At 39.2% G+C, this 58,471-nt stretch overlaps 2 protein-coding genes, 1 long non-coding RNA gene and 2 pseudogenes across 3 annotated transcripts; 3 read left to right on the top strand and 2 right to left on the bottom strand.

The window, feature by feature from the left end:
• The first annotated feature begins 7,456 nt into the window (after positions 1-7,456).
• On the top strand, positions 7,457-11,875 carry LOC116935798. Its single transcript, XM_032943038.2, has 2 exons — positions 7,457-9,529; positions 9,605-11,875. Exons 1-2 carry the CDS (start codon positions 7,457-7,459, stop codon positions 11,873-11,875), a joined length of 4,344 nt encoding a protein of 1,447 aa, XP_032798929.2.
• A 78-nt stretch (positions 11,876-11,953) lies between these two features.
• On the top strand, positions 11,954-12,964 carry LOC116935795. The gene has a single exon (XM_032943037.2). The coding sequence runs from the start codon at positions 11,954-11,956 to the stop codon at positions 12,962-12,964; it is 1,011 nt and encodes a 336-aa protein (XP_032798928.2).
• A 6,939-nt stretch (positions 12,965-19,903) lies between these two features.
• Positions 19,904-20,329, top strand: LOC123472351. The gene is made up of 3 exons (XR_006646771.1): positions 19,904-19,971; positions 20,030-20,103; positions 20,163-20,329. It is a non-coding gene; the product is annotated as an uncharacterized LOC123472351 (long non-coding RNA).
• A 13,011-nt stretch (positions 20,330-33,340) lies between these two features.
• Positions 33,341-35,984, bottom strand: LOC123472310 (annotated as a pseudogene).
• Positions 35,985-46,132: 10,148 nt separating this feature from the next.
• Positions 46,133-47,311, bottom strand: LOC123466341 (annotated as a pseudogene).
• Between the last annotated feature and the right edge of the window lie 11,160 nt (positions 47,312-58,471).

Here is a 58,471-nt window from a genome sequence, read left to right as displayed (position 1 = left end):
TACTACAGAAAATTTATTCGGGCTTTTGCTGATAAAGCCCATCCACTAACTGCGCTCACTAGAAAGTCAGCGGAATGGAAATGGGGGAAGGAACAAAGGGACGCCTTTGAATGTATTAAGAACTGTCTCATCACTAGACCTGTTCTAGATTATCCGGATTTTTCTCAAAAATTTATCATCTACACGGATGCTTCAGGATATGGAATAGGAGCAGTCTTTGCTCAAATACAACCTCCACCTCAATCAGTGGATTTAGCGGAGTCCAACGGACAGGAACTTAGTAAATCAGACGGCGTAGAAGTCGTCATAGCCTATACCTCTAAACATCTGAAAGACCGCAAGGCCAAGTGGTCAACCACAGAGAAAGAGGCATACGCAATAATACACGCCATCGACGTGTTTAGGACGTACCTATACGGGCGTAAGTTTACCGTATTTACAGATCATAGACCTTTAGAATGGCTAATGAGTAAGACAGAAACAGCAGGAAGATTAGCTCGATGGGCTCTCAAGATCCAAGAATTTGATATCATTATTGGGTACCGACCAGGAAATTCACACCAAAATGCTGACACACTTAGTCGCACCCCAATAGTGCCGCTAGCGAAAGTAGAAACAAGGTCAACAGGTACAAAAAAGAAACCAGAAGTAAAAAACGAAACCAAAGAGACTAGAACAAAACAAGTAATTTTCGAAACGGAAAGTAATCAGTCCAAGGACACGGAAAAATGGATAGAACTCCAACACAAAGATGAGTATTGCCGAACAATATTAAAAGAAATGGCAAAATAAACGAAAAAGGATTATTAGCAAATATCAGAGGAAGAATTGTAACGCCAGTAAAACTGGCGCCACAAATTTTAAAGGAAAATCACGATCACATATTGGCAGGACATTTAGGAGTAGGAAAAACGTTGGCTAGACTTCAAAAACAGTACACATGGCCATGCATGCGTACCGCCGTAATAGAATACGTTAAAAGTTGTTTGATGTGTAATAAAAGAAAAGCGGTAGGTGGAAGTAAAGCACCATTGCACCCTTTGCCTTTAGTTGAAGGAGTATGGGAAAGGATCGCAATGGACATAGTGGGCCCAATTCAAGAAAGTGCTAAGGGATACAGATATATATTAGTTATTTCAGATTATGCCAGTAGGTTTGTTTTTACAGTTCCAATGAGAAATCAAACTGCCTAAACAATTGCGAAGGTTTTAGTTAATAAATTATTTACTAAATATGGATCTCCAGAAGTAGTTCTAGCCTATCATCCACAAACTGATGGACTAGTTGAGAGGTTCAATCGAACTCTCTGTGACATGCTAGCTTGTTATGTCTCAGACCAACCTGCTAACTGGGACAAATACCTTCCGTTCGTTACTTTTGCTTACAACACAGCAAAACAAGCTTCAACTCAAGAAACACAATTCTTTCTATTCTTCGGACGAGAACCAATAATGCCCAATGATATCAAGATTAACAGAAGATACGAGACCTATGAAGATACTAGTATGGTTTATTCACAGCAATGGGAAAAAGCTCAAAAACTGGCAAGAGAACATCTCTTCAAATCCCAAACAAGACAGAAAAAATACTAAGACGTAACAACGAAAATCATACAATACAATATAGGTGACTACGTATTACTGAAGGCGCCACCAGCAGCAGGAAAATTCATAAATCGATGGAACGGACCATTTCAAATTTCAAGAAGCTTCTCGGATATCAACTACGAGATCCAGCACCCTGAAAACAAAAAACTGAAATCTGTGGTACTTACTAACCGTCTCAAACTTTACATACCAAGAAAACAAGAAACAACTAAGGAAGAAGAAATACTACAAAACCTACCAGAAAATGTTGAAGCCCAACGACGACCAACAATTCACCAACGCCAACCAGGCCGACCAAGGAAGCAGCAGCTGATACATCCAGTGAAGATGAACATCAAACCACGCAGGAACGAAGGAGAACCAAAAGAACAAACATACCACACAATACCCAACCTTTACCGTGACCAAATCCGAAACGATCCTATAACGAATCACCAATACCACTTACGAAGACGATATTAAGGACCACATTACTCAACATTTTCATTTTTCACAGATTCAGACCTCTTCCTTCTCTGCCTCCTTCATTCACTTAACCCTACTTACCCTATCTACGCATCCGTCTGCGATTGTAACAATATGAAAATACGAAGAATCCAAGACTTCGAATTGCCTTACTACTGTGACAATGAAAAACCAGAAACACAACACTTACCAAGGATACCAACTACTTACACCTTAGTCCCCAAGCAAAAACCAGCAGCCACTTGGAAAGGATGGACATGTCGACAGTGGACTAAGACAAAGAAAATAACCGGATCGTTCTGGATCGGATCCTTCGATACAGTCTACTCCCAAGAAACCATACTAATCACCCCTTTGTACTGCTGGCGGATCGTCAACGATAAAAAATGTGGTGACAATAACATGCAAACCGGACCGACGGGACTAAGTTTCACAGCCACTCCTACAGGAGAAGGTAAATGGTACGCCATTAAGGAATACCAAACACTCAGCTGTATAGCGGAACAGATCACGCTACGTCAGGAGAAATCAGATAGTCCAATCGAAAGCCCTTTCGGATTACTAAACACCACCCAACAGGAAGGACAATTCATCCAAAATCAAAATACGATCGTGTGGGGAGAAAGAACTACCAACAGTTCATACACTCAGACACTACTAAAGGGAAAAGGATACCTGGAAATTCCTTGAGAACCGGATTCGGATAACTCCAGCCGCCTTTACGACACCAGTCGGCAGATCGAAATATCTTTTCTTAACAAACCAGATAAGGAAATCGTACCAATAGGACATAAAGTGGTTGGAATCCCTCTAACGTACTTTACGTTTCCTGCAGAAACCCCAAAAATTTTATATGAAATGTTCAAGAACACAATCGCAACATGCCTTAAAAATACAAACCTTGCTACACCAGTATGTGAAGACTACCAAAAACTGTACAAATCCAGACCACAACGTTCTCTTCTTCAAGAAGTTCACTTTCTTTTCTACACCCAAGTCGAAGACGAACAACTTGGGATTCACCTCTACAGTATTTCATACGCCTGGGGAACTCTAAGATTGGCGCATAGAAGACCAAAAATAATCAAGGAAAATGGAAAAATCGTACAAAAGGATGCAACAATATACATTACTTACGAGTTTGGAAGCAGAAATCTTTTGATAACGTACAGTCAACTTTCAAAGGACGACCCTCTCCCACCAGGATCGAAATTTGAGTACATTGGCGATCAAACAATACGCGTACAAAACCCTCATATCTGCATCACGGAAACAACAAACGACTACGTATTTGCTGCAGCCTGTTCAGAGAAATCAACGAGATGGATATTAGAAAAAGAGAACAGCTACCTAATTTCCCAAGAATCAGAAATGTGTCTTCCCGTAGGGGTCAACGAAACCTTAAAATTGGAAAAGTGTGCTTTGGAAGGAGATACCAGAAAAAACCAGCAGTGGTACTTCCAAACAATAAATACCAACCCGGATGTTATAGAAACTTTTCCCGACGTAACATTGCAGGATATTCAAGAAGTCCGATTAGAACAACGAAGAGCAGTTACAACCACAATCAACTCACCCATATTTGGAGGTTTCTTGAAAGCAAATCACGGCAGTGGAAACATCATCTGGGACATGATCGCCTGGGGGTTGTTGAAAAATGGACAATATCCAAACGGGAAATGTGTCACACATCATGGGCTTGAAAAACAACTAACCATGGAAGATTGTGACACAGATTGGACAAAATGTCAAGATGAACTAAAAACATTTATCACAAGTAACCATCCCCTGGTGCAATCACAAGTATCCGTAGGAAACTGCAGTAGAGTAACTAACAAAGGCCAAGCTTTCGAGTATACGTCTGATTTCACCATTAGACCGTTCAACACTAATGCTTGCATCAAGGCAAACACAACGATGCTTATTCTACAGGAATGCGCCAACACCAGTTCAATTTGGGGCACTTTCGAACACACAGGACAGCTCGTGGCAACAGACAGAACTGGCCTACATTCACCGGCGTCAGACAGAAAATATCTCACACTAAAAGTAGGACGTCTGAGTTTAGGACATTGCCACGGTTCAAGTAGAAAACAACAGTTTAACTTCGAATATCGAAACCCGCACCAAATACGGACGCTTTCAGCAGCAGCCATTATAGCGCTTCACACTCAACAATAATTGGACGGAACACAACTCCCACTTATTCCACTTCTTCTCAAAAGAGAAAGTAAAGCAAACAACGAAAACTTAACCACGCCCACCACACAAAAATCTATCTCACCTACTTCAAGCACCACAACGACAGTAAAACCGACTACAAAATTAAGCACAACCACAATTAAAACAACAATAGCCACAACGGCCATAAAAACGACCGTTAAAAGCACACCACCGACAACTAGGCCTACAACATCTACTAAGCCTACGACTACCACAACTTAGCCTACGACTACCACAACTAAGCCTACGACTACCACAACTAAGCCTACGACTACCACAACTAGGCCTACAACTACAGCAACAAAGCCTACAACTACAACAAATAAGCCTACTACTACAACTACTACGCCTACAACTACAACAATAAAGCCTACAACTACAACAAATAAGCCTACAACTACAACCACCCTGCCTACAACTACAACTACCACAGCTACAACTACAACTACCACGCCTACAACTACAGCTACAAGGCAACGAATAACGGTACAGGAAACATATCTTGTATTTTGTGTCTCCAACCATATACACATAGCCCAGCAAACAAGGAAAACGGTGAAGGAAAGAAAATAGGTTAAGCTGGTGACAGGTAAAAACAAGTTTTCATCTAGCCTTTGTCAAGCCACATGCTGAAAAGAAGGAGAAGACGAAAATCAGATGACAAAGAGGAAAATTGGAGGACCAATTTCTTCTTGCCGGAGGGGGGAGGGAATTTAATAGACCGCAGCAACTCCTCCCAGCAACAGCAGCCCCACCCAGCAAGAAGGTCGTCACGAATGCAACCTTCCCTGAGGATAATAGTTTATGATAAAAGTAAAATTTATTGTAAACCCCTCCATTCTTAACCTTCAATCTTTTGGTATATATATGCATGGTGGTATCGTCTTAATTAGAGTTAGTTTACTGGCAAATACACAGTCTAGAAACTATTACACTTGTATTCAATGTGAATACACTGTGATATTATGAGTTTACACTTCTACATGTAAACAGAATCAAATATACTTGTATTCAATGTGAATACACTGTGATACCAGGAGTTTTTACTTCTATATGTGAACAGAATCAAATATACTTGTATTCAATGTGAATACACTGTGATACCATGAGTTATTAATTCTATATGTAAACAGAATCAAATATACTTGTATTTAATGTGAATACACTGTGATATGATGAATTTACACTTCTACATGTAAACAGAATAAAATATACTTTTATTCAATGTGAATACACTTTGATACCATGAAGTTTTACATCTATATGAGAACAGAATCAAATATACTTGTATTCAATGTGAACACACTGGGATACAATGAGTTTACACTTCTACATGTAAAAAGGATCAAATATACTTGTATTCAATATGAATGAATTTTGATATTATGTATTTATACTTCTACATGTAAACAGAATGAAATATACTTGTATTCAATGTGAATATACTGTGCAATTATGAGTTTTTACTTCTACATGTCAACAGAAACAAATATACTTGTATTCAATGTGAATACACTGTGATATTATGAGTTTACACTTCTACATGCAAACAGGATCAATTATTCTTGTATTCAATGAGAATACACTGTGATATTATAAATTTACACTTTTACATGTAAAAAATATCAAATATACTTGTATTCAATGTAAATACATTGTGATACCATGAGTTTTTATTCTATATGTATATAGGATCAAATGTACGTGTATTCAATTGGAATACACTGTGATTTTATGAGTTTATACTTCTACATGTAAACAGAATCAAATATATTTGTATTCAATGTGAATACATTGTGATATTATGAGTTTACAGGTCTACATGTAAACAGAATCAAATATACTTGTATTCAATGTGAATACAATTTGATATTATGAATTTACAGTTGTACATGTAAACATAATAAAACATACTTGCATTCGATGTGAAAACACAGTGATACCATGATTTTTGACTCCTATATGTAAACAGGATCAAATATACTTGTATTCAACGTGAATACAATGTGATATTATGAGTTTACACTTCTACTTGTAAACAGAATCAAATATACTTGTATTCAATGTGAATACACTGTTATAATTTGAGTTTATACTTCTTCATGAAGACAGAATCAAATATACTTGTATTCAATGAAAATACACTGTGATACCATAAGTTTTTACTTCTATATGTAAACAGGATCAAATATACTTGTATTCAATGTGAATACACTGTTATAATATGAGTTTATACTTCTATATGGAAACAGGATCAAATATACTTTTATTAATGTGAATACACTGTTATATTATAAGTTTATACTTCCACATGTAAACAGGATCAAATATACTTGTATTCAATGTGAATACACTGTTATATTATGAGTTTATACTTCTACATGTAAACAGAATCAAATATACTTGTATTCAATGTGAATACACTTTGATACCATGAGTTTTTACTTCCATATGTAAAGAGGATCAAATATACTTTTATTCAATGTGAATACACTGTTATATTACGAGTTTATAATTGTTCCAGAGAAAAGGAATGTTTAATTTTAAATGTATATTTAATTTATGTTTCCCCATGTTAGTTTTAGTCTTAAGTATCGATTAATTTCGTAGGCCGCCAGGTGGGCCACTTGTCGGTGCAGTAGGGAACAGCTGATGTTGCAATTTAAGTATCTGGTCAGACAGAAAGTAGCCATTAGTAATTTTTAGGGCTCGTATAGCCATTGAAGACTCGTTTTATTCTGTATTGGTGCGATTTCTCACCTTGTGATTTCCTGTTCTTCATTTGAGCCTTTGAGGTAATGTTATGTATACATTTATGTGAGTGATGGGCTAACATTATTCTCGTGTACATAGATTAGGCCCTAGAATTGATTTGTGTCTATGATTGCCTTATTGACCGGCTCCAAATTGTGGATGCTAGGTGAGAGGTAGTTCTTATTTCAATTGAAGTCTGTGTATGTTATTTCTGTCTTAACTTAGGCAATTTGTGCTTTGGCTGTATTCAGTTTCATTGCTTGCATGTGCTTGCAAAACTGACCAATAAATCTGAGCTTTTGAGAAGCAATCGTTCGGCCTACTCCCCCCTCGACTATTTCATTCTCTCGCTGAAACATTGGTGATCGTAGAAGGACAACGTTGGCCTGCGGTTTTGGAGAATTGAAATGGCAAGAGGCAAAAAGACAAAGGCAGCCACGGCTTCTCAAAACGACAACATGGTTGCGTCCAGACTTCGTTCTCAACCGGTACCAACGGAAGGTAAAGATGAATCGACACCCCCAGCTGATACCACTCAACAAGACAAGAACGTTTCGCGAGATCCTCAACTTGAGACGATGGAACGTGATTCCACACGTAAGCAGATCCAAATGACCTGTAGCTGTATTAGCAAGCACATCAAGGAAAGAGGATCAAGAAGAGCCTGTCTAGGCTTACTCAACAAACTCGACGACATGTTAGCCACTGCTGAAAGACTCAATCTATTGGTGGTACACCCGTCCGACGCTGACGAATTCTCGAAGCAGGCTGAAATCCAAATCAACCTGTTCACGCTTATCGAGTCGAAGAAAGAAGACGTGGAAGCTTATGTCAACTTAAGAGCTGATGACGAATCTTCAGCTTTGTTCTGCATGCAGTCAGTCAAGAGCGTACCACCGGCGACCCGTCACTTTGCACCGGAAAGGAATGAGGAGACTCAGTCGGAGAAATTGCTAGCTAAGGTGCAGAAAAGAGCGGCGGAGGCACAACAGGAGGCTGCCCAGATGCAGGAGCGACTTGAAGAAGTAAAGAAGAAAGCCGAGCGGGCGACTAAGGAAGCAAGCAAACTATCCGATGCTGTCATACGACGCGGTTCAGCGCCAACCATCAATAGCAGTCCATTCCACGGTTGGGGACAGGGGGACGGAGCGATCGACAATTGGCGTCGCCGTTCTACTCACGAACCGACCAAAGAGGATGGAGAGGAAGAAGCACCAGATGAATGGATCGACCGGTACTGCAACGGCCAAGAAGAAGCCAATTGGTCATATTCTAGCAAAACGGCAGCACGCGGAGAGCTTCCTATCTATTCCGGAAGGGCAATTGACTGGTTTTGGGGGTCGGACCTGCTACGTTCGATGGTTCATGACCAACGAATGGCACCTGGAGAAAAGCTAGCTATCTTAAAGAGCAGACTACGAGGAGATCAACTCGAAATCGAGCAGGGCCTTGGCGGAGGGAAATCTGCCTATAAGGCCGCTCTATCCCGGCTCAAGCAGTCGGCTGGACGTCGCGAAGTGATGCGAATAGCACTGCTCAGTGAACTCGATCACATGGAGCTGGGCAGAGAAAATTCATCATTCCGTCGCTTTGCTGAAAGAGCTCGAACCATCTTCTTCGATTTAACCCGAATTGGGGAGAAATTTAATGCCGACCTCATCCAACGATTGAGCCGTAAACTGCATCCGGCGGATCGACTTGAGTGGAATTCCGGACGACGGACTGGATTAGAACGGCGCCCCCTAAAGGAATTTGGAGAGTGGATGTGCGAAAGAGCTGCAGCGTATCAAAATGCCTACAGTCTAGCAGCAGAGCAATTTTTGCCGTCTGGAGAGAACAAGTTGCCTCGCCGCCAACCATTTCCAACAACAGGTTGCGCCAATCACATTAGCCTGGAGCCTGGCACTACAGACAAACCGAAGAGTCGCTGCTATTGCTGTGAGGGGGAGCACCGGTTGATGGCCTGCCCAACATTCAAAGAAATGCCTACGATAGAAAAGGTACGGTTCTGCGTCAAGCGCCGCTTATGCATGAAATGTTTCGGGACGAGACACTCTGCAGCCGATTGCAAATTTGGAAAGGGCTGTGGAGTCAACGGATGTCATTATATTCATCACCCATTGCTTCGTGATCCTGGAGAGAAACACGCCAATGGCAACAGCCATCATACATCACTTTCAGCCCAGGTAGATCGTGTCAAGGTGGCGCTAGGCGTTATCTGGATGGAAGCTTACACAGCGGAAGGCCAACTCATTCCAGTATCAGTGCTGATAGACGAGGGCAGCGATACGACGCTGTTTCGAGAGGACTTTCTCCAACGGCTTAAGATCACCGGAAAAGGTACTACCCTAGATCTCGTAGGAGTTACCGGTGCAGAACGCTACAAGTCGCAGAAAGCCCCGGTTCGATTTCTTTTACCGGATGGGGAGGAGGCCATCATCAAAGGAAAGACGATCCCGCAGATATCTAGGCTGACTCCGGTAATCGATTGGAGAAAATTGAAAAACCGATAGCCACACTTAGCCGACGTCCCAGTGCAAAAGATTGGCGGAAAGATTGACGTCTTAGTGGGCCTCGACCACTCAAATCTACTTGCAGTATTAGAATCACGCGTCAGAGGTGAATATGAACCTTTCGCATCTCGCACTAGACTCGGCTGGATCGTCCGCGGCCTTCTTGGGAGTGACATCGGACCGATGACAACGGCCTACATCCATCATCTCACAGCGACATCCGAGTCCTCGCTCGATACAGAGTTCAAGAAATTTTGCACAACTGAAAATTTCGGTACTGAATTTAAAGGAGATGGCCTCTCAGAATCAGACAGAATCGCCGAAAAGATCGTTGATGAAGGCCTGAAGAAACTCGACATTGGGTATGAAACCCCACTCACGTGGCTCAAAGGAGAGCCAACATTTGAAAATAACAGAAAGCTAGCTGAGCATCGTTTGCAAGACCTGCGGGAACGATTCAAGAGAGATCCAGATTTGGAGACTGATTACAAAGCCGCGATCAAGAAATACGTCGACGAAGGCTATGCATCGCGTGTAGAAGAGGAAGACTTATACTCGAACAACCAGTATTACTTGCCACATCACGGTGTCTACAAAAAAGTGAATGGTAAAAAGAAAAAGAAGCTTCGAGTCGTCTTCGACGCCGCTGCAAAATGGAAGAAGAAATGCCTCAACGACGGAATGCGACAGGGTCGAAAACTGCAAAACGACCTAGCCAAGGTCCTCATTCGATTCCAGCTGGGGGAGATTGCCTTTGCAGCAGACGTGACTGCAATGTACAGCAGGATTCGACTTCGACCACAAGACGCTCGCTTTCATCGATTTCTCTGGCAAGATCAAGATTCTGACGTCATTATTACGTACCAAATGGATCGCTTGCCATTTAAATCAAATTGTGCCCCATTTCTCGCCCTAAAAGCCGTTCTCACAGCCGCTTCAGACGCCACTAGAGGGAGAGAAGAATGCATGGAGGCAGTGGAGAAGAATATGTATATGGATGATCTATTAAAAGCAGTCGACAACGAAGGACATCGTGATTTAGCGTCGGATTACATCGAGAAGCTACTGGGAGCCTTCTACGAGCCAACGACAGACGAGATGACGTACCGGGTGATTGGAGTTGAAGATCTTAAATGGTCGCGCGCTGGATTGCTGAGCAAGGTGGCGAGTATCTACGACCCCCTAGGCCGAGCAGCACCAGCACTGGTAAAAGCAAAAATTAAATTGCGTGAACTAGGTACCAGAGGACTAAACTGGAACGAAGCCATCAGCGGTGATGACAAGGAGTGGTGGCAAATCTGGTTCAAGACGCTGGAGAAACTCAATGACTTTTCGATGCCACGGAATCTGCAACCGGACAAAGAAAAAATCATCCAGAGCGATCTTCTAACCTTTGGAGATGCATCTGAAGAGGCCTATGCAGCAGCCGTATATCTACGCAGTGTCTACGAGGATGGCACATCAAAATGCAGATTGGTGATGGCCAAAACCAAACTGGCCCCTCGGCAGACACAGTCAATTCCAAAGTTGGAGCTGAACGCAGCAGTTCTCGGTGCTCGACTGGCCACATTCGTCGCAGACGCGCTACAAATCTCTGGACTCAATAGAATTTTCTTCACTGATTCCAGCACTACCAGGAACTGGATACGAGCCGTCGCTTCACACTACATGCCGTTCGTCAGCCATAGAAACAGAGAGATTCAGTATCTCACCGACGCTAACGAGTGGCGTTTTATCCCCGGGAAATTGAACATAGCAGATGCTGCGACGCGGTCCCTATTGACTGACGGAGAGCCGATTCCACCAAGATGGCTGGAAGGACCATCTTTCATCGCTTTACCAATTGAGCAATGGCCGAAGAATTTGCCTTGGGTGGCAGTAGCAGCAGAGAAAAGAACTGCCCACATCCACCACGCAATTTCTGAGCTCTCCCTTCATGATTGGAGAAAAGTAGTCATCGACTCGAAGAACATCTCAACATTCTTGAAGGTAGAAGGAGATGCCAAGGAGACTATATTAAAGTGCCAAAAGGAAGGATTCCGTGAAGAAATCAGTCTACTATCAAAGGGCAAGCAAATCCCAAAAAGGTCAAGCCTCATTCAATTAACTCCTTTCTTAGACAAAGACGGAATTCTCCGATTGGGTGGACGGATCCACTGCGCAAAGCTATCATATGAGGTTTTGCACCCTCCAATTTTGCCTGGGAAACACCCACTTGCAGAAAAGCTGGTGACAGCAGTGCATCAGGATTCACATCAAGCAGGCACTGACTTTCTCCATGCCAAAATTAGGCAGCACCTTTGGATCCTGTAAGGACGAGTGCTGGCAAAGAAGATCCGTTTCAACTGTGCCACCTGTGTGAAAACGCGTGCCAAACTCGCCACACAAAAGATGGGTGATTTGCCATCTGCTCGTCTCGACTCCTACACTGCGCCATTCACACACATAGCTCTGGATTTTTTCGGTCCGCTCGAAACGTCAGCTTACAGGAACCGAGTAATCAAACGGTATGGCCTGTTAATCACCTGTCTCGTCACTCGCAATGTTTATTTAGAAATGGTGTTGTCAATGTCAACACCGGATTTTCTCTACGGTCTACGACGTTTCATCGGAGAATTCACGAAGCCAACCGAAATCTTCTGTGATAACGGGACAAACTTCGTGGGAGCTGAGAAGGAGCTGGCCACAGCGTTTTGTGAGTTGCAAAAGGACGAAAAGTTGAAGGAGTTTGCGCGAGAGCGCTCAATCATTTGGAAATTAAAGCAACCTAGTACTCCACATTTCGGCGGATCACACGAATCGATGGTAAAATCAACAAAGAGGGCGCTTTACCGGGCACTGGATACGGAAAAAGCTGGACTGCGCTACCCGACGGACGAGATGCTTAGAACGCTACTGAAGGAAGTGGCGGGCATGTTGAACGGGAGACCTCTAACGCTGGCCAGCAATGACCCAGAAGACTTCAGACCGATTACACCCAAGGATTTCTTGAACCTGCCACCAACGTCGGACCTTCCGGCCGGAGACATTCGCCGCGCTCTGCCCCGCGACCATATTCGTTACGTAAAGAAGATGACCAATTTATTCTGGGACCTATGGACCAAGATCTTCCTCCCCACGCTGGTTCCAAGAAGGAAGTGGGTCGCGGATGAAAGAAATTTTGATGTTGGAGATTCAATCATGCTATCGGACAACAATTTGCTGCCAAATCAGTGGAAGACGGGCAAAATCATCGAAGTGTATCCTGGTTCCGACAGTTTTGCTCGAGTCGTCAAAGTGAAAATGGACTGCGGAGAATATCTGAGACCAATCCATCGGCTAGTGCTACTGGAACCTTACTCGACCGTCCTTCCGTCGGCCTCGGGGGAGAATGTTCCAGAGAAAAGGAATGTTTCATTTTAAATTTATATTTAATTTATGTTTCCCCATGTTAGTTTAAGTCTGAAGTATCGATAAATTTCGTAGGCCGCCAGGTGGGCCACTTGTCGGTGCAGTAGAGAACAGCTGATGTTGCAATTTAAGTATCTGGTCAGACAGAAAGTAGCCATTAGTAATTTTTAGGGCTCGTATAGCCATTGATGACTCGTTTTATTCTGTATTGGTGCGAATTCTCACCTTGTGATTTCCTGTTCTTCATTTGAGCCTTTGAGGTAATTTTATGTATACATTTATGTGAGTGATGGGCTAACATTATTCTCGTGTACATAGATTAGACCCTAGAATTGATTTGTGTCTATGATTGCCTTATTGACCGGCTCAAAATTGTTGATGCTAGGTGAGAGCTAGTTCTTATTTCAATTGAAGTCTGTGTACGTTAATTCTGTCTTAACTTAGGCAATTTGTGCTTTTGCTGTATTCAGTTCCATTACTTGCATTTGCTTGCAAAACTGACCAATAAATCCGAGCTTTTGAGAAGCAATCGATCGGCATACTCCCCCCTCGACTATTTCATTCTCTCGCTGAAACAATAATTCTAAATGTAACCAGAATCAAATATACTTGTATTCAATGTGAATACACTGTTATATTATGATTTTATACTTCTACATGTAAACAGAATCAAATATACTTGTATTCAATGTGAATACACTGTGATACCATGAGTTTTTACTTCTATATGTAAACAGGATCAATTATGCTTGTATTCAATGTGAATACACTGTTATATTATGAGTTTATACTTCTACATGTAAACAGGATCAAATATACTTTTTATTCAATGTGACTACACTGTTATATTATGAGTTTATACTTCTACATAAAACTAAAATCAAATATACTTGTATTCAATGTGAATACACTGTTATATTATGAGTTTATACTTCTACATGTAAACAGAATCAAATATACTTGTATTCAATGTGAATACACTGTGATAACATGAGTTTTTACTTCTATATGTAAACAGGATCATATATACTTGTATTCAATGTGAATACACTGTTATATTATAAGTTTATGCTTTTACATGTAAACAGGATCAAATATACTTGTATTCAATGTGAATACACTGTTATATTATGAGTTTATACTTCTACATGTAAACAGAATCAAATATAATTGTATTCAATGTGAATACACTGTTATATTATGAGTTTATACTTCTACATGTAAACAGAATCAAATATACTTGTATTCAATGTGAATACACTGTGATACCATGAGTTTTTACTTCTATATGTAAACAGGATCAAATATACTTGTATTCAATGTGAATGCACTGTTATATTATGAGTTTATACTTCTACATGTAAACCGGATCAAATATACTTTTATTCAATGTGAATACACTGTTATATTATAAGTTTATACTTCTACATGTAAACAGAATCAAATATACTTGTATTTAATGTGAATACACTGTTATATTATGAGTTTATACTTCTACATGTAAACAGAATCAAATATACTTGTATTCAATGTGAATACACTGTGTTACCATGAGTTTTTACTTCTATATGTAAACAGGATCAAACATACTTGTATTCAATGTGAAAACACTGTTATATTATGAGTTTATACTTCTACATGTAAACAGAATCAAATATACTTTTATTCAATGTGAATAAATTGTTATAGTATGAGTTTTTACTTCTACATGTTAACAGAATAAAATATACTTGTATTCAATGTGAATACACTGTGATGCCATGAGTTTTAACTTCTATATGTAAACAGGATCAAATATAGTATTCAATGTGAATACACTGTTATATTATGAGTTTATACTTCTACATGTAATCAGGATCAAATATACTTGTATTCAATGTGAATACACTGTTATATTATGAGTTTATACTTCTACATGTAAACAGAATCAAATATACTTGTATTCAATGTGAATACACTGTGATACCATGAGTTTTTACTTCGATATGTAAACAGGATCAAATATACTGGTATTCAATGTGAATACACTGTTATATTATGAGTTTATAATTTTACATGTAAACAGAATCAAATATACTTGTATTCAATGTGAATACACTGTGATACGATGAGTTTTTACTTTTATATGTTAAAAATGATCAAACATACTTGTATTCAATGTGAATATACTGTTATAATATGAGTTTGTACTTCTACATGTAAACAGGATCAAATATACTTGAATTCAATGTGAATACACTGTTATATTATGAGTTCATACTTCTACATGTAAACAAAATCAAATATACTTGTATTCAATGTAAATACACTGTTATATTATGAGTTTATACTTTTACATGTAAACAGAATCAAATATATTTGTATTCAATGTGAATAAACTGTTATACCATGACTTTTTACTTCTATATGTAAACAGGATCAAAAATACTTGTATTCAATGTGAATACACTGTTATATTATGAGTTTATACTTCTACATGTAAACAGAATCAAATATACTTGTATTTAATGGGAATACACTGTGATACCATGAGTTTTTACTTCTATATGTAAACAGGATCAAATATACTTGCATTCAATGTGAATACACTGTTATATTATGACTTTTTCCTTCTATATGAAAACAGGATCAAATATACTTGTATTCAATGTGAATACACTGTGATACCATGAGTTTTTACTTCTATATGTAAACAGAATCAAATATACTTGTATTCAATGTGAATACGCTGTTATATTATGAGTTTATACTTCTACATGTAAACAGAATCAAATATACCTGTATTTAATGTGAATACACTGTGATACTATGAGTTTTTACTTCTATATGTAAACAGGATCAAATATACTTGCATTCAATGTGAATACACTGTTATATTATGACCTTTTACTTCTATATGTAAACAGGATCAAATATACTTGTATTCAATGTGAATACACTGTGATACCATGAGTTTTTACTTCTTAATGTAAACAGAATCTAATATACTTGTATTCATTGTGAATACACTGTGATACCATGAGTTTTTACTTCTATATGTAAACGAGATCAAATATACTTGTATTTAATGTGAATACACTGTTGTATTATGAGTTTTTACTTCTATATGTAAACCGGATCAAATATCCTTGTATTCAATGTGAATACACTGTAATACCAAGAGTTTTTACTTCTACATGTCAACAGAATCAAATATAATTGTATTCAATGTGAAAACACTGTGATACCATGAGTTTTAACTTCTATATGTAAACAGGATCAAATATACTTGTATTCAATGTGAATACACTGTTATATTATGAGTTTATATTTCTAAATGTAAACAGATTCAAATATACTTGGATTCAATGTGAATACACTGTTATACCATGAGTTTTTACTTCTATATGTAAACTGCATGGAATATACTTGTATTCAATGTGAATACACTGTTATACCATGAGTTTTTACTTCTATATGTAAACAGCATCAAATATACTTGTATTCAATGTGAATACACTGTTATACCATGAGTTTCTACTTCTATATGTAAACAGCATCAAATATACTTGTATTCAATGTGAATACACTGTAATACCATGAGTTTTTACTTCTATACGTAAGCAGGATCAAGTATTCTTGTATTCAATGTGAATACATTGTTATATTATTTGTTTATACTTATACATGAAAACAGAATCAAATATACTTGTATTCAATGTGAATACGCTGTTATATTATGAGTTTATACTTCTACATGTAAACAGAATCAAATATACTTGTATTAAATGTGGATACAATGAGATACCATGATTTTACTTCTATATGTAAACAGGATCAAATATACTTGCATTCAATGTGAATACACTGTTATATTATGAGTTTATACTTCTACATGTAAACAGAATCATATATACTTGTATTCAATGTGAATACACTGTTGTATTATAAGTTTATACTTCTACATGTAAACAAAATTAAATATACTTGTATTCAATGTGAATACACTGTGATACCATGAGTTTTTACTTCTATATGTAAACAGGATCAAATATACTTGTATTCAATGTGAATACACTGTTAAATTATGAGTTTATACTTCTACATGTAAACAGAATCAAATATACTTGTATTCAATGTGAATACACTGTGATACCATTAGTTTTTACTTCTATATGTAAACAGGATCAAATATACTTGTATTCAATGTGAATACACTGTTATATTATGAGTTTATACTTCTACATGTAAACAGAATCAAATATACTTGTTTTTAATGGGAATACACTGTGATACTATGAGTTTTTACTTCTATATGTAAACAGAATCAAATATACTTGCATTCAATTTGAATACACTGTTATATTATGACTTTTTCCTTCTATATGTAAACAGGATCAAATATACTTGTATTCAATGTGAATACATTGTTATATTATGAGTTTTTACTTCTGTATGTAAACAGGATCAAATATCCTTGTATTGAATGTGAATACACTGTCATACCAAGAGTTTTTACTTCTACATGTCAACAGAATCAAATATTATTGTATTCAATGTGAATACACTGTGATACCATGAGTTTTAACTTCAATATGTAAACAGGATCAAATATACTTGTATTCAATGTGAGTACACTGTTATAATATGAGTTTATATTTCTACATGTAAACAGAATCAAATATACTTGTATTCAATGTGAATACACTGTTATATTATGAGTTTATAATTTTACATGTAAACAGAATCAAATATACTTGTATTCAATGTGAATACACTGTTATACCATGAGTTTCTACTTCTATATGTAAACAGGATCAAATATACTTGTATTCAATGTGAATACACTGTTATACCATAAGTTTTTACTTCTGTATGTAAACAGCATAAAATATACTTGTATTCAATGTGAATACACTGTTATACCATGAGTTTTTACTTCTATATGTAAACTGCATGGAATATACTTGTATTCAATGTGAATACACTGTTATACCATGAGTTTATACTTCTATATGTATACTACATCAAATATACTTGTATTCAATGTAAATACACTGTTATACCATGAGTTTTTACTTCAATATGTAAACAGCTTCAAATATACTTGTATTCAATGTGAATACACTGTTATACCATGAGTTTTTACTTCTATATGTAAACAGCATCAAATATACTTATTTTTAATGTGAATACACTGTTATACCATGAGTTTTTACTTCTATATGTATACTGCATCAAATATACTTGTATTTAATATGAATACACTGTTATACCATGAGTTTTTTTTCTATATGTAAACTGCATCAAATATACTTGTATTCAATGTGAATACACTGTTATACCATGAGTTTTTACTTCTATATGTAAACAGCATCAAATATACTTGTATTCAATGTGAATACACTGTTATACCATGAGTTTTTAATTCTATATGTAAACTGCATGGAATATACTTGTATTCAATGTAAATACACTGTTATACCATGAGTTTTTACTTCTACATGTAAACAGAATCAAATATACTTGTATTCAATGTGAATACACTGTGATACCATGTGTTTTTTCTTCTATATGTAAAAAGGATCAAATATACTTGTATTCAATGTGAATACAGTGTTATATTATGAGTTTTTACTTCTATATGTAAACAGGATCAAATATATTTGTATTTAATGGATATACACTGTGATACCATGAGTTTTTACTTCTAATTATAAAAAGGTTCAAATATACTTGTATTCAATGTGAATACACTGTTATATTATGAGTTTATACTTCTACATGTAAACAGAATCAAATATACCTGTATTCAATGTGAATACACTGTGATACCATGAGTTTTTACTTCTATATGTAAACAGGATCAAATATACTTGCATTCAATGTGAATACACTGTTATATTATGAGTTTTTACTTCTATATGTAAACAGGATCAAATATCCTTGTATTCAATGTGAATACACTGTGATACCAAGAGTTTTTACTTCAACATGTAAACAGAATCAAATATAATTGTATTCAATGTGAATACACTGTGATACCATGAGTTTTAACTTCTATATGTAAACAGGATCAAATATTCTTGTATTCAATGTTAATACACTGTTATATTATGAGTTTATATTTCTACATGTAAACAGCATCAAATATACTTGTATTCAATGTGAATACACTGTTATACCACGAGTTTTTACTTCTATATGTGAACAGCATCAAATATACTTGTATTCAATGTGAATACACTGTTATACCATGAGTTTCTACTTCTATATGTAAACAGCATCAAATATACTTGTATTCAATGTGAATACACTGTTATAACATGAGTTTTTACTTCTATATATAAACAGGATCAAATATACTTGTATTCAATGTGAATACACTGTTATATTATGAGTTTATACTTCTACATGTAAACAGAATCAAATATACTTGTATTCAATGTGAATACACTGTTGTGTTATGAGTTTATACTTCTACATGTAAACAAAATCAAATATACTTGTATTCAATGTGAATACACTGTGATACCATGAGTTTTTACTTCTATATGTAAACAGGATCAAATATACTTGTATTCAATGTGAATACACTGTTAATTTATGAGTTTATACTTCTACATGTAAACAGAATCAAATATACTTGTATTCAATGTGAATAAACTGTGATACCATGAGTGTCGCGGCGAGAAAAGCACATTTCAAATCTCTGCAATTTGGCAACGCCTGACTTTACTTCAAGTGCGATTCTTACCCCTTCCTTACTGAGTCTTAGCGTGAATCCGTCTGCTAGCCTTCTTGCGACGTTAAGACCACGCTCATTTCACTGTTGAAACGAGATAGTTACTGTCACGATTATTATACCTTTCTCTTTTTCTTCAAGCCATTTATTCAGTTTGTGAGTATATCTGTTTATAATTACCAATTGCCCGACCTGTCTAATCTATGAATGTGCTTGATCTTTAGTTTGGATCGTTTTTCTGTTCTGAACTGTCAGTTCAAACCTCATTCTGAGTGCTTTTGCTTGTCTAGCATTGGTAATTATTATGATAATACTTATATTCTATTGTGTATGCTCATTATTGTTTATTTTAGGCTTCATATCTGTATTCCCTGCCTGTGTGTGTATTGGACTGGGTGGCCACTCACATTTTCTCGTGTCATCCCAGGTACAATTCCTCCTTGTTTCCTTTCCGTTCCCTAATTAATTCTTTTTCTTTTGGTTTAGACATCACACGTATGTCATTTCCCTGTATGTCAGCACAGTTTGAGTCCCACACATTCTTTCATTTGTGTCGTGCATGACCCAGCAACTTGCGAATAAACTACAGGGGCTGCTTACAACAGACCCTAGAAGGAATTCTGAAGGCTCCCAATTCTTAGCGTCGAAACAATGAATTTTTACTTCTATATGTAAACAGGATCAAATATACTTCTATTCAATGTGAATACACTGTTAAATTTTGAGTTTATACTTCTACATGTAAACAGAATCAAATATACTTGTATTTAATGTGAATACACTGTTATATTATGAGTTTATACTTCTACATGTAAAAAGATTCAAATATACTTGTATTCAATGTGAATACACTGTTATATTTTGAGTTTATACTTCTACATGTAAACAGAATCAAATATACTTGTATTAAATGTGAATACACTGTGATATCATGGGTTTTTACTTCTATATGTAAACAGGATCAAATATACTTGTATTCAATGTGAATACACTGTGATATCATGGGTTTTTACTTCTATATGTAAACAGGATCAAATATACTTGTATTCAATGTGAATGCACTGTTATATTATGAGTTTATACTTCTACATGTAAACAAGATCAAATATACTTGTATTCAATGTGAATACAATGTTATATTATGTGTTTATACTTCTACATGTTAACAGAATCAAATATACTTGTATTCAATGTGAATACACTGTAATACCATGAGTTTTTACTTCTATATGTAAGCAGAATCAAATATTCTGGTATTCAATGTGAATACACTGGTATATTATGAGATTGTATTTCTACATGTAAACAAAATAAATATACTTGTATTCAATGTGAATACACTGTGATACCATGAGTTTTTACTTCTATATGTAAACAGGATAAAATATATGTTACAAACGCTCACGCGCATTGGAGACGTTGTAGCAGAGATGAGATGAGGATGAAAAATAATGAAATAAGAAATATGACTGGAGGGAAAACACACGGCTTTATTCTTCGTTGAAAAGGGGAGAACAAAAAAAAAGGAGAGAGAAAAATTGGGAACTCAAGATTAGACTGGATTACGGGGGAGGTAAACGAGAGATGCTCATTTACGACCGTTACGGTACAATACTGAATAAACAACTGAACAACGGGGGCAAGGGCCACTTCCAACATGAACATACACCGAAGGCCCTTGCCACCTACAATCCTGCCCGTGAGGGCAGCACTGTAAGTGACAGCGGGCCCACCTGTCCACAGGTACTAAAACAACACAAAAGGGAAACATAAAAAACAAAAAACAAAACTCGCCACGTTTAGCATCCACGGCCACGTTTATTCAGGGATGACTCCCTGATACACCCGCCTTGGTGCGCAGAGAATTTGGTGGTGGTCGTTGGTCCCGCACATGGCACAGAAGCGCGGGTGGGGGCAATCGGCCAGCTTCAAATGACCAGCGACGGACAGCGGAAGAAAGCAGCCGAAACATCGGTGCTGCGCGAACAGCAGCTCCATCCGCTCCCGGTTAGTCAGCAGCATGAAACCATCACACTCCCTGACTTTGCGGCCGCAGGACACCATGCCTGGCTGATTGAGATGGGTCCTAAGGAAGCACACGATCGTCGGGGTGTGACGGGGCGCGACGAACTGTGGGGCGTTCGGCTGGACTTCGGCTGCTTTCTTTTTCTCCTTCAACAGGGATCCCACAAAGCCGTTGAGGATTGTTTCCCGTTCGGACATGAAGTGAACGTGCACGTTCTTTATGTCCTTCGAGTTTTCCTCGAGTTCCAGATCGAGTTGGACGATGGCCTTTTGGTGGGCCAAAACCACGTCGATAGCCACCGTTCGCGTCTTGAGTAAATCCTGTCGACGAAGATGAAGATTGGACGAACACTCCTCTTCACGTTCACGGGAAACTTTTAACTTCTCTTTGACGGATGAGACGGATGTGCACAGATTTTCAGCCATGATGTTGAGTCGGCAACGGTCACTTTGGTGTTTAGGGTACGAGAACTTAAGAGCAACTGTCGTCTAATGTTCGTGAAGGACTAAACAGTTTCCCTAAGTTCAAGGGTTAAACAGTAGGCGACCTAATTTTGCCTTTACCCTTTGAACTAAGTATAGGTGGCGTTGAGATCGGAAATTTTACAATGCGGTTTTGGGGTTCCCACTTTTTACATTGTTACATATGACTATAAACCAGTTTTACATTTTACATTTTGACATTTGACATTCTACAATTTTACAATTTTACCATTTTACAATTTATACCACTTTTTTTTTTACTTTTATACAAGAATTTACTATTTACATTACATTTTGACCTAACGATCTCGATTTTTACTCAGATGACCCAATTTTTTCACTTTCTACGTAAACGTCCTGCTCTTTGGCCGTAGCCATAACACAGAGCTTAGTCACTGGACGAATACAGGGGTTTTTGTGGTTGCTGATTTGCACTTTTACCACTCGTACAACGTTATCAGAGTCACTGGGGAGAACCTCTATCACTTTTCCCAACGGCCATTGTCCACGTAGAGTATTCGGCTCAATGACGAGTACTAGGTCTCCGATGGTAACGTTTGGCCTATTTTCCGACCATTTTCTCCTTTCCGTCAGGTGTGGAACGTATTCACGAAGCCATCTGTTCCAAAAATGTTGTAAGATGGCCTGGCTTTGGAGAAATTGTTTTGCTGTGACGTCCATGTTCTCAGCATCTCCCAACTTTAGCGGCACGTAGGGACGGGCTCCTCCATGAAGAAAGTGATTCGGCGTTAACGGATTGGGATCTTCGGGATCCATGCTGAGGTGGGTTAGTGGCCGAGCGTTCAAAAGGGCTGCTACTTCTGCGATCACCGTTCTTAGGTGATCGCAGACGATGATCGGTGACCAAACGATTCCCGACGCTGACCTTCATGGCTCGCTTGCACGATTGCACGAGCCTTTCCCAAACTCCACCGAAATGGGGTCCGTGAGGAGGAGAGAAATGCCACTCTATTTGTTGGCATGCCATCTTCGACTGCAACTCCTGGTGTTGTTTGACTAACTCCGTTAGAGCTTGTCGGAGTTCTTGTTCCCCAGCTACGAGATTTGTTCCGTTGTCACTGTAAACAACGTTCGGCTTTCCACGTAAACTTACGAACCGAGTGAAACATAGCATGAATTCTTCGAGACTTAGGCCATCGAAGACTTCTAGGTGAACGGCTCTAGTTGTTAGGCACGTAAACAGGCATACCCAACGTTTCTCGTGTCTACATCCTCTTCCACCGACTCGTACCGTTAGAGGGCCGAAGTAATCGATTCCCGTATATGCGAAAGGTGGAAGATAGGGAGTAAGCCTGTGAACTGGTAACGAAGCCATGAGTGGCGGAATGGGTTTCGATGATCTCCGCTTGCAAGGCCAGCAGGTGTTGACAACCGATTTGATGACGTTACGTCCAGAGATTATCCAGTAACGTGAACGTAAATCCGCCAACAATCTTTCAGATTTAATGTGAAGATTCCGTGTGTGATGATCCCATACAATCCGCTGCGTCAGGAGTTGATCGGCTGGAAGCAGGATGGGATGCTTTGTGGAATAATCAACTGGAGCCTGAAGTATACGTCCGCCTACACGTAGCTGACCTGTTTCATCCAGAAAAGGCCTAAACGTGCGTAGTTTTGACTTCAGAGGCAACTCCAAGCTCTTTTTCAAGGCGTAGATTTCTTCCGCAAATGCCAGTCCTTGGGTGCGTTTAACACAAAGCGTGAGGGCCGTCATCATTTCTTCGGCCTTCAACTCCCCCACGGTTGGCTTGTAAATTCCCATCTTAGCTCTGGCGTTGGTCGCGAACCTTCTGCACCAAGCGATAACTCTTTGGATCTTGAGCAAGCTGGAATACTTCTTTACACAGTCATCAATCGGGTGATTGTCGTCTTCCGTTTTGACTGCGAAGACTCGAATTACGTTAACGTCCCTTTCTTCTGGCTCTGTGATCTCTTCCCAAATATCCCACTCCGACGGATCGAGTTTCAGGAACGATGGACCCTCGTGGAATTTCACCAACTCGTCGACGTTCTTCGGGTCAATGCCACGACTACACAGGTCCACTGGATTATTAATTCCGGAAACGTCACGCCATTGTCTTCGATTCGTGTTCCGGAGGATTCTGCCAATCCGATTGTTCACGAAGGTTTCAAATCGGCAAGTGCGAGAATGGATCCAACGTAAAACGGTTTGAGAGTCGGTGTGGAAGGTAACTTCACGTAAATCGATTTCGAGCTCCCGACAGATTACTAGGGCGATATTTAAGCCTTCTACAGCAGCCTGCAACTCTAATCTTGGGATCGTGAGTCCTTTTACTGGTGTTACGTGTGTTTTAGCCATGACAAAGGATACGTTGATCGACTGGTCTTCGAAGATGAAACGGAAGTACGCCACAGCTCCAAATCCTTTTGTGCTTGCATCCGTAAATATGCAGGTGCTGCTGCGTCCAACGACCACGTTGATGCCGGAAACATCTTGGTACTGTTAACAACTCCAGGTTATCCAGATGCTCGTACCAGTAGTGAAAGCGTTGGCCTAATTCTTCGGGGATAGGGTTATCCCAGCCGATCCTTTTCTCGTACGTCCATATATCTTGCAGAAGTGACTTCATTAAGAAAACAACAGGAGCGACGAGTCCCAACGGGTCGTAGACACTGGAGATTATACTGAGGAAATTCCTTTTGGTGAGAACGTCATGGCTTTGCTGCTTCCGTATCTTGAACGTCAGCATATCCGTTTCTCCGTTCCACATCACTCCAAGTGTTCGCTCGATGGGCAACTTCTCCAAATCAAGGTCCAGTGTTGGTGAGGCCAAACCGAACTCACGTAGAGCCGATATAACCTTCCTTGATGAGGACGTCCACTTCGTTAGATTGAAACCGCCTAGTTGTAAGAGTTTCTTCATCTGGCGGGCCCGTTTTACTGCCCCGTCTTCGGAATCAAAGGAATCGAGGTAGTTGTCAACGTAAAAGTTTCTTCGAACGCTCTCTGCTGCCTCCGGATACTGGTCGCGATGATCGTCTGCAGTCCGATTTAGGGCGAAAATACAGGTCGTTGGGGAAGATACCGATCCAAAGACGTGGACAGTCATTTGGTACGTTAACGGAACTTGATTACTGCCAGGCGTTCGATAGACAAACCGGTAGGCCGCCTGGTCTTCTACTGGGACCTTCACTTGGTGAAACATCTTCTCGATATCTGCGCCAACTGGTACCAGGTTCCTTCGGAAGCGTAGTAGGACACCGAGTAGGCTAACGAGAAGATTGGGTCCACGTAACAGGTTCTGGTTGATCGACGTTCCCCCATACTCGGCGGCTCCGTCGAATACAACTCGAACTTTGGTCGTAGAGCTGGATGGGCTTACGACGCCGTGGTGCGGTAAATACCACGTTCTACTTGACTCCTTCCGCAACTCTTCGGTCGTGAGGAGTCTGGCGTAATCCAGGCCGATGTACTCCTTAACAACTGCATCATACTTCTGGGCGAAGTCTACATCTCGTTGAAATCGCCTCTCCAGAGAATAAAGTCTCTTCAATGCAGTTGCCCGATTGTCCGGAAGGTTTACGTTGTCGGTTTTCCACATAAGGCCGACTTGATACCGGTTACCAACATTCTTTACTGTTGACTCGAGGATACGTTGCCCACGTAGATCTTCTTCGGAGAGAAAAGGCTGCTCCATGTCTACGTCTTTCGCCTCCAGCTGCCAGAATTTCTTGACTAACTCGTTGAGGTCTTCGAGACGTTCCTCTGCTACTATGTGGGCGATGAACGGACGCCCATCTTGTGGCGGGCCCGTTTGACCACCCAGGCACCAACCAAACGGTGTTTTGAAGGCGATAGGCCCAATTGTTCCAGCCGGCGGCTTGACGGAATCTACGTGATCGTGGGCTTCTGCTACGTCAATTCCAATTAATACTCCAACGTCTTCGGGTTGTATGTTCGGGACATCAAGACCGCGTAGGTGTGTCCAGGACTCCATCTGACGAGGGTTGATTGGAGGATTTGGCGTCACCTTCAAATTGTCGACGGCGTAGGCGTGTTTAACTTCAAATCGGCTTGTTCCATCGACGGATGAGAGGGAGAAATCCACAACCGCAGCTTGGACGTTTGATGTGGCTCCATCATAAGAGACAACGTTGATACGTTTATGCTGACCAACGAGTCCCAACCTTTTTACTAAATCTCTCCTGATCAGTGTGGTGTCACTTCCGGTATCCAGGAATCCGAAAGTGTCGACCCATCTTGTGCCGACGCTAATACGAACGGGTACAATCTTGAAACGTACACGTCGCTTTACCGGTTCCTTCTGGGTTAGTGTCCCGAGGAATGCAGTCGATGTAGACGCTGATGGAGACATTTGATCCGATAGTTTACTCCGTGGGATGAACTCGGACCCGTGAAGCAAGGGATGGTGTCTTGATCCAGTGCATCGACCCATGGTACATTTGATGTCCCTGGGACACTCCTTGCGTTCATGTTTGCCGGTTAGGCATAGTAGACACCTCCCGGACTTAAATACGACTTCAGCCCTTTTCGTGGGCGTGAAAGACATAAACAGGTTACAGCTGACCAAGTTGTGAGCCCTGCCGTAACAAGCTAGGCACCTCCATTGGCCAGTCTTTTCGGCCGCTTTCTCCTCCGTTTTCGGTTGTTTTCCCTTGGGAGCAGCCTCCGGAGGTGACGACGCCGTTGATTTAGAGCCTTCTTCTGTCGAAACGTGTCCAATGGTCGACGTGTGAGCAGCGTTCTGTTTCTTGACAGGCTTCTTCTCATCAAACCGTACTTTGGACGTCGACGTAGGCAAGGACTCAAATACGTTTTTACCATGTTGCTTACTCATGGATTTTACTGTTACCCAGTCGTCCAGGTCCAGAACGGTCAGCTCTGCACCCGTTCTCTTTCGTTTTTCATTCCACTTCTCTTTAAAGTACGTCGTCAGCTTTGCTTCCATGGCCATCAGAGTAGTACGGCTATGAAGCTCGTGGGCATATCTTGATTGTGACAGCGTGACCACTGCTCCATGCAACCGGTTTGCAAAAGTCTTGAGGCTCGCCGCATCTTGGTTCTTCAAAGGTGGAATCTGCAGCAGGTCGTCGAGGTACGTTTGATCCATGACTTCGGTGCGGCCGTAAACTGCATCGAGTCGTTCCCATACCACGGAGTACATAGCCTCATCAGCAAGGCACTCGCCGATCTCATTCCGGACCTCCTTCGACAGCAGCTCTTCCAACATGAATAGTAGGGCAGGAGAACCGTTGTACTCTTGTTCGTATAAGGCTCGAAATTTAGCCTTAAACCGGGCGTAGTTCTTCGGATTTCCATCAAACGGCTGGATCGTGAAGGTCGGAGTACGTGGACGACTACAGCAGCCGCCATGAGGATGGTTGGAAGGGCCAGCGGCAGGTGGAGGTTCAGGGGTCGTGTCCGAACTCTCCGAAGACGTATCGTGCCCAGGGGGTGGGCATGGATTGCAGGTTGAAGGCATGATGGGCAAGGGTCTTCGGGTAGGATCCTGTGCAGAGGTACCGGCTGGAACGTAACGATTGGACAAGTCTCTACGGTGCATTACTGTGGCCTCAATTGACTTTAAGGACGCCCGGGCAGGGATGTCTTGTGTAGCAGCGAGTGACTGTGATCGTTTTGGAAGGCGTGTCTCTTGGTCCAGAACTTGCTCTTGTATCGTTCTCAGATGGATCTTGTTGACTTCCATCGTTGTTTTTAGACCTTCAATCTGAGCATTTAGGTCCAAGTTAACCTCTTTGATCTTCTGATCCATTTCACGTAGACTCTGACGTGAATCTTTCACCAAGTTGGTGTTAGCGGCGATTTCTAATGACGTCTTTTCCGCGCTGTCAATGAGTTTGCTCAGGTGCTCACCCATGCCTTTCAGCGCCTTGCTTAACGTTTCCGTAGCCGACGTGGTGCTCGCTTCCATCTGGATTCTTGCACGTTCCATCTTGACTTCCAGTTCCAATATCTGTTTCTGGATGCACAGATCACGCTGGCTGGGTTGACCAAGGGAAACATTTGACGCTGAACGGGTAGACCTCTTCCGTGATAGCGTGGTGCTAACTGTGACGTCAGAAGTTGTCGTACCAATAGAGCTGGCTGAGTGACGTGACGACGTGGCATACCTAATGGCGAAGTTGAGGATTTCCACGTGGTCGGTGTCGAATTGTACCTCCCATTTTTCACAGGCTTGACGTTGTGGATCCGTAATATCGGGCAAGCTCTCCATATACGTGTGGTGAAGATCTTTGACGTCTTCGTAGATACGAATTAATTCGTCTCGCCATGCTGTAACTTGCAACTTCTTGAGTCTGATGGCTCCCAACTTGTGATCTACCACTGCTTTTCTGAGCTGATTCGTTAACTTCGTGTGGGCCGCCTTTCTTCTCCCACGTTTCTGCTTGAGATCGTTGTCTGGGAGGAGGGGGCCTTCATTCTTCATTGCTTCTGGCTTCATTTCGTCTTCTATAGAGATATTGCCGCCCGACTCAATACTCTCGGCTTTTGCTACGGCTTCACTCATGACGTAGAAACGTTCAAAGACAAGGAAGTAGTCACACGTAAACGGATGTCGATGATTCACGTAGATACAGCGACGATACAGTCAGATACGTAAAGGCGTGGTAGACCGGGTTTGGCCTTCAGGATGGCGTGGACGTGTGTCAAAGTCTTACAAAGGGAATACCCGACAATTTTACTGAATCTAACAAGTTTTACTAGGGATAACAAGAGAAATGCACGTGTTCGTTAATTCCCGGGTTTCGGCACCATTTGTTACAAACGCTCACGCGCATTGGAGACGTTGTAGCAGAGATGAGATGAGGATGAAAAATAATGAAATAAGAAATATGACTGGAGGGAAAACACACGGCTTTATTCTTCGTTGAAAAGGGGAGAACAAAAAAAAAGGAGAGAGAAAAATTGGGAACTCAAGATTAGACTGGATTACGGGGGAGGTAAACGAGAGATGCTCATTTACGACCGTTACGGTACAATACTGAATAAACAACTGAACAACGGGGGCAAGGGCCACTTCCAACATGAACATACACCGAAGGCCCTTGCCACCTACAATCCTGCCCGTGAGGGCAGCACTGTAAGTGACAATATACTTGTATTCAATGTGAATACACTGTTAAATTTTGAGTTTATACTTCTACATGTAAACAGAATCAAATATACTTGTATTCAATGTGAATAAACTGTGATACCATGAGTTTTTACTTCTATATGTAAACAGGATCAAATATACTTGTATTCAATGTGAATATGCTGTTATATTATGAGTTTATACTTCTACATGTAAACAGAATCAAATATTCTTGTATTCAATGTGAATACACTGTGATACCATGAGTTTTTACTTCAATATGTAAACAGGATCAAATAAACTTGTATTCAATGTTAATACACTGTTAAATTATGAGTTTATACTTCTACTTGTAAGCAGAATCAAATATACTTGTATTCAATGTGAATAAACTGTGATACCATGAGTTTTTACTTCTATATGTAAACAGGATCAAATATACTTGTATTCAATGTGAATACACTGTTAAATTATGAGTTTATACTTCTACATGTAAACAGGATCAAATATACTTGTATTCAATGTGAATACACTGTTATATTATGAGTTTATACTTCGACATGTAAACAGGATCAAATATACTTGTATTCAATATGAACACACTGTTATATTAGGAGTTTATACTTCTACATATTAACAGAATCAAATATACTTGTATTCAATATTAATACACTGTTATATTATGAGTTTATACTTCTACATGTAAACAAAATCAAATATACTTGTATTCAATGTGAATACACTGTGATACCATGAGTTTTTACTTCTATATGTAAACAGGATCAAATATACTTGTATTTCATGTGAATACACTGTTAAATAAGGAGTTTATACTTCTACATGTAAACAGAATCAAATATACTTTTATTCAATGTGAATACACTGTTATATTATGAGTTTTTACTTCGACATGTAAACAGGATCAAATATACTTGTATTCAATGTAATACACTGTGATACCATGAGTTTTTACTTCTATATGTAAACAGAATCAAAAATACTTGTATTCAATAAAAATACACTGTGATACCAAAAGTTTTTACTTCTAAATGTAAACAGAATCAAATATAATTGTATTTAATGTGAATACACTGTGAAAACATGAGTTTTTACTTCTATATGTAAACAGGATCAAATATACTTGTATTCAATGTGAATACACTGTTCAAATATGAGTTTATACTTCTACATGTAAACAAGATCAAATATACTTGTATTCAACGTGAATACACTGTTATACCATGAGTTTATACTTCTACATGTAAACAGAATCAAATATACTTGTATTCAATGTGAATACACTGTTATATTATGAGAATATACTTCTACATGTAAACAGAATCAAATATACTTGTATTCAATGTGAATACACTGTGATACCATGAGTTAGAACTTCTATATGTAAACAGAATCAAATATACTTGTATTCAATGTGAATACACTGTTATATTATGAGTTTATACTTCTACATGTAAACAGAATCAAATATAATTGTATTCAATGTGAATACACTGTGATACCAAGAGTTTTTACTTCTATATGTAAACAGGATCAAATATACTTGTATTCAACGTGAATACACTGTTATACCATGAGTTTTTACTTCTATATGTAAACAGGATCAAATATACTTTTATTCATTGTGAATACGCTGTTATGAGTTTATACTTCTACATGTAAACAGAATCAAATATACTTGTATTCAATGTGACTACACTGTGATACCATGAGTTTTAACTTCTATATGTAAACAGGATCAAATATACTTGTATTCAATGTGAATACACTGTTATATTTTGAGTTTATACTTCTACATGTAAGCAGAATCAAATATACTTGTATTCAATGCGAATACACTGTAATACTATGAGTTTTATCTTCTATATGTAAAGAGGATCAAATATATTTGTATTCAATGTGAATACACTGTGATACCATGAATTTTTACTTCTTTATGTAAACAGGATCAAATATACTTGTATTCAACGTGAATACACTGTTATATCATGAATTTTTACTTCTATATGTTAACAGGATCAAATGTACTTGTATTCAATGTCAATACACTGTCATATTATGAGTTTATACTTTTTCATGTAAACAGAATCAAATAAACTTGTATTTAATGTGAATACACTGTTATACCATGAGTTTTTACTTTTATATGTAAACAGGATCAAATATACTTGTATTCAATGTGAATACACTGTTATATTAAGAGTTTATACTTCTACATTTAAACAGAATCAAATATGCTTGTATTCAATGTGAATACACTGTGATACCATGAGTTTTTACTTCTATATGTAAACAGGATCAAATATACTTGTATTCAATGTGAATACACTGTTATACCATGCATTTTTACTTCTATATGTTAACAGGATCAAATATACTTGTATTCAATGTCAATACACTGTCATATTATGAGTTTATTCTTCTACATGTAAACAGAATCAAATAAACTTGTATTTAATGTGAATACACTGTTATACCATGAGTTTTTACTTCTATATGTAAACAGGATCAAATATACTTGTATTAAATGTGAATACACTGTTATGCTATGTGTTTATACTTCTACATGTAAACAGAATATAAATATACTTGTATTTAATGTGAATACACTGTTATAACATGAGTTTTTACTTCTATATGTAAACAGAATAAAATATACTTGTATTCAATGTGAATAAACTGTTATATTATGAGTTTATACTTCTACATGTAAACAGAATCAAATATACTTGTATTCAATGTGAATACACTTTGATACCATGAGTTTTTACTTCTTTATGTAAACAGGATCAAATATACTTGTATTCAATGTGAATACACTGTTATATTATGAGTTTATACTTCTAAATGTAAACAGAATCAAATATACTTGTATTCAAAGTGAATAAACTGTGATACCATGAGTTTTAACTTCTATATGTAAACAGGATCAAATATACTTGTATTCAATGTAAATACACTATTATATTATGAGTTTTTACTTCTACATGTAAACAGAATCAAATATACTTGTATTCAATCTGAATACACTGTGATACCATGAGTTTTAACTTCTATATGTAAACAGGATCAAATATACTTGTATTCAACGTGAATACACTGTTATACCATGAGTTTTTACTTCTATATGTAAACAGGATAAAATATACTTATATTCAATGTGAATACACTGTTATATTATGAGTTTATACTTCTACATGTAAACAGAATCAAATATACTTGTATTAAATGTGAATACTCTGTGATACCATGAGTTGTAACTTCTATATGTAAAGAGGATAAAATATACTTGTATTCAATGTGAATACACTGTGATACCATGAGTTTTTACTTCTATATGTAAACAGGATAAAATATACTTGTATTCAATGTGAATACACTGTTATATTATAAGTTTATACTTCTACATTGTAATAGTTTCTGCGTTAGTTGCAGAGACTATCAACAAAAAATAATTGAATTTCAATGGTTTATTTTCCGCATTGTCGTACAGGAGCGTCGTGAAGAAGGAAGAAATACACTTTTAAAAATGATGGTAAGAGACAAGGGTTCTAGTCTTTGTTTCCCGAAGAGCAGAACAACACACGAGTTGAGGGAAGAAGGGACCGTCTAAGAATCTACTTGTTTTTTGTTTTTTTGGTCCTATTTGTTACCTTTCGGTATGCTTTTCTGGCTAAGCGTCACTTTCTTAGAGGTCAAATTTAAAGGAAGTAGTGTATGGTCTATTCTTGGGCTTGCCCTAGTGACCAGTATTAAGGGGGGGACATTCTAGACTAGCTAGATGGGTTTCCGATTGGAGGTCACGAGTAGAAAGTCATTCCCACGGTCAACTCCCTGTATTGCTTTGTGACAATAACAAGGGCTACCCTGAGAACGTTGAACTCTCAAGGTTTTTTGCACTCTGGGAGATCAATTCCTTACATCACCCTCCCTCCTCTTTTGTTGCGTCCCGCAACAATCGGTACCAGCTTCTGCATTTTATTTTCATCTAATGATGGGTGGATCCTACGCTGATGACACGGGTACGATGTTTCAGTTTCCTGAATTAGACTTCGTCTATTTGTCGTGCTGCCGAGGTGAACCATTAAGCCGGCATACATTGTGAGTGTTATTGCAGTGCTTTTTTCTGTTTTTTTTTAGTTTTTTTTTTGTTTTTTTTTTAGGGGACTGTGTATACGTTTGATCTCTTTTCCATTCTCACTCGTAAATTCCTTCGAAGACCCATTTCTAATTAGGAGATGAAAAATGGAACATGGTTTGAAATATGTAAGCAAATCCGACATCAGCAATTATACGGTTAAGTCTAGAAGGGTGTTTAAGGAAAGTACAGGAATAGGAGTATATTGATTATAGGAACACAGTGGCGAATTTATTGCATTAGACATCAATTAGCTCAATTATGTGGGAGGATTGATTCGATTTTCTTGGAGGAATGATTCGGCTTCTGGCTGATTAGGGCGTTGGCGGTTTCGCTGCCTCTTCTTTCTCCGTGGGGGCTCTGTCGATCGCTCTGAGGCTGTGGATTAGTTGAAATATGTTTGACATGATTGGGAAGGCTTTGAGGAGGGACCCGATACCACAAAATCTTACAGCGAATACTGAAATCATCCCAAAGCCTGAAATGGCTCCGAAATTTTTTATCCAACCCCCCATTTTAGCTACAAAATCTACGTAAGGGGCATCGATATGGTGAATTAGGACATTGGAAGTGAGAAGTTCTTTTGTGTTGTCTTCTGAGTGATGCTCATGAATATTGGCGAGAATGTCAGCCATTATCGACGCATGACTCAAAGGGCTATTTTGAATTGCTGGGTGCATTTGTAGGAGGGTTGCTAGAGTATTGTCGGCTTCGAATTTCTCTGTTTCAATGAGTTTTCTACCTTGAACTTGGATGTTGGCAAACACCGGAATCCATTCCCCATTTTTGTGAGCGTGAGTTTTCCCGTTAAAATTTACAAAATTTGAAATCCAATAGCAGTCGGTGAAGGGTACGAGCTCCCAACCTTCGACTGCAATTGTAAAATTGAGATAACGTGGTCGAGGACCACATTTTGTAAATTCTGTGTGGAAGGTTACATTTTGTTCTCTACATTGTAAGACTGAAGCTTGGGCACCGTTGGCTACTAATTTTGAACATTTTGGAAGTTGCATGTTAGTAGCTGCTAACCAGCCATTGTACTGAGCGCTTACGATTACGCTGTGATGGTTCATTTTTCGGTTTTCGCATTGTAACCGACGAATTTCTCTTGCCAGTCTATTCTCGTAGTCTAATGCTATGTCTCTGGTGTATTGGACATGGGCGGCGGCTTCAATTTCTGCTTTTATTGTTGAGGCAACCTGTTTGACCTGTGCATTTGTTGTATTACTGCTGGTTTTCCTCTCGTTCTCTACCGTCGCATTGGGATCGAATTTCTCAAAATCTCCTGTTGGGGGTGCCATGTTAATTGCTACTAAAATTTTTTCCATTCCCATTACACTTTGTAACTGCCGTTTTCCGCAGTAAGCGAGCATTGTTGTGTTGATTAGAAAGTCTGTTTGGCTGTGTTTATCCTGTAAACGTTTGATCTCGGGATTATTTGTTTTGTAAAGCTGTCCTTCTCCGCTTCTTACTAACTTAGCTCGCAGTCTTTCTTTTCTTTATATGAATTATCCCAGATTAAAGTAACGAATTTAACAGTTGCTGTCCCGCTCAAGCTGCCTGAAAGTGTTCCTAACGGAGAATTGATTGTGCAATTGTCGCATTCCGTTTCTAGAGCTACTTCTTCAATTTTACAGTTCAGAACCTTATGGGTTATTGTTCTCATCCACAATGGTTGTATGTTAGGATACAGGTCGTAAGTAAATTTTCGTGGCCCCGTCGGATTCATTTCGTAGTCGCCACATCTTCTGAATTCTTTCATTTGGCTGCACATTTCTGGAGTAGCTACTGCTGGCCATTTGCTTTGACCATGTGTATGCCAAACAAAGAAATCTGTGTTAACTAAACGATGGGCATACCAGACGCTACACATATATCCCGGGAATCGTTTAACTTCTGGTAAGTGGGACAAGAGGGTATATATTGTCACTTAAAGCACGATTTCGTTACTCACGGGTAACGGACTGTATCTCCACCAATTGTCACACGAGTTGTATTGGAACAAGAATACACGAATACAACAAGTGATGACTTAAATTCTAAGCAATGGTTTAACTCAAACAAAAGGGATAACCATTACCAAAAGTTGGAGAAGCGTCTGAAGAACTCTAGGGAAACCAGGGAACTTCTCCTACGGAGCCCAGCTCCGGGAGCTCACCCGATGGAGACTCATCTAACGCAGATTCGGGGCAGCGTTTTATACCGTCGCGCGAATTACTCCCCTTCCGGACTGCATATCTGCGTATCTTTCTTGGAGCGAACTTCTCCCGACAATTTCTTCACCACGATCGCAGCTTTGTCCAAGGAGCGGATGACTCATCTCTGCGAAGAGATAACCAATATCCCTTTTCACCCGCGACAATATAACAGCTTTTGGGGGGGATGGATCTTCTATAATCTGGCAATTTTCGTCGCCGAAGTTCAAGAATCCTTTCATTTTTGCCTGACTACAGTCGCATATCGTAGCGTTCATCGCCAATGCTGTTTGAAGGCAGGTCAATAGTACTACCAAAAATAAACTAAGGAGAGAGAGAAAAAATTATGAAATTGGTTGTTATGTGAGAGGAAAAAATATAATAAGACATGGTGGCTTATTATTGGATTAATAATTATGGATTCCTACTCCTAGGGAGTAGAGTCTTCGTCGTACCTAAGCGCTAACTTCAATTTTTTGGAATTTCTGAAAAACTCTCGCACGCTTCGTTCGATTTGAACGAAATTTGTCACGCTGTGTTCGTTGTTCACGAACCAGCTATGGCGTACAAAATTATAACACAAAATATTGTATATATTTTTTTTTATTAAGGGACTGAATTCTACTCCTAGTGAGGAGAGGCTTCTATGTACCTTTACGCGCTGAATTTAATTTTTTTGGAATTTCTGAAAAACTCCCGCGAGCTTCGTTCGATTTGAACGAAATTGGTCACAATTGATTCGTTGTTCACGAATCAGCTATGGCGTGCACAATTATAACACAAAATATTGTAACGTTTAGAGAACGACTTCGTCCTCCAACAGACCTTCCCTCTGTTTTGGTTTCCTCTTCCATTTTAGCTTGTGCCTGGTGACTGTCACCTTTGTTTGTGTTTTTATGCTCTCTGAAAGTATTGAAAGAGAATTTAGGTTACTATTTTTTATGCTTTCATATCAAAGTCCTTAAACTTATCGGGAAGACGGGTCACGACTCGTGTTCTTTTTTCTCGTTGGGTACCGTTTGGTTGTACTGGTTTGTCTTTCTCTTTTTGTACGTTAGCTTCTTCGTCCCTAGTTTGTTCTAGGTTCGGCCGGATATGCTTAGGAACTTTATTTTCTAAAAAAGGGTTGCCGTAGCCAAAGGTGCCTGGTTGTTGACTTGTTTCGGTGCTTGTCTTAATTGGACTATTTTCTCTCTCGAAATCCAAATTTTCTGCTTCGTCTTCGTCGGATTCTTCTTCCGGTTCCTCGTCTGACTTGTCACCATTAGACGATTCGTCAGACTGTCTTATCGCTCGTAACTCAGTCGTTCTCAGATCGTCAAAGTCAACACATTCCTCATCACGCCATACCGTACTTTCGGTTAATGCTTTTAACCGATTCACATGGGTGAGTTGAGTTCTCGCGCCATTGTAGGAACGTATTTCTACCGTTCCATTCGAGTTGACTTTGGAAATTCTATATGGACCTTGATATCTCGGATTGAGTTTTTTTCTCGTGCCTATCTTATGTCTAGCAGTACTCTGTCTCCCAGTTCAAAGTTGTTTTCTTTTGCCCTCTTGTCATATTGAATTTTTTGTCTTACTCTGGCGTCTAATAGATTTTTTCTTGCTAGTGCGAAACCCTCTCTTAGTCGTTTCATTGCCTGACTTTTATAATCTTGCGGAGTGATCAATTCTGCTTCTGGGATTAAAAATCTATCAACGACCATATTTGGGTCTTTTGCCATTATTAAAAAATAGAGGCTCTCCATTGTGGATGAGTGAACTGAATTTCTATACGCCGACGCCATAGGTCCCAATACCTCTTCCCAATGTTCATAACCATCATCTATATATTTCCGAATCATTTCTACTACGGTTTTGTTGAAACGCTCTGTCATACCATTTGATTGCGGATAATAGGCTGTCGTAGTGTTGTGTTTAGTTTTCAATTCTCTACACAAACTGTTGAACAGTTGGGAGGTAAAATTGGAGTCTCTATCAGTAATGATAATTTTAGGTGGGCCGTGATACAGTACAATCTTGTCCATTAAGGCTCGGCAAGTCGTTTCGGCCGTTTGGTTCGGCAACGCTACGACCTCCGTCCATTTTGAAAAATCATCGGTCATCACCAATTCATATTTATTTCCGTTCAAGGATTCGGGTTTGATTGGTCCTAGAAAATCCATACCTATAACTTCAAATGGGGCCGTCGCTATTTCAAGAGGATTCAGAAACGCTCTGGTTACCACGCGTCTTTGTAATGCACAAACTTCACACGATTTGCAATAACTTTTTATGTCTTTTAACATCTCTGGCCAATAGAATTTGTCCCTAACTCTAAAGTATGTGCATAGAAACGCTAGATGTCCCGCTAAGAGAGAATTGTGGTATTCTTTAACTACAGTTTTTCTCTGCGAATAGGGTACAACAGTTTGTTCTTGTACATATTTTCTTCTTTTCTTTGAGGCAGGATAGAAATCCCTTCTCAAAACTCCGCTGTCGATTCGAAAAGTTCCAATTTCTTTCACCCAATTAGGGTTCTCTAGCTCATCTATTTCTGATAGAATTCCTTCGCTCAAATAATTCATTGTCTTTGCGCATAGCTTGTCTTTCTTCTGCTCTTCTATAAATTTTTTTGTAAAATCTGATAGTTTCCCGGTTGTTACAACTCGGATACGGGAGAAAAAATCAGCATTGCTATGTTCTTTTCCAGGCTTGTATCTAATCTTGTATTTTACTGCCGATAACGCAATCGACCACCGTCCCAACCTACTATTCTCGTCCTTGTGAGATTCCAGCCATTGTAGTGGTCTGTGATCGCTTACGATCTCAAACCTTTCATCTTGTATGTAATGGCGATATCTTTTTATCCCATAAACAATTGCAAGTGCTTCACGCTCTATTGCTTAATAGTTGCGCTCAGCATTGTTTAGATGTCTACTGGAATACGCAATGACTACTTCCTGGTCATTTTGAATCTGGCTTAAGACCGCTTCAATACCATAGTTACTTGCATCCGTGAAAATTAGAAATTCCTTGTTAAAATCAGGGAATGCGACAATAGGCGTTGTTATGAGACATTCGCGAAGGGTCTTAAAGGCTTTTTGTTCCTCTTCCCCCATTCAAAATTACTGTTTTTATTTTCTTCTTTCGTTATTACTGTTACTTTTTTCCCTTTTTTGTTAACTCTGTTTTTTGTTTTTTTTGTAAGCTCAATTAACAGGTGGGCTATATCTGCAAAATTTTTTATAAAACGCCTGTAATAAGATGCAAGTCATAAGAATGATTGTATTTCTACTATGGTTTTCGGCCTTTCGTAATTTTTTAGTCGCTCAATTTTTTCTGGATCGGGGGTGATTCCACTTGCTGAAATTACATGCCCCAAATACTGCACGGATTGACACATAAATTTACATTTTCAGGGGCCAAGTTTTAGATTAGCTTCTTTTAATAGATCGAAAATTCTTTCCAAGTTGTGGAGATGTTCCTCCTTGGTTTTCGAAAAAACTATAATATCGTCCAGATAGACTAAACAGATTTCGCCAATCACTGAGCGTAACACAAAATTCATTAAACGTTGAAATGTCCCCGGTGCATTCTTCAATCCGAATGCCAGTCGGTTCCACTCGTACAAATTATTGTCAACTATAAAAGCAGTTTTTTCCTTGGAATTTTCATCCATTTCAATTTGCCAATAGCCTGATGCTAAATCAAGTGTACTGAAGTACTGCTGTCCATGAAGTAAGTCGAGGACATCATCAATTCTGGGTAGCGGAAACGAGTCTTTTTTTGTTATCTGGTTTAGTTTCCTGTAATCTATGCACAATCTAATCCCCCCACTTTTCTTTTTTACTAAAACTACGGGTGCTGCCCATGGGGAAACGGACGGCTTTATTATTCTATTAACTAATAACTCTTGCAAAATACTTTCTAATTCTTTTTTATTGTTGTTGTGAATCCGATAGGGTCTTAATCGTATGGGTCCTTGTCCTTCCATGTTAATGTGGTGTTTAACTAGTCCGGTTTTCCTAATTCAACTGCGAACATGCTTAACTCTGCTTTAGATGCGAACATTGAAGATTTGTTTTTTAAAAATTTAATCAAAGAAGCTCGGTCTGCTTCTGCCATTACTGGAGGTAAGTTTACACTAAAATCTAATTCGATAGAAGATTGTTCTTCTGTCCTACAAAAGTTAATGCACTCTTTTTCTGTTCTTCCGAATTCCATTCTTCCAATTACTTGGAATTTTGGTATGGTTATCGGTTCGTTGGTTTCGTTAATTAAAACTACGGAGAAAACTGTCAAATCGTTAACACTGCAAACGAAGGGGTCCACTCGTAACCCGCTGTGTAATCCCGACCCTCTTTCTAAATAACATGTGATATTCAGAGGAAGTTTTCCGCCTTCCCCTTCGGATTCAACGACAGTGGCGCTAAAGGGCATGATCGTGATCCTCTGTCTTGTGATTATGGCTGGCGAAGAGGCCGTGTCTTCTTTGACACGGTATATTGTTCTCTCGCTCCCATCTATAATAAATTTGTGCTCATATAAAGCGTCTAAACCTAAGATACAATCTTCGTTGATTCTATCCACGACAATGAAATCCTGCAGAAGATCATCGCCTAATACATTCATTTCGAGGGTAACTGTCCCTATTGTTCTAAGTCTAGTGTTGTCCACACCAAAGAGTTCTACCGGGTCATCAGTACTATAGTTTTTGATTTGATTTCCAATTCGTTGCAAAATTTCCGTTTTTATCAAGCTTCCAAAAGGGCACTATCCAAAAAGGCAGCTATCCAAAAGGGCAAAAAAATGTGTGTCACCGACTTGTAGTCTTAGTCGGGGTATTTTATTTTTTCTACTTTCTCTGACTTCATTAACATTTTGTCGGGGCTTCGGACAAGGTCCACCTTTATTCCCAACATTACAAAAGGTGGTTTTTAGTTTCCCTGTTCAAAAGGGTTCAATTGGCCTGAGTTATTTTGTAGTGAAGGGCCGTATGTTTGATTAGGTTTTGGTTGTGGGTCTGGGCATTCACGCTGTTCCGGCGAAGAATTAAATTGTTTTATTTTGTATAAGGGCCGCTAGAGGCCAACTTTGGGTTGTGCGTAGTACGCTTCATTTGTTTGTTTGTCCCGCGTTTACCCTTACCCAAAGCCTTTGTTTTGTCCCTATTTAACCCCGCGTGCATTGCATGCGGGTCTCTGATTTTGTTGGCGTCTCTCCACACACAAGGTGTGATCTCTTTAGCTACACTCCCCACACATAAGGTGTGATTCTCAAGTAGGCCTTACAACCCTACTCTGTATCCCGAGATCGGTTTAATACACCCTTAAGGGATACCCCCCCTCGAGTCTACGAAGTTTTCCTCTATTGAATTGAGCTCCCGAACATTTTGGTCCTTCGAACCGGAGCTATTCAACCGACTGTCTTCAATCCATTGGTTCTTCAAGCTAGGAACGAAGTCAGTAAGGCATAGAGAAGTTTTGGTGCACCTGTAAGTTCTTGTGTACCTGCAACTCTATCGGAAACTTAGAAGACCCGAGGGTTCTCGACTAACATAAGGCTAGTCACCGGATCATCAGCATCGTGCCACGTGACCCAGTCTACCGAACCAAGTACACCAAGGTACATCGTTCCGTTTTCTACAAGGTCTACACAGCAGCAGCCATGGATGATCTAACCAACAACACAGCAGCAAGAATAGCAGCGACAGCGAGATCGCAATCAGTAAGTCCCTCTATCCCGGTAGCAGCCCCAGTGTTAGAGGAAGCAGCCCAAGCAGTCACGATAGATTCCACCAGTGCAGCCATGGCGCAGTGGACACGCCTGCGAACTACTACAAGGCGTCAGATTACGAACACGTGCAGCCAAATCACCACAGCCATTAGAAGAGGTGACCCAGGAGACAGTGTTCAAGCCCTTGCAGAGTACGCGCAGGAATTGTTGAGAACCGCTAGTGATCTCAACAACAGACTGCTTGAAGAAGCTGGCCTAGACGAATTCGATCGGCAGCACGAGGCACATACTAGGTATGTTCAGCAGGTTAAGGCCGTGGCAGCAGAGCTTCAACGTTACCTTACCCCCCGTGCACATCCACCATCAGTTCGAAATGGCCATCCCGCCATTGTACCCTCTGTATACAGTAGCCGGCAGTCGTCAGCAGTGCATCCCGAAGCCGACAGACCACAATCCCACGCAGAAGCCCAACAGAGAGTCCTTGCAGCGCAACAGGACCTCCAGGAAGCAGAAAGGGCTCTACAGTCACTAAGGTTAGAAGACAATGACTTAGAATATCGGTCATTGCCAGGTGTAGTCGAACTCGACGCAGTTAATCGCTGGTGCCAAGACAACAGAAGATGGGGAGCAGTAGGAGAAGCGAGCCTACAGGAAGAAGCTCCAGACGATTGGATTGATATGTATCGTACCGGTCGATTACGACCCCTTCCGCGAGTAGAAGCAGGACCTCATTCGTCAATTCGAGCTGAGTTACCTGATTACAGCGGAAAGGCTCTAGATTGGTTCGCATGGATCGATTTGTTCCGGGCGTTGGTACATGACACATCCAAGGCCGCCGGCGAGAAATTTGCGATTTTGAGGAGACATCTCCAAGGTGACTGTCTAGACGTTGTATACGGTCTAGGGGGGGGAGAAGCTGCTTACATTCAAGCATTGGTCAGGCTTAAGGACAGTTTTGGCAGACGTGACGTCATGCGAGCAGCGCATATTCAAGCGTTAGAGAAACTGGAGTTCCAGAAGAACGATCCTGCTTCCTTCAAGCGTTATGCGGAAAAGGTCCGCACACATTTGTTCGATCTCACTAGAATAGGCGAATTCTCCGCCGCAGACATCATTGAAAGAATCTGTCTCAAGCTACAGCTAGCTGATCGCTTAGCTTGGAATACGGATAGAGGAAGTGGACTTGAAAGGCGAAGCCTCGACCAGTTTGGTTCTTGGCTTTGCAACCGGGCCGCCGCGTATCAAAACGCATACAGCATTGCGGCAGACCAAACAAGTGGAGTGCCGGGTAAAGCTCGTGACAGACAGCATACCCGCACCAACCAGGTTCAGGGTGAAACAAGAGGAAGAGACAATCGTCAGCCCAACAGTAGCTATTGCTTCAATTGCGAAGGCTCCCACAAGTTAGAAGATTGCCCGTCGTTTAAGGGTCTTACGGCTAGAGATAAGCTGTCGTTTTGTATCCGACGTCGGTTATGTTTCAATTGCCTGAAATCTGGACATTCTGCTAGAGATTGCAGAATGAAGAAATCGTGTTCGGTCCCTAACTGTAATCGCACACACCATACACTGCTTCACTACCAGCCGGATGACGCGGACGAATCGGTTCGCCCCGCTACAGCCCGCACCAACCTAGCAAAGGGGAAGAAAGCAGCTGTAGGAATGATCCAACTGGATGTTCTGGATGCAGAGGGAAACCTTGTGAAAGCCAATGTATTTCTGGATGAAGGTAGCGACAGTACGCTTTTCCGAGACGGATTTATTCGCCGACTTGGACTGAAAGGTGTTCCGCAGACTCTCGCCGTTGATGGCGCTGGTGGAGTTTTGAGAAAATATACTTCGCGTCGTATTCAACTCCGAGTTCGGCTACCCACAGGCGAATTCGCCACTCTTCAAGGTTCGACTATGCCTACTGTGGCCAGTCCGGTTCCACTTACAGATTGGAACACCTTAAAGAAGCGTTGGAGACATTTAGCAGACCTGCCATTAGAAAGCAATGGCGGGAGAGTAGACATCCTTCTCGGAATAGATCAGGCCTATTTGACAACGGCCATTGAATCTCGTTTCGGACAAGAAGACGAACCTACTGCTATTCGTACCCGCCTTGGATGGGTCGTAAGAGGAGTAATTGGGAATACATTCAGAAATCTTATGGCGAGAACGCACGCAGTGTTCACCAGCATGGAAGAGGAAGGCGACGCACTAGCGCAGCAGATGAAACGCTTTTGCGACACAGAAGAATTCGGGACGGAGCACAAGACAGATGGCGTTTCCGAAGACGATAGGCAAGCTATCGATATTTTAGAAAGCGGAACGCGAAAATTGGCCGTCGGCTATGAAACACCCATCACCTGGAAGGTTGGGGAGCCAGACCTGCCAAACAATCGGCATTTGGCCGAAAGAAGATTGGCTACCCTGCTGCACCGGTTCAACGAAGAACCCGATTTCGGGCAGGAGTATAGAAAAGCCATGGAAAAGAACTTCGAAAAGGGCTATGCAATTGTGTTGGCACCCGCCGACTACGGCCCACCGGAGTATTATCTCGCTCACCATGGAGTGAGAAAAGGTCCGAAGCTACGCGTTGTGTTTGACGCTGCAGCACCGTTCAAGGGAAAGTGCTTGAACGACAGTATTCTCAGTGGTCCGGCTCTACAAACCCCATTGCCATCTGTCATCTTGAAATTTCGGGAAGGCGAAATCGCATGGGCAGCTGACATAGAAGCCATGTTTAGCAGAATACGACTGAGACCAGAAGACGCACGGTACTTTAGGTTTCTTTGGAAAAGAAACGGGGAGGAGAAAGTGTGCGTGTGTGAGATGAAGCGGCTACCATTCGGCGCTACCTGTTCGCCATTCATTGCGATCAGTACCACGCGAAAAATTGCTGCTGATCTCAGCGATGACCCGAAAGTCATCGAGGCAATCAACACAAGGATGTATGTTGACGATTACCTCAGCTCCGCCAAATCACTGGAGGAAGGTATTCAAGAAGCAGTAGGCGTTAAAGAAACCCTAGCAAAAGGAGACATGCACCTTCAAAGCTGGATCTCCAATTCCGCAGCTTTTGTGAAAATCTTAGCACCTACAAGTAAAGGTGTTAGGAGTGTGCTAGGAGGACGAGCCGGGCGAGCTAAGTTGCCCTATGAAGAATTGCACCCGCCATTGCTGCCTGCGCAGCATAGTTTTACGAAGACTATCGTTCGAGCGTTCCACGTATTGCTTAAGCACGTTGGAACAGACTACCAGATCAGCTACATAAGGCAGCATTTCTGGATACCAGGAGGCCGGGAACTAGTCAAAAGGATTAGACACGAGTGTGAAAAGTGCAAACGAGAACGTGCCAAGCCAGGCGAACAACTTATGGCTGAACTACCGGATTCGCGTCTAGAATCTGGCTCAGCTCCATTCACTCGAACAGCCTGTGATCTGTTTGGGCCATTGGAAGTAGGACTTTCGCGAAATCGCACAGCAAAGCGATGGGCCGTTTTGTACACCTGTCTCGTTACCCGTGCCGTCTATGTGGATCTCGTGAACTCACTCTCATCAGACGATTTCCTTCTTAGCCTTTGGCGTTTTATCGGACTTTACGGCAAACCTCGCGTCATGCATTCCGACAACGGCACAAACTTTGTCGGTGCTGAAAACGAGCTGAAAGAAGAATCCGAAAAACTGTATGCCGATGAGAAAGTAGCCGAGTTCCTGAATTTGAAAAGGATTGACTGGAGATTCCAGCCACCCAGAACACCACATTTTGGTGGAGCGCACGAGTCGCTTGTAAGATCGGCAAAAAAGGCGCTTTATACCGCTCTTGACTTGGAGAGTAAGAAGCTACGACATCCAGCGGAAGACACACTCCGCACTCTCCTATATGAAGTAGCCGGTTTATTAAATGGTCGTCCCCTCACTGCAGCCAGTACAGATCCGAATGACTTCCGTCCGTTAACTCCTAACGATTTTCTAAATCGTCCGAGTTCGGCCGACCCACCAGCTGGGACATTCGACGACGCACTGCCCCGTGAGCATTATAGGTACGTCCAGAGAATGGCAAATCTATTCTGGGATCTTTGGAAGAAAGTTTATCTCCAGTCACTTGCCGGAAGAAAGAAGTGGAAATCCCCTCTGCCCAACTTTAAAGTCGGGGATGTTGTGTTGGAGATCGACAAGAGCCTTCGACGCGGACAATGGAATATCGGCCGGATTGCGAAGGTATTCCCAGGGCCAGACGGCCTAGTTCGAGTCGTAGATGTGCAGCTGGAAAGAGGACTTTTCCGTCGTGGAATCGACACTCTCGCGCTATTAGAAGTTAGCTCAGCAGGCGATGTCGTCCCAGACATACCCGCTTCGGGGGAGGATGTTCCGGCGAAGAATTAAATTGTTTTATTTTGTATAAGGGCCGCTAGAGGCCAACTTTGGGTTGTGCGTAGTACGCTTCATTTGTTTGTTTGTCCCGCGTTTACCCTTACCCAAAGCCTTTGTTTTGTCCCTATTTAACCCCGCGTGCATTGCATGCGGGTCTCTGATTTTGTTGGCGTCTCTCCACACACAAGGTGTGATCTCTTTAGCTACACTCCCCACACATAAGGTGTGATTCTCAAGTAGGCCTTACAACCCTACTCTGTATCCCGAGATCGGTTTAATACACCCTTAAGGGATACCCCCCCTCGAGTCTACGAAGTTTTCCTCTATTGAATTGAGCTCCCGAACACACGCTGTACATGTCCATTCTGTTTGCATTAAAACATCTAGGACCCCCTGGGCCCCAACTACACATCGCTGTTAGATGCGTATTGGTTTTGCAATTTGCACAATATTTTGGATCTGGTTGATTCCAACCGGTTTGGTTATTTCGGTCACTTTGGGATGGTTGCTTTTGTCCGAATTGACCTTCTTTATTTTGTTGTTGAAATCTTTGAGGGTTTTGTTCAAATTGATTATTGCAGTTCTGTGTTAGTTGGGATTGCTGCATGGATCGAGTAGGGAAACCAGCTTGGGCTTGAAAAGCGGACTGGGGATGAAAACCGGTTTGGGAACGGAAATTTGTTTGGGTCTGTGCTTGTAAGACTTTATTCAATAATTTAGCCGTTTCCTGGTTTTTCAGCATTAACTCACTCATTAATGGCTGATTATTTTTTGCGTTACTTCTAATTCTGATAATTTTCCTTTAATTTCGCTTGAAGGAGATGCATTCGAATTTGATGCGACAGCACTAATGAATTCTACGTTTCGTCTCTCTAATTTAGCTTCATTTAAGACGGCCTCACAATTCTCCGTTGCTTTTATCAAACTATCTAGATTCTTAAATTCTTTAAAGCTCATTCGTTCTCGAAGATTGTTTTTAAGTCTCCCCAAGAATTTGTCCATTATCAGCTGTTCTCTCATTTCGAGGTCTACCAATTTCCCCTCCCTTGCTGGGTAAGCAAATGAAAAAAGTTTTTGTATGCGACACGCGTAATCCCTAATTGATTCTCCAGGGTTTCGTATACAATTGTTGTATTCGGTCAAGTAAATTTTTCTACTATCTCCTCCATGATACCGGTCTTGTAAACATTGTTTTATTTTTGAGAACTCCTGCGCCTCTTTTGGAGAGCGTAACTGAAAAGTCATTACGCAGTAGAGCACAGGAACTTTATTTTCCTTCCCTCTTCAAACTCTGAAGCATTCATTACTGCATCAAAATGTTTGATCCAGTCCTCAAATTTCGTCGAACCTAATCCATTAAAGGCTGGTACTTGAGCCAAGAGGGAGACCGTCTGTTGTTGTTGATTTAACAATAGCTTTTGGCTCAAATAGTAGCTTTGATTTGTTTCTACTGGGCAAGATTTTTCTATCGTTTCCTTTTTTTGCTCTTCCTTAACTTTGTTCATTGATTTCGTTACGTGTTTTGCTGCGGCTTTGGCGCCTGCGTGCGCTTCTTCCTTTGAAGCTCCTCCCGCTTTCATGCAACGGTACATGTGATCATAGTGGCTTTGATAATTTATTCTGGCTATTTCCTCTCCCAGCAGCTTCTTCCCTGTCTTGATGGATTGATCTAACTGTTTTGGATAGCTAGGAGCTATCGGCTTGTTTCTTTCTGTTTTTCTTTCTCTTTCTTTTAAGCTCTTTTCTTTCCCTATTTGAAGGACCGGATTGCCGTCCTCCTTCTCTTCTGACGTGAGATTCTCGTTATCTTCTTTTACCTCTTCTTCACTATCTATAGAGCTATCGCTTTCGTCCTTCTCTTCCGTTGCCGAATCTTTCTCTTCCATCCGTTTTGTTTCTTTGATTACTGCAGATTTTTGGGTCTGCAAACTCTCTTCTTCCTGATGCACCTGCGCTTTGTGCTTGTTACGACTACTCCACCGAGTTGGTGTTTGTCCCTTAATGTGTGCCTTACGTGCCTTTCTTTTTGGTTTGCTTAATTCTGCCTGATTTTTATCTTCCTCGTCTACTTCTAGTAATTCTTTTTCAGATTTTGACTCCACGACTTCATTTTCTTCGACCTCAGATAGGTGTGGGTAAAATCTCTCAGTAGGGGGAGGTGTTCGTCTTAATGCTTTCCCTTTTGAATTTTCCCAACGAGTGTCGTCTGCTGCTTGTTCGTCTTCTCTTGGCACTGCTTCGTCGGTTTCGTATTCTGTTTCTGAACTGCTTGTTTGATGGTCTTCCGACTCGCTATTGTCTGGCCCTTCTGATTTTGTTTCTCCCACTTTCGGCGTTCGCTTAAATTGTTTAGGGGATAATGTGTTTAAGACTGCCTTTCCAATGTTTTTCAAAACGGCTGTTGTACCTAATTTTTCTTTAGTGGTTTCTGACATTCCGCCCAAAATAAAAATGATCGTCGGTTGACCGTTCGTTTTTCTTTCTTTTTTTAATTATTTCAAGAAGATTGATGAAATGACAGAGAAGCTGTCAAACTTCTATCCATTGTAAAAATTAATTCAAAAGATTGGTAGAGTGTGCTGTGAGTCACAAAACTGCTATGAATTGTGAAAAAAAAGATTGTAAAAAAAGATTGGCAGAGTTGGCTGTGAGTCAACAAAACTGCTATGAATTGTGAAAAATATTGTAAAAAAGATTGGCAGAGTTGGCTGTGAGTCAACAAAACTGCTATGAATTGTGAAAAAAATATTGTAAAAAAGATGGGCAGAGTTGGCTGTGAGTCAACAAAACTGCTATGAATGGTAAAAAAATTTTGTAAAAAAGATTGGCAGAGTTGGCTGTGAGTCAACAAAACTGCTATGAATTGTAAAAGTTCGGATAATCGCTGCCACCAGTGTAATAGTTTTTGCGTTAGTAGCAGAGACTATCAACAAAAAATAATTGAATTTAAATGGTTTATTTACCGCATTGCCGTACAGGAGCGTCGTGAAGAAGGAAGAAATACACTTTTAAAAATGGTGGTAAGAGACAAGGGTTCTAGTATTTGTTTCCCGAAGAGCAGAACAAAACCATAGTTGAGGGAAGAAGGGGCCGTCTAAGAATCTACTTGTTTCTGTTTTTTTGGTCCTATTTGTTACCTTTCGGTATGCTTTTCTGGCTAAGCGTCACTTTCTTAGAGGTCAAATTTAAAGGAAGTAGTGTATGGTCTATTATTGGGCTTGCCCTAGTGACCAGTAAGGGGGAACATTCTAGACTAGCTAGATGGGTTTCCGATTGCAGGTCACGAGTAGAAAGTCATTCCCACGGTCAACTCCCTGTATTGCTTTGTGACAATAACAAGGACTACCCTGAGAACGTTATACTTGTATTCAATGTAAATACTCTGCGATACCATGAGTTTATACTTCTACATGTAAACAAAATCAAATATACTTGTATTCAATGTGAATACACTGTTATACCATAAGTTTCTACTTCTTTATATAAACAGGATCAAATATACTTGTATTCAATGTGAATACACTGTTATATTATGAGTTTATGCTTCTTCATTTAAACAGAATCAAATATACTTGTATTCAATGTGAATACACTGTTATATTATGAGTTTATACCTCTACATGTAAACAGAATCAAATATACTTGTATTCAATGTGAATACATTGTGATACCATGAGTTTTAACTCCTATATGTAAAGAGGATTAAATATACTTGTATTCAATGTGAATACGCTGTGATACAATGAGTTTCTACTTCTATATGTAATCAGGATCAAATATACTTGTATTCAATGTGAATACACTGTTATATTATGATTTTATACTTCTACATGTAAACAGAATCAAATATACTTGTATTCAATGTGAATACACTGTTATACCATGAGTTTTTACTTCTATATGTAAACAGGATCAAATATACTTGTATTTAATGTGAATACACTGTTATACTATGAGTTTATACTTTTACATGTAACCAGAATCAAATATACTTGTATTCAATGTGAAAACACTGTTATACTATGAGTTTATACTTCTACATGTAAACAGAATCAAATATACTTGTATTCAATGTGATAACACTGTTATACCATGAGTTTTTCCTTCTATATGTAAACAGAATCAAATATACCTGTATTTAATGTGAATACACTGTTATACTATGAGTTTATACTTCTACATTTAAATATACTTGTATTCAACGTGAATACACTGTTATACCATGAGTTTTTACTTCTATATGTAAACAGGATCAAATATACTTGTATTCTATGTGAATACACTGTTATATTGTGAGTTTATACTTCTACATGTAAACAGAATCAAATATACTTGTATTCAATGTGAATACACTGTGATACCATGAGTTTTAACTTCTATAGGTAAACAGGATCAAATATACTTGTATTCAATGTGAATACAAGGTTATATTATGAGTTTATACTTCTACATGTAAACTGAATCCAATATACTTGTATTCAAAGTGAATACACTGTTATATTATGAGTTTATACTTCTACATGTAAACAGAATCAAATATACTTGTATTCAATGTGAATACACTGTGATACCATAAGTTTTAACTCCTATATCTAAAGAGGATCAAATATACTTGTATTCAATGTGAATACGCTGTGATACCATGAGTTTTAACTTCAATATGTAAACAGGATCAAATATACTTGTATTCAATGTGAATACACTTTTATATTATGAGTTTATACTTCTACATGTAAACAGAATCAGATATACTTGTATTCAATGTGAATACACTGTTATACTATGAGTTTATACTTCTTTATGTAAACAGAATCAAATATACTTGTATTAAATGTGAATACACTGTTATACCATGAGTTTTTACCTCCATATGTAAACAGGATCAAATATACTTGTATTCAATGTGAATACACTGTTATATTATGAGTTTATACTTCTACATGTAAACAAAATCAAATATACTTGTATTCAATGTGAATACACTGTGATACCATGAGTTTTTACTTCTATATGTAAACAGGATCAAATATACTTGTATTCAACGTGAATACACTGTTATACCATGAGTTTTTACTTCTATATGTAAACAGGATCAAATATTCTTGTATTCAATGTGAATACACTGTTATATTATGGGTTTATACTTCTACATGTAAACAGAATAATATATACTTGTATTCAATGTGAATACACTGTTTTATTATGAGTTTATATTTCTACATGTAAAAAGAATCAAATATACTTGTATTCAATGTGAATACACTGTTATACCATGAGTTTTTACTTCTATATGTAAACAGGATCAAATATACTTGTATTGAATGTGAATACATTGTTATATTATGAGTTTATACTTCTACATGTAAACAGAATCAAATATTCTTGTATTCAATGTGAATACACTGTTATATTATGAGTTTATACTTCTACATGTAAACAGAATAAAATATACTTGTATTCAATGTAAATACACTGTGATACACTAAGTTTCTACTTCAACATGTAACCAGGATCAAATATACTTGTATTCTATGTGAATATACTTTTATATTATGAGTTTATACTTCTACATGTAAACAGAATCAAATATTCTTGTATTCAACGTGAATACACTGTTACATTATGAGTTTATACTTCTACATGTAAACAGAATCAAATATACTTGTATTCAATGTGAATACACTGTTATATTATGAGTTTATACTTCAACATGTAAACAGAATCAAATATACTTGTATTCAATGTGAATACACTGAGATATCATGAGTTTTTACTTCTATATGTAAACAAGATCAAATATACTTGTATTCAATGTGAATACACTGTTATATTATTAGTTTATACTTCTACATGTGAACAGAATCAAATATACTTGTATTCAATGTGAATACACTGTGATATCATGAGTTTTTACTTCTATATGTAAACAGGATCAAATATACTTGTATTCAACGTGAATACACAGTTATACCATGAGTTTTTACTTCTATATGTAAACAGGATCAAATATACTTGTATTCAACGTAAATACACTGTTATACCATGAGTTTTTACTTCTATATGTAAACAGGATCAAATATTCTTGTATTCAATGTGAATACACTGTTATATTATGGGTTTATACTTCTACATGTAAACAGAATAATATATACTTGTATTCAATGTGAATACACTGTTTTATTATGAGTTTATATTTCTACATGTAAACAGAATCAAATATACTTGTATTCAATGTGAATACACTGTTATACCATGAGTTTTTACTTCTATATGTAAACAGGATCAAATATACTTGTATTGAATGTGAATACATTGTTATATTATGAGTTTATACTTCTACATGTAAACAGAATCAAATATTCTTGTATTCAATGTGAATACACTGTTATATTATGAGTTTATACTTCTACATGTAAACAGAATAAAATATACTTGTATTCAATGTAAATACACTGTGATACACTAAGTTTCTACTTCTACATGTAACCAGGATCAAATATACTTGTATTCTATGTGAATATACTTTTATATTATGAGTTTATACTTCTACATGTAAACAGAATCAAATATTCTTGTATTCAACGTGAATACACTGTTACATTATGAGTTTATACTTCTACATGTAAACAGAATCAAATATACTTGTATTCAATGTGAATACACTGAGATATCATGAGTTTTTACTTCTATATGTAAACAAGATCAAATATACTTGTATTCAATGTGAATACACTGTTATATTATTAGTTTATACTTCTACATGTGAACAGAATCAAATATACTTGTATTCAATGTGAATACACTGTGATATCATGAGTTTTTACTTCTATATGTAAACAGGATCAAATATACTTGTATTCAACGTGAATACACTGTTATACCATGAGTTTTTACTTCTATATGTAAACAGGATCAAATATACTTGTATTCTATGTGAATACACTGTTATATTGTGAGTTTATACTTCTACATGTAAACAGAATCAAATATACTTGTATTCAATGTGAATACACTGTTATATTATGAGTTTATACTTCTACATGTAAACAGAATCAAATATACTTGTATTCAATGTGAATACACTGTGATACCATGAGTTTTAACTTCTATATGTAAACAAGATCAAATATACTTGTATTCAATGTGAATACACTGTTATATTATGAGTTTATACTTCTACATGTAAACAGAATCAAATCTACTTGTATTCAATGTGAATACACTGTGATACCATGAGTTTTTACTTCCATATGTAAACAGGATCAAATATACTTGTATTCAATGCGAATACACTGTGATACCATGAGTTTTAATTTCTAAATGTAAACAGTATCAAATATATTTGTATTCAATGTGAATACACTTTGATACCATGAGTTTATACATCTACATGTAAACAGAATCAAATATACTTGTAATTAATGTGAATACACTTTTATACTATGAGTTTATACTTCTACATGTAAACAGAATCAAATATACTTGTATTCAATGTGAATACACTGTTATATCATGAGTTTTTACTTCTATATTTAAACAGGATCAAATATACTTGTATTCATTGTGAATACACTGTTATATTATTAGTTTATGCTTCTACATTTAAATATACTTGTATTCAACGTGAATACACTGTTATACCATGAGTTTTTACTTCTATATGTAAAATGGATCAAATATACTTGTATTCTATGTGAATACACTGTTATATTGTGAGTTTATTCTTCTACATGTAAACAGAATCAAATACACTTGTATTCAATGTGAATACACTGTGATACCATGAGTTTTAACTTCTATAGGTAAACAGGATCAAATATACTTGTATTCAATGTGAATACAAGGTTATATTATGAGTTTATACTTCTATATGTAAACAGAATCAAATATACTTGTATTCAATGTGAATACACTGTTATATTATGAGTTTATACTTCTACGTGTAAACAGAATCAAATATACTTGTATTCAATGTGAATACACTGTGATACCATGAGTTTTAACTTCTATATGTAAACAAGATCAAATATACTTGTATTCAATGTGAATACACTGTTATATTATGAGTTTATACTTCTACATGTAAACAGAATCAAATATACCTGTATTCAATGTGAATACACTGTGATACCATGAGTTTTTACTTCCATATGTAAACAGGATCAAATATACTTGTATTCAATGCGAAAACACTGTGATACCATGAGTTTTAATTTCTATATGTAAACAGGATCAAATATATTTGTATTCAATGTGAATACACTGTGATACCATGAGTTTATACATCTACATGTAAACAGAATCAAATACACTTGTAATTAATGTGAATACACTGTTATACTATGAGTTTATACTTCTACATGTAAACAGAATCAAATATACTTGTATTCAATGTGAATACACTGTTATATCATGAGTTTTTACTTCTATATTTAAACAGGATCAAATATACTTGTATTCATTGTGAATACACTGTTATATTATTAGTTTATGCTTCTACATTTAAATATACTTGTATTCAACGTGAATACACTGTTATACCATGAGTTTTTACTTCTATATGTAAACAGGATCAAATATACTTGTATTCAATGCGAAAACACTGTGATACCATGAGTTTTAATTTCTATATGTAAACAGGATCAAATATATTTGTATTCAATGTGAATACACTGTGATACCATGAGTTTATACATCTACATGTAAACAGAATCAAATATACTTGTAATTAATGTGAATACACTGTTATACTATGAGTTTATACTTCTACATGTAAACAGAATCAAATATACTTGTATTCAATGTGAATACACTGTTATATCATGAGTTTTTACTTCTATATTTAAACAGGATCAAATATACTTGTATTCATTGTGAATACACTGTTATATTATTAGTTTATGCTTCTACATTTAAATATACTTGTATTCAACGTGAATACACTGTTATACCATGAGTTTTTACTTCTATATGTAAACAGGATCAAATATACTTGTATTCTATGTGAATACACTGTTATATTGTGAGTTTATTCTTCTACATGTTGTTACGTTCGTAACGAGTGCGCAGGGATTTACTCTTGAAAGAGGCAATTAAATATTCAACGAAATAGTTGTATTTCGTCCCTGCACTTGGGATTCGCACAGTTACGCAAAAAAAAGGGAACACGCGAAAAAGGAATGGAAAAATAATCCGCGAGGGGAAGCCAGCATTAAGCAAAGCGCCCTCCTATGGTCCTGTCGCTCAGACGGTTTACCCTCTACTGCCTTTTACAACAGGTAGACAAAGGCGTCTGGCTAATTGACCCGCCATCTGGCAGAGACAAGCACATAATTAGGGATGGGGATATTGGCGGGAGATACAATTGTAACATTCGGCCCTTCCTGACTCGAAGTTCGCCATAAAAAAAAACAAAACAAAAAACGAGAACAAACAAAACAAAACACAAAAGGGAACAAGACGAGCACAACTGATTTAAACAAAAGAAAAGCAAAACAAAGAACTTCGAAATTTCCACTTTTACCAACCCTCCAGAATACTATACCCTCCCTCCGCTCACGGCTCTCAAATTACCAGTTCCCCCCCCCAAAAAAAAGGAAAGAAAGAATTTAAAAAGTACTTGAATTAGTTGTAGCCACGTAAGAAGCAAAAAAAAAAAAAAAAAAAAAAAAAAACAAAGCAAAAAAAAGGACACATACCACAAGGCAAAACACAGCTAGATAATTAAAAAAAAAAAGAAAATGTATATAAACATAGCGAAAGAAGTGCGTGTACGGTCATGTGTGATATTGCCTCATCCACGCCGGCCGTCTTGTCTGTCGCCCAATCCTCGTAACAGGTAATGGCGTAATTATTGGTGGGGCTTCCGGTGGCTCATTCTCCGATTCAGATGAGCTTACGTCACTTGATGAGGACGATGATGACGAAGATTCTTCTACCGTTATATCTTCCGACTCATCCCACTCAAGATCCGACCGACCATGAAACCGACGAATCTGGCAGACATGAGCGTTAAACCTCCAATGTGAGTTCTTCTTCCGGCGCGCGGGCAGATCTTCTACCAAATATGTTGTTGGACACACCTTTTTCACCACTTGGAACGGTCCGATGAATTTAGGCAACAATTTCTTTGTAAGATTTTTCTTATGGAGCTTCCGGCGAACGAGGACAAGATCGCCCAGTAAGAGCTCGGTGTCCACTTTTCTTCGTCTATCGACGCGTTCTTTTGTTTTTCGTTGCTTCCTAAGAATCCGCACCCACGCTGCCATCCTCAAATCCGCAATACGCGACAAAAATTGCGAGTGCGACTCCTTCTCTTTATCCGGCCAGGGAAACATGTTTTCAATAGACAGGACTGGGAGACGACCATGCACTAGTTCAAAAGGAGTTATTTCCGTAGTGGCCTGCCTAGCAGTATTAATGGCAAATGCTGCCGCGGACAGATGCAAATCCCAATCATCATGGGTCGTATTAACGAAAGCACAGAAAGCAAGTGTCAACGTCCTGTTTACCCGTTCAACCAGCCCATTGGTCTCCGGATGCTCTGCGGTCGCAAAAACGTGGTCGATATTCCACCTGCTTGTCCAGTCAGAAAACAACTTCGAGGTGAAAGCCGTGCCCTGATCCGAAATTAGGCGCCGAGGTGTTCCATGCCGGAAGAGGATATTTTGCTCCAAAAAAACAGTGGCAAATTTGGACGACGTATCTGGAACAGGCTGTACCTCGATCCACTTAGTCAAATAGTCGATCGCGACGATGATGTGGCGATATCCTGCAGATGTACTCTTAAATGGACCTAAATGGTCGGCACCGATGAGATGGAATGGGGATGACGGTGGCTCGATGGGGAGGAGCTTACCAATCACGTGACCAATACCATGTTTGTGTTTTTGACAGAAAAGACAAGATTGGACGAACACTTTTACGCTCCTACCCAGCCGTGGCCACCAAAATCTACTTTTAATTCTAAATAAAGTTTTCTCTACTCCCTGGTGCCCGGATGAGGGAAAATCATGACAAGATTCAAGGACTTTGCGACGAAGGATGGAGGGAACAACTAAAAGAAATTTTCTACCCGAATGACTATTTTTTTTATACAAGACTTTACCCCGAATAACAAACCGTTTAGACATATTGTTTTGAATTGGGGAACTCAAGGAAACGAAAATTGGTTGGAGTTGGCCGTCTTGTTGTTGCAAGAGGGCGATCTCATGGGATGCTAAGCCAGTTTCAGGCATATTTACGGCAATACAGCATGTTTCCTCTGTCTGAGAATCGTTGGTTTCGACAATCGTCTCCGCCGGATTCCGAGACAGGGCATCTGCTACTTGGTTGTCTACGCCTTTGACATGCTCAATGGAAAAATCAAATTCTTGAAGATCAAGCACCCACCTGGAAAATTTGCCTTTCAACTCCTTTTTTCCCATCATCCATTTTACGAAAGAACTATCCGTTTTCACAATGAAATGTCGACCATAAATGTAAGTGCGGAATTTCTTTAATGCCCAGACAACTGCTAAACACTCCAGCTCGTTTGCGTGATAGCGCGTTTCTGCATCACTCAGCTTCCGGCTAATAAAAGAGACGGGCCGATGTCCCTCACCAGCATCTTGTGACAATACTGCCCCGAGCCCGATTTGACTTGCGTCTGTCTGGATGGTGACTTCCCGAACGTCATCGAAATGAGCCAGAACAGGAGCTGAGGTCAAGCGCTCGATGATCCTGTTCTTTGCGCCTTCTTGACGCTCGGTCCATCTCCATCCAGCATTCTTCTTCAAAAGTAAGTGTAAGGGGTGCGCAAGGGCTGCAAAGTCGGGTATGAAACGTCGATAATATGAAGCAAGACCTAAAAACCCGCGTAAGGACTTCAGATTAGTTACTGGCATTGTCGTTAGGGCTCGAACTTTTTCACTCTCTGGGCGAATACCTTCCGCGTCAACTACGTGTCCTAAATGAGACACCATGGTTGAGCCAAAAACACATTTATTGACGTTCAGTTTCAAATTTGCTTGTTCTAGGGCTGTTAGAACCAGCTCTAGACGTGCCAAGTGCTCCTCAAACGTCTTCCCAAAAACAAGAACGTCGTCCAGATAAACAAGACACATATGCCATTTCAGGCCAGCCAAAACCTTGTCCATTAAACGCTGGAATGTTGCTGGGGCACAGTTTAAACCGAACGGTAAACGAGAAAATTGATAAAGGCCGTCCGGAGTGACGAAGGCTGTTTTCTCTCGATCTTCTACCGCTACTGGCACTTGCCAATATCCGCTGGCCAAATCAAGACATGAAAAAAACTGGGCGCCTGCTAATCGATCGAAAACATCGTCGATCCGAGGCAATGGATATACGTCACGTTTTGTCACTGCATTCAAGCGACGGAAATCGACACAAAATCGATATTCTCCCGATTTCGCCTTCCTCACCAACACCACGGGCGAACTCCACGGACTATAAGACTCTTCAATAATCCCGTCTTCCAACATTTCTTCGACCTTGTCGGCAATAACTTGGCGTTTAAAAGCAGACACCCGGTATGGCACAGATTTGATGGGACGAGCATCCCCCGTGTCGATGTGGTGCACGACATCTGTCGTGTGTCCGATGGCTCTTTTTGACGCCGGAAAACACTTTTGTCGACGCTCAATCAACTCGACTATTTTTGCGCGCTCCAAAGGACTGAGTTTCTCCCCCATTCAGATTTGTGGAGCTAACTTAGAGAAATGATCTTCTGAGATCAAGGTTGCGCCAACTTCTGGA

The sequence above is a fragment of the Daphnia magna genome, linkage group LG5, assembly GCF_020631705.1.
Source record: "Daphnia magna isolate NIES linkage group LG5, ASM2063170v1.1, whole genome shotgun sequence".
Classification (NCBI taxonomy): domain Eukaryota; kingdom Metazoa; phylum Arthropoda; class Branchiopoda; order Diplostraca; family Daphniidae; genus Daphnia; species Daphnia magna.
This window is presented reverse-complemented; position numbering and strand designations above follow the sequence as displayed.

Excerpts from the sequence above, each read along its gene's own strand:
- LOC116935795 (XM_032943037.2), top strand. The coding sequence starts at position 11,954 with ATGGGTGATTTGCCATCTGCTCGTCTCGACTCCTACACTGCGCCATTC.
- LOC116935798 (XM_032943038.2), top strand. The coding sequence starts at position 7,457 with ATGGCAAGAGGCAAAAAGACAAAGGCAGCCACGGCTTCTCAAAACGAC. Across the intron at positions 9,530-9,604 it reads AGATATCTAGGCTGACTCCG|ATTGACGTCTTAGTGGGCCT; the intron begins GTAATCGATTGG and ends ATTGGCGGAAAG.